This window comes from Cibotium barometz, chromosome 26 (assembly GCF_041138505.1).
Source record: "Cibotium barometz isolate CiBa-2024 chromosome 26, ASM4113850v1, whole genome shotgun sequence".
Taxonomy (NCBI): Eukaryota; Viridiplantae; Streptophyta; class Polypodiopsida; order Cyatheales; family Cibotiaceae; genus Cibotium; species Cibotium barometz.
In genome coordinates this window covers 17,752,021-17,824,109 of record NC_141071.1, presented here as the reverse complement: position 1 = coordinate 17,824,109, position 72,089 = coordinate 17,752,021, and positions in this window count along the sequence as shown.

The window sequence follows — 72,089 nt, the reverse complement described above, 5'->3', positions numbered from 1 at the left end:
ATAATGCAATAGTGGGTTGCTTTTTACTACTCAAGGAAATAGCACCAGAACCACGTGTAAACCAATAACATGCAGTCGATTGGTGAGTGTTAATATCACCAACCTAGTGAGAATCAGAATAGCCAACTAACCGATCCCCCTTCCACCAATAGAAGATACCCCGATCAAGAAAATTATTCAAATAGTGCAGGATGCACTGGCAGGTGGGATTTGTGAGGGTCAGCTGAAAATGAACTCAAGACACAAACAAAAAAGTAAACATCCAATCTAGAATGAGTAATCCAAATCAAAGATTTGACAATCTACCTTTATAGAGCATGATCACATGGTGGTGAAGCAAATCTTAGCATTAGGGTCCATCGAAGAAGAGATGGAACCATGCACCTTGAAATGCTATAAAATCTCCTTTGCAATACTTGCGTTGAGAGAGAAAAATACCCTGAGGAGTCTACCAAACTTCAAAACCAAGGAAAAATGAAGAACTCAAGGTTGATCAACTCAAACTCATGGCTAAGATCAGCCACCATGACAAACAAAATCCAACTCTTATGACTTCCTATAAAGATCAAGCCATCCACATACACAATGATAATGACAAATAAGACCATCTTTAACAAATAAGACCATCTTTAACAAAAATGTAAAGATTGGAACATGAATGTGATCACCAAAGACCAACCACCAATGACCAATCTTCAGAAAGAAGGTGTCAATGCACTAGTACCACACGCGATGAGCCTACTTCAATCCATATAGATCTTTACAAAGTTGGTACACAATATGCTCTTTTCTTTTTGCAACAACAATATCAAGTGGTTGCTCAACATAGACCTCCTCTTGAAGGTCACCATTAAGAAGAGCAGATTTGACATCCATCTATAAAATAGGCCACCCACCCATGATGGGTAAGAAGAGCCAAAATAATCCTAATGGTAGTAATCGACACTGTAGGAATAAAAGCCTCATCAAAATCAACACTAACTCTCTAGGAGTAGCCCTTCACAACAAGATGTTCTTCGTGTTTGTCTAAAGTTCCATCCTCATAATACTTGTTCTTATAGACCCAACGAACTTTGATTACCTTGCATTGAGGTGGACGTGGTACAAGAACCCAAGTACTATTGTGCTTAATGGAATCAAGCTCTGTCTGCATAGTAATAATCCAAGGTGGAGAAGAAAGTGTCTCCTCAGAGAGGAAGGCTCAGTAGAGGTGAAGGAAGAATGGTAGACATCAAGGCAAAATTCAGAAAGTGATTATCCTCAACAGCATGCTTTTAGACCGAGTAACATGATGAGAATGACTTTCACTAGATTTCGAAAATTGACGAAGGCCTGAATCTTTCATAGTCTCATATAACCAACGAGGAACCCTCTTGGTGAGGATCCTCCTCAATAACCTCTATATTTGAATCTAAAGAAGCCCCCTTTGAAACCAAAGGTGGTAGAGGAGCTGAGACAAGAGGCAGAGGAGCAGCCAAAGTAGAAGGCTGAGCTAAAGGAGAAGGACCCGGAGATGAAGTTGAAGGTAGAGGAAGAAGCTCACTCTTATAAGGTACATGAAGGACACTCATCAAAAATAACATCATAACATCATGATTGATGGTGGCTAGTAAGTTGTAGTTGCAGGATCCCAAAGTTCATAGGCCTTGGATATAGAATTATACCCAAGGAAAATGTGCGGCATGGATTTAGAATCAAACTTAGAGTGATGCTCTTTAGTTACATGCACATAAGCCTTGCAACCAAATATTGGGAGATAAGCACAAGAGGGTTTGATGCCCAATAATGCCTCATACGAGTTTTACCTATGGTACAACTGATGTAGGCAATCTATTCCAAATGTGAACTCCAATAGCTGATGCCTCAGCCTATAATTTCTTGGCCAAGCCACTATGCTCAAGTATAGTCCTCGACCCATCTCAATGACAGACTAATTCTTACATCCACAAAAACCCCATTCTAGGATGGAGGATAAGTTGTAGTAAACTAGCATCGCGAATGCAAAGATTCTTCAAATACTTGTCAAACTCATGTGAGAGAAACTCTCCCCCTTTATCAATACACAAAGATTTTGCCTTCTTGGAGTCCCATTGTTTTTCCCACTTTGACTTTCCAATCATGAAATATGGATAAAGATTGATCCTTAGACTAAAGAAAGAAAGCCCAAGTATACTTGGAGTAGTCAGGCGTCAACAATAATCATCATATGTAAAGAGCCTTATTCAAAGATTTTGTAGACATAGGACAACACAAGTCTACATGAACAAGCTCGAGTGGTTTGGTAGATATGTGCGATGCCTCCTTTAGGGAAAGGTAATCGATGTTGCTTGCCATGGAGAAATGGTTGTGCACACACCAACTGGGGTACTGATGGATGATTAAGCATCAACCAAACCATGTTTATATGCCTATTGCAAATAAAAGAAGCTCAAGTGGCAAAAGCATGCATGCCATAACACAGAATCTGTAGACGTAGAATGCAAGGCCAAAGTAGAGGTGCATAAAATAGGAATAGTACCAGCACCTTTGATGGAAATTGTAAAAGAGTCATCGAGACTGATGGTTGCTTAGAGAAGGAAGAACACCAATCATGATGATTAGTGTGTGAGAAGTTGTGCTACTATCTATAATCCAAGCATGAAACCTGAAAGAGATGAAAGTTGATGAAAGTCAAAGTGGGGCTATCAATGTAGATAAACAACTGATCAATAGTAGTTGAAGTAGATGCAGACACCTCAAAGCCATATCACCTCAGTTTTTGCAGTAGAACAAACAACATGATATTCTGCCTTTGAGGAGGATAATGCAATAGTGGGTTGCTTTTTACTACTCAAGGAAATAGCACCAGAACCACGTGTAAACCAATAACATGCAGTCGATTGGTGAGTGTTAATATCACCAACCTAGTGAGAATCAGAATAGCCAACTAACCGATCCCCCTTCCACCAATAGAAGATACCCCGATCAAGAAATTCAAATAGTGCAGGATGCACTGGCAGGTGGGATTTGTGAGGGTCAGCTGAAAATGAACTCAAGACACAAACAAAAAAGTAAACATCCAATCTAGAATGAGTAATCCAAATCAAAGATTTGACAATCTACCTTTATAGAGCATGATCACATGGTGGTGAAGCAAATCTTAGCATTAGGGTCCATCGAAGAAGAGATGGAACCATGCACCTTGAAATGCTATAAAATCTTCTTTGCAATACTTGCGTTGAGAGAGAAAAATACCCTGAGGAGTCTACCAAACTTCAAAACCAAGGAAAAATGAAGAACTCAAGGTTGATCAACTCAAACTCATGGCTAAGATCAGCCACCATGACAAACAAAATCCAACTCTTATGACTTCCTATAAAGATCAAGCCATCCACATACACAATGATAATGACAAATAAGACCATCTTTAACAAATAAGACCATCTTTAACAAAAATGTAAAGATTGGAACATGAATGTGATCACCAAAGACCAACCACCAATGACCAATCTTCAGAAAGAAGGTGTCAATGCACTAGTACCACACGCGATGAGCCTACTTCAATCCATATAGATCTTTACAAAGTTGGTACACAATATGCGGAACAACAATATCAAGTGGTTGCTCAACATAGACCTCCTCTTGAAGGTCACCATTAAGAAGAGCAGATTTGACATCCATCTATAAAATAGGCCACCCACCCATGATGGGTAAGAAGAGCCAAAATAATCCTAATGGTAGTAATCGACACTGTAGGAATAAAAGCCTCATCAAAATCAACACTAACTCTCTAGGATTAGCCCTTCACAACAAGATGTTCTTCGTGTTTGTCTAAAGTTCCATCCTCATAATACTTGTTCTTATAGACCCAACGAACTTTGATTACCTTGCATTGAGGTGGACGTGGTACAAGAACCCAAGTACTATTGTGCTTAATGGAATCAAGCTCTGTCTGCATAGTAATAATCCAAGGTGGAGAAGAAAGTGTCTCCTCAGAGAGGAAGGCTCAGTAGAGGTGAAGGAAGAATGGTAGACATCAAGGCAAAATTCAGAAAGTGATTATCCTCAACAGCATGCTTTTAGACCGAGTAACATGATGAGAATGACTTTCACTAGATTTCGGAAATTGACGAAGGCCTGAATCTTTCATAGTCTCATATAACCAACGAGGAACCCTCTTGGTGAGGATCCTCCTCAATAACCTCTATATTTGAATCTAAAGAAGCCCCCTTTGAAACCAAAGGTGGTAGAGGAGCTGAGACAAGAGGCAGAGGAGCAGCCAAAGTAGAAGGCTGAGCTAAAGGAGAAGGACCCGGAGATGAAGTTGAAGGTAGAGGAAGAAGCTCACTCTTATAAGGTACATGAAGGACACTCATCAAAAATAACATCATAACATCATGATTGATGGTGGCTAGTAAGTTGTAGTTGCAGGATCCCAAAGTTCATAGGCCTTGGATATAGAATTATACCCAAGGAAAATGTGCGGCATGGATTTAGAATCAAACTTAGAGTGATGCTCTTTAGTTACATGCACATAAGCCTTGCAACCAAATATTGGGAGATAAGCACAAGAGGGTTTGATGCCCAATAATGCCTCATACGAGTTTTACCTATGGTACAACTGATGTAGGCAATCTATTCCAAATGTGAACTCCAATAGCTGATGCCTCAGCCTATAATTTCTTGGCCAAGCCACTATGCTCAAGTATAGTCCTCGACCCATCTCAATGACAGACTAATTCTTACATCCACAAAAACCCCATTCTAGGATGGAGGATAAGTTGTAGTAAACTAGCATCGCGAATGCAAAGATTCTTCAAATACTTGTCAAACTCATGTGAGAGAAACTCTCCCCCTTTATCAATACACAAAGATTTTGCCTTCTTGGAGTCCCATTGTTTTTCCCACTTTGACTTTCCAATCATGAAATATGGATAAAGATTGATCCTTAGACTGAAGAAAGAAAGCCCAAGTATACTTGGAGTAGTCAGGTGTCAACAATAATCATCATATGTAAAGAGCCTTATTCAAAGATTTTGTAGACATAGGACAACACAAGTCTACATGAACAAGCTCGAGTGGTTTGGTAGATATGTTAGGGAAAGGTAATCGATGTTGCTTGCCATGGAGAAATGGTTGTGCACACACCAACTGGGGTACTGATGGATGATTAAGCATCAACCAAACCATGTTTATATGCCTATTGCAAATAAAAGAAGCTCAAGTGGCAAAAGCATGCATGCCATAACACAGAATCTGTAGACGTAGAATGCAAGGCCAAAGTAGAGGTGCATAAAATAGGAATAGTACCAGCACCTTTGATGGAAATTGTAAAAGAGTCATCGAGACTGATGGTTGCTTAGAGAAGGAAGAACACCAATCATGATGATTAGTGTGTGAGAAGTTGTGCTACTATCTATAATCCAAGCATGAAACCTGAAAGAGATGAAAGTTGATGAAAGTCAAAGTGGGGCTATCAATGTAGATAAACAACTGATCAATAGTAGTTGAAGTAGATGCAGACACCTCAAAGCCATATCACCTCAGTTTTTGCAGTAGAACAAACAACATGATATTCTGCCTTTGAGGAGGATAATGCAATAGTGGGTTGCTTTTTACTACTCAAGGAAATAGCACCAGAACCACGTGTAAACCAATAACATGCAGTCGATTGGTGAGTGTTAATATCACCAACCTAGTGAGAATTAGAATAGCCAACTAACCGATCCCCCTTCCACCAATAGAAGATACCCCGATCAAGAAATTCAAATAGTGCAGGATGCACTGGCAGGTGGGATTTGTGAGGGTCAGCTGAAAATGAACTCAAGACACAAACAAAAAAGTAAACATCCAATCTAGAATGAGTAATCCAAATCAAAGATTTGACAATCTACCTTTATAGAGCATGATCACATGGTGGTGAAGCAAATCTTAGCATTAGGGTCCATCGAAGAAGAGATGGAACCATGCACCTTGAAATGCTATAAAATCTTCTTTGCAATACTTGCGTTGAGAGAGAAAAATACCCTGAGGAGTCTACCAAACTTCAAAACCAAGGAAAAATGAAGAACTCAAGGTTGATCAACTCAAACTCATGGCTAAGATCAGCCACCATGACAAACAAAATCCAACTCTTATGACTTCCTATAAAGATCAAGCCATCCACATACACAATGATAATGACAAATAAGACCATCTTTAACAAATAAGACCATCTTTAACAAAAATGTAAAGATTGGAACATGAATGTGATCACCAAAGACCAACCACCAATGACCAATCTTCAGAAAGAAGGTGTCAATGCACTAGTACCACACGCGATGAGCCTACTTCAATCCATATAGATCTTTACAAAGTTGGTACACAATATGCGCAACAACAATATCAAGTGGTTGCTCAACATAGACCTCCTCTTGAAGGTCACCATTAAGAAGAGCAGATTTGACATCCATCTATAAAATAGGCCACCCACCCATGATGGGTAAGAAGAGCCAAAATAATCCTAATGGTAGTAATCGACACTGTAGGAATAAAAGCCTCATCAAAATCAACACTAACTCTCTAGGAGTAGCCCTTCACAACAAGATGTTCTTCGTGTTTGTCTAAAGTTCCATCCTCATAATACTTGTTCTTATAGACCCAACGAACTTTGATTACCTTGCATTGAGGTGGACGTGGTACAAGAACCCAAGTACTATTGTGCTTAATGGAATCAAGCTCTGTCTGCATAGTAATAATCCAAGGTGGAGAAGAAAGTGTCTCCTCAGAGAGGAAGGCTCAGTAGAGGTGAAGGAAGAATGGTAGACATCAAGGCAAAATTCAGAAAGTGATTATCCTCAACAGCATGCTTTTAGATCGAGTAACATGATGAGAATGACTTTCACTAGATTTCGGAAATTGACGAAGGCCTGAATCTTTCATAGTCTCATATAACCAACGAGGAACCCTCTTGGTGAGGATCCTCCTCAATAACCTCTTTATTTGAATCTAAAGAAGCCCCCTTTGAAACCAAAGGTGGTAGAGGAGCTGAGACAAGAGGCAGAGGAGTAGCCAAAGTAGAAGGCTGAGCTAAAGGAGAAGGACCCGGAGATGAAGTTGAAGGTAGAGGAAGAAGCTCACTCTTATAAGGTACATGAAGGACACTCATCAAAAATAACATCATAACATCATGATTGATGGTGGCTAGTAAGTTGTAGTTGCAGGATCCCAAAGTTCATAGGCCTTGGATATAGAATTATACCCAAGGAAAATGTGCGGCATGGATTTAGAATCAAACTTAGAGTGATGCTCTTTAGTTACATGCACATAAGCCTTGCAACCAAATATTGGGAGATAAGCACAAGAGGGTTTGATGCCCAATAATGCCTCATACGAGTTTTACCTATGGTACAACTGATGTAGGCAATCTATTCCAAATGTGAACTCCAATAGCTGATGCCACAGCCTATAATTTCTTGGCCAAGCCACTATGCTCAAGTATAGTCCTCGACCCATCTCAATGACAGACTAATTCTTACATCCACAAAAACCCCATTCTAGGATGGAGGATAAGTTGTAGTAAACTAGCATCGCGAATGCAAAAATTCTTCAAATACTTGTCAAACTCATGTGAGAGAAACTCTCCCCCTTTATCAATACACAAAGATTTTGCCTTCTTGGAGTCCCATTGTTTTTCCCACTTTGACTTTCCAATCATGAAATATGGATAAAGATTGATCCTTAGACTGAAGAAAGAAAGCCCAAGTATACTTGGAGTAGTCAGGTGTCAACAATAATCATCATATGTAAAGAGCCTTATTCAAAGATTTTGTAGACATAGGACAACACAAGTCTACATGAACAAGCTCGAGTGGTTTGGTAGATATGTTAGGGAAAGGTAATCGATGTTGCTTGCCATGGAGAAATGGTTGTGCACACACCAACTGGGGTACTGATGGATGATTAAGCATCAACCAAACCATGTTTATATGCCTATTGCAAATAAAAGAAGCTCAAGTGGCAAAAGCATGCATGCCATAACACAGAATCTGTAGACGTAGAATGCAAGGCCAAAGTAGAGGTGCATAAAATAGGAATAGTACCAGCACCTTTGATGGAAATTGTAAAAGAGTCATCGAGACTGATGGTTGCTTAGAGAAGGAAGAACACCAATCATGATGATTAGTGTGTGAGAAGTTGTGCTACTATCTATAATCCAAGCATGAAACCTGAAAGAGATGAAAGTTGATGAAAGTCAAAGTGGGGCTATCAATGTAGATAAACAACTGATCAATAGTAGTTGAAGTAGATGTAGACACCTCAAAGCCATATCACCTCAGTTTTTGCAATAGAACAAACAACACGATATTCTGCCTTTGAGGAGGATAATGCAATAGTGGGTTGCTTTTTACTACTCAAGGAAATAGCACCAGAACCACGTGTAAACCAATAACATGCAGTCGATTGGTGAGTGTTAATATCACCAACCTAGTGAGAATCAGAATAGCCAACTAACCGATCCCCCTTCCACCAATAGAAGATACCCCGATCAAGAAAATTATTCAAATAGTGCAAGATGCACTGGCAGGTGGGATTTGTGAGGGTCAGCTGAAAATGAACTCAAGACACAAACAAAAAAGTAAACATCCAATCTAGAATGAGTAATCCAAATCAAAGATTTGACAATCTACCTTTATAGAGCATGATCACATGGTGGTGAAGCAAATCTTAGCATTAGGGTCCATCGAAGAAGAGATGGAACCATGCACCTTGAAATGCTATAAAATCTCCTTTGCAATACTTGCGTTGAGAGAGAAAAATACCCTGAGGAGTCTACCAAACTTCAAAACCAAGGAAAAATGAAGAACTCAAGGTTGATCAACTCAAACTCATGGCTAAGATCAGCCACCATGACAAACAAAATCCAACTCTTATGACTTCCTATAAAGATCAAGCCATCCACATACACAATGATAATGACAAATAAGACCATCTTTAACAAATAAGACCATCTTTAACAAAAATGTAAAGATTGGAACATGAATGTGATCACCAAAGACCAACCACCAATGACCAATCTTCAGAAAGAAGGTGTCAATGCACTAGTACCACACGCGATGAGCCTACTTCAATCCATATAGATCTTTACAAAGTTGGTACACAATATGCTCTTTTCTTTTTGCAACAACAATATCAAGTGGTTGCTCAACATAGACCTCCTCTTGAAGGTCACCATTAAGAAGAGCAGATTTGACATCCATCTATAAAATAGGCCACCCACCCATGATGGGTAAGAAGAGCCAAAATAATCCTAATGGTAGTAATCGACACTGTAGGAATAAAAGCCTCATCAAAATCAACACTAACTCTCTAGGAGTAGCCCTTCACAACAAGATGTTCTTCGTGTTTGTCTAAAGTTCCATCCTCATAATACTTGTTCTTATAGACCCAACGAACTTTGATTACCTTGCATTGAGGTGGACGTGGTACAAGAACCCAAGTACTATTGTGCTTAATGGAATCAAGCTCTGTCTGCATAGTAATAATCCAAGGTGGAGAAGAAAGTGTCTCCTCAGAGAGGAAGGCTCAGTAGAGGTGAAGGAAGAATGGTAGACATCAAGGCAAAATTCAGAAAGTGATTATCCTCAACAGCATGCTTTTAGATCGAGTAACATGATGAGAATGACTTTCACTAGATTTCGGAAATTGCCGAAGGCCTGAATCTTTCATAGTCTCATATAACCAACGAGGAACCCTCTTGGTGAGGATCCTCCTCAATAACCTCTATATTTGAATCTAAAGAAGCCCCCTTTGAAACCAAAGGTGGTAGAGGAGCTGAGACAAGAGGCAGAGGAGCAGCCAAAGTAGAAGGCTGAGCTAAAGGAGAAGGACCCGGAGATGAAGTTGAAGGTAGAGGAAGAAGCTCACTCTTATAAGGTACATGAAGGACACTCATCAAAAATAACATCATAACATCATGATTGATGGTGGCTAGTAAGTTGTAGTTGCAGGATCCCAAAGTTCATAGGCCTTGGATATAGAATTATACCCAAGGAAAATGTGCGGCATGGATTTAGAATCCAACTTAGAGTGATGCTCTTTAGTTACATGCACATAAGCCTTGCAACCAAATATTGGGAGATAAGCACAAGAGGGTTTGATGCCCAATAATGCCTCATACGAGTTTTACCTATGGTACAACTGATGTAGGCAATCTATTCCAAATGTGAACTCCAATAGCTGATGCCTCAGCCTATAATTTCTTGGCCAAGCCACTGTGCTCAAGTATAGTCCTCGACCCATCTCAATGACAGACTAATTCTTACATCCACAAAAAACCCATTCTAGGATGGAGGATAAGTTGTAGTAAACTAGCATCGCGAATGCAAAGATTCTTCAAATACTTGTCAAACTCATGTGAGAGAAACTCTCCCCATTTATCAATACACAAAGATTTTGTCTTCTTGGAGTCCCATTGTTTTTCCCACTTTGACTTTCCAATCATGAAATATGGATAAAGATTGATCCTTAGACTGAAGAAAGAAAGCCCAAGTATACTTGGAGTAGTCAGGCATCAACAATAATCATCATATGTAAGAAGCCTTATTCAAAGATTTTGTAGACATAGGACAACACAAGTCTACATGAACAAGCTCGAGTGGTTTGGTAGATATGTGCGATGCCTCCTTAGGGAAAGGTAATCGATGTTGCTTGCCATGGAGAAATGGTTGTGCACACACCAACTGGGGTACTGATGGATGATTAAGCATCAACCAAACCATGTTTATATGCCTATTGCAAATAAAAGAAGCTCAAGTGGCAAAAGCATGCATGCCATAACACAGAATCTGTAGACGTAGAATGCAAGGCCAAAGTAGAGGTGCATAAAATAGGAATAGTACCAGCACCTTTGATGGAAATTGTAAAAGAGTCATCGAGACTGATGGTTGCTTAGAGAAGGAAGAACACCAATCATGATGATTAGTGTGTGAGAAGTTGTGCTACTATCTATAATCCAAGCATGAAACCCGAAAGAGATGAAAGTTGATGAAAGTCAAAGTGGGGCTATCAATGTAGATAAACAACTGATCAATAGTAGTTGAAGTAGATGCAGACACCTCAAAGCCATATCACCTCAGTTTTTGCAGTAGAACAAACAACATGATATTCTGCCTTTGAGGAGGATAATGCAATAGTGGATTGCTTTTTACTACTCAAGGAAATAGCACCAGAACCACGTGTAAACCAATAACATGCAGTCCATTGGTGAGTGTTAATATCACCAACCTAGTGAGAATCAGAATAGCCAACTAACCGATCCCCCTTCCACCAATAGAAGATACCCCGATCAAGAAAATTATTCAAATAGTGCAGGATGCACTGGCAGGTGGGATTTGTGAGGGTCAGCTGAAAATGAACTCAAGAAACAAACAAAAAAGTAAACATCCAATCTAGAATGAGTAATCCAAATCAAAGATTTGACAATCTACCTTTATAGAGCATGATCACATGGTGGTGAAGTAAATCTTAGCATTAGGGTCCATCGAAGAAGAGATGGAACCATGCACCTTGAAATGCTATAAAATCTCCTTTGCAATACTTGCGTTGAGAGAGAAAAATACCCTGAGGAGTCTACCAAACTTCAAAACCAAGGAAAAATGAAGAACTCAAGGTTGATCAACTCAAACTCATGGCTAAGATCAGCCACCATGACAAACAAAATCCAACTCTTATGACTTCCTATAAAGATCAAGCCATCCACATACACAATGATAATTACAAATAAGACCATCTTTAACAAATAAAACCATCTTTAACAAAAATGTAAAGATTGGAACATGAATGTGATCACCAAAGACCAACCACCAATGACCAATCTTCAGAAAGAAGGTGTCAATGCACTAGTACCACACACGATGAGCCTACTTCAATCCATATAGATCTTTACAAAGTTGGTACACAATATGCTCTTTTCTTTTTGCAACAACAATATCAAGTGGTTGCTCAACATAGACCTCCTCTTGAAGGTCACCATTAAGAAGAGCAGATTTGACATCCATCTATAAAATAGGCCACCCACCCATGATGGGTAAGAAGAGCCAAAATAATCCTAATGGTAGTAATCGACACTGTAGGAATAAAAGCCTCATCAAAATCAACACTAACTCTCTAGGAGTAGCCCTTCACAACAAGATGTTCTTCGTGTTTGTCTAAAGTTCCATCCTCATAATACTTGTTCTTATAGACCCAACGAACTTTGATTACCTTGCATTGAGGTGGACGTGGTACAAGAACCCAAGTACTATTGTGCTTAATGGAATCAAGCTCTGTCTGCATAGTAATAATCCAAGGTGGAGAAGAAAGTGTCTCCTCAGAGAGGAAGGCTCAGTAGAGGTGAAGGAAGAATGGTAGACATCAAGGCAAAATTCAGAAAGTGATTATCCTCAACAGCATGCTTTTAGACCGAGTAACATGATGAGAATGACTTTCACTAGATTTCGAAAATTGACGAAGGCCTGAATCTTTCATAGTCTCATATAACCAACGAGGAACCCTCTTGGTGAGGATCCTCCTCAATAACCTCTATATTTGAATCTAAAGAAGCCCCCTTTGAAACCAAAGGTGGTAGAGGAGCTGAGACAAGAGGCAGAGGAGCAGCCAAAGTAGAAGGCTGAGCTAAAGGAGAAGGACCCGGAGATGAAGTTGAAGGTAGAGGAAGAAGCTCACTCTTATAAGGTACATGAAGGACACTCATCAAAAAGAACATCATAACATCATGATTGATGGTGGCTAGTAAGTTGTAGTTGCAGGATCCCAAAGTTCATAGGCCTTGGATATAGAATTATACCCAAGGAAAATGTGCGGCATGGATTTAGAATCCAACTTAGAGTGATGCTCTTTAGTTACATGCACATAAGCCTTGCAACCAAATATTGGGAGATAAGCACAAGAGGGTTTGATGCCCAATAATGCCTCATATGAGTTAGGCAATCTATTCCAAATGTGAACTCCAATAGCTGATGCCTCAGCCTATAATTTCTTGGCCAAGCCACTATGCTCAAGTATAGTCCTCGACCCATCTCAATGACAGACTAATTCTTACATCCACAAAAAACCCATTCTAGGATGGAGGATAAGTTGTAGTAAACTAGCATCGCGAATGCAAAGATTCTTCAAATACTTGTCAAACTCATGTGAGAGAAACTCTCCCCCTTTATCAATACACAAAGATTTTGCCTTCTTGGAGTCCCATTGTTTTTCCCACTTTGACTTTCCAATCATGAAATATGGATAAAGATTGATCCTTAGACTGAAGAAAGAAAGCCCAAGTATACTTGGAGAAGTCAGGCGTCAACAATAATCATCATATGTAAAGAGCCTTATTCAAAGATTTTGTAGACATAGGACAACACAAGTCTACATGAACAAGCTCGAGTGGTTTGGTAGATATGTGCGATGCCTCCTTTAGGGAAAGGTAATCGATGTTGCTTGCCATGGAGAAATGGTTGTGCACACACCAACTGGGGTACTGATGGATGATTAAGCATCAACCAAACCATGTTTATATGCCTATTGCAAATAAAAGAAGCTCAAGTGGCAAAAGCATGCATGCCATAACACAGAATCTGTAGACGTAGAATGCAAGGCCAAAGTAGAGGTGCATAAAATAGGAATAGTACCAGCACCTTTGATGGAAATTGTAAAAGAGTCATCGAGACTGATGGTTGCTTAGAGAAGGAAGAACACCAATCATGATGATTAGTGTGTGAGAAGTTGTGCTACTATCTATAATCCAAGCATGAAACCTGAAAGAGATGAAAGTTGATGAAAGTCAAAGTGGGGCTATCAATGTAGATAAACAACTGATCAATAGTAGTTGAAGTAGATGTAGACACCTCAAAGCCATATCACCTCAGTTTTTGCAGTAGAACAAACAACACGATATTCTGCCTTTGAGGAGGATAATGCAATAGTGGGTTGCTTTTTACTACTCAAGGAAATAGCACCAGAACCACGTGTAAACCAATAACATGCAGTCGATTGGTGAGTGTTAATATCACCAACCTAGTGAGAATCAGAATAGCCAACTAACCGATCCCCCTTCCACCAATAGAAGATACCCCGATCAAGAAAATTATTCAAATAGTGCAGGATGCACTGGCAGGTGGGATTTGTGAGGGTCAGCTGAAAATGAACTCAAGACACAAACAAAAAAGTAAACATCCAATCTAGAATGAGTAATCCAAATCAAAGATTTGACAATCTACCTTTATAGAGCATGATCACATGGTGGTGAAGTAAATCTTAGCATTAGGGTCCATCGAAGAAGAGATGGAACCATGCACCTTGAAATGCTATAAAATCTCCTTTGCAATACTTGCGTTGAGAGAGAAAAATACCCTGAGGAGTCTACCAAACTTCACAACCAAGGAAAAATGAAGAACTCAAGGTTGATCAACTCAAACTCATGGCTAAGATCAGCCACCATGACAAACAAAATCCAACTCTTATGACTTCCTATAAAGATCAAGCCATCCACATACACAATGATAATGACAAATAAGACCATCTTTAACAAATAAGACCATCTTTAACAAAAATGTAAAGATTGGAACATGAATGTGATCACCAAAGACCAACCACCAATGACCAATCTTCAGAAAGAAGGTGTCAATGCACTAGTACCACACACGATGAGCCTACTTCAATCCATATAGATCTTTACAAAGTTGGTACACAATATGCTCTTTTCTTTTTGCAACAACAATATCAAGTGGTTGCTCAACATAGACCTCCTCTTGAAGGTCACCATTAAGAAGAGCAGATTTGACATCCATCTATAAAATAGGCCACCCACCCATGATGGGTAAGAAGAGCCAAAATAATCCTAATGGTAGTAATCGACACTGTAGGAATAAAAGCCTCATCAAAATCAACACTAACTCTCTAGGAGTAGCCCTTCACAACAAGATGTTCTTCGTGTTTGTCTAAAGTTCCATCCTCATAATACTTGTTCTTATAGACCCAACGAACTTTGATTACCTTGCATTGAGGTGGACGTGGTACAAGAACCCAAGTACTATTGTGCTTAATGGAATCAAGCTCTGTCTGCATAGTAATAATCCAAGGTGGAGAAGAAAGTGTCTCCTCAGAGAGGAAGGCTCAGTAGAGGTGAAGGAAGAATGGTAGACATCAAGGCAAAATTCAGAAAGTGATTATCCTCAACAGCATGCTTTTAGACCGAGTAACATGATGAGAATGACTTTCACTAGATTTCGGAAATTGACGAAGGCCTGAATCTTTCATAGTCTCATATAACCAACGAGGAACCCTCTTGGTGAGGATCCTCCTCAATAACCTCTTTATTTGAATCTAAAGAAGCCCCCTTTGAAACCAAAGGTGGTAGAGGAGCTGAGACAAGAGGCAGAGGAGCAGCCAAAGTAGAAGGCTGAGCTAAAGGAGAAGGACCCGGAGATGAAGTTGAAGGTAGAGGAAGAAGCTCACTCTTATAAGGTACATGAAGGACACTCATCAAAAATAACATCATAACATCATGATTGATGGTGGCTAGTAAGTTGTAGTTGCAGGATCCCAAAGTTCATAGGCCTTGGATATAGAATTATACCCAAGGAAAATGTGCGGCATGGATTTAGAATCAAACTTAGAGTGATGCTCTTTAGTTACATGCACATAAGCCTTGCAACCAAATATTGGGAGATAAGCACAAGAGGGTTTGATGCCCAATAATGCCTCATACGAGTTTTACCTATGGTACAACTGATGTAGGCAATCTATTCCAAATGTGAACTCCAATAGCTGATGCCACAGCCTATAATTTCTTGGCCAAGCCACTATGCTCAAGTATAGTCCTCGACCCATCTCAATGACAGACTAATTCTTACATCCACAAAAACCCCATTCTAGGATGGAGGATAAGTTGTAGTAAACTAGCATCGCGAATGCAAAAATTCTTCAAATACTTGTCAAACTCATGTGAGAGAAACTCTCCCCCTTTATCAATACACAAAGATTTTGCCTTCTTGGAGTCCCATTGTTTTTCCCACTTTGACTTTCCAATCATGAAATATGGATAAAGATTGATCCTTAGACTGAAGAAAGAAAGCCCAAGTATACTTGGAGTAGTCAGGTGTCAACAATAATCATCATATGTAAAGAGCCTTATTCAAAGATTTTGTAGACATAGGACAACACAAGTCTACATGAACAAGCTCGAGTGGTTTGGTAGATATGTTAGGGAAAGGTAATCGATGTTGCTTGCCATGGAGAAATGGTTGTGCACACACCAACTGGGGTACTGATGGATGATTAAGCATCAACCAAACCATGTTTATATGCCTATTGCAAATAAAAGAAGCTCAAGTGGCAAAAGCATGCATGCCATAACACAGAATCTGTAGACGTAGAATGCAAGGCCAAAGTAGAGGTGCATAAAATAGGAATAGTACCAGCACCTTTGATGGAAATTGTAAAAGAGTCATCGAGACTGATGGTTGCTTAGAGAAGGAAGAACACCAATCATGATGATTAGTGTGTGAGAAGTTGTGCTACTATCTATAATCCAAGCATGAAACCTGAAAGAGATGAAAGTTGATGAAAGTCAAAGTGGGGCTATCAATGTAGATAAACAACTGATCAATAGTAGTTGAAGTAGATGTAGACACCTCAAAGCCATATCACCTCAGTTTTTGCAATAGAACAAACAACACGATATTCTGCCTTTGAGGAGGATAATGCAATAGTGGGTTGCTTTTTACTACTCAAGGAAATAGCACCAGAACCACGTGTAAACCAATAACATGCAGTCGATTGGTGAGTGTTAATATCACCAACCTAGTGAGAATCAGAATAGCCAACTAACCGATCCCCCTTCCACCAATAGAAGATACCCCGATCAAGAAAATTATTCAAATAGTGCAAGATGCACTGGCAGGTGGGATTTGTGAGGGTCAGCTGAAAATGAACTCAAGACACAAACAAAAAAGTAAACATCCAATCTAGAATGAGTAATCCAAATCAAAGATTTGACAATCTACCTTTATAGAGCATGATCACATGGTGGTGAAGCAAATCTTAGCATTAGGGTCCATCGAAGAAGAGATGGAACCATGCACCTTGAAATGCTATAAAATCTCCTTTGCAATACTTGCGTTGAGAGAGAAAAATACCCTGAGGAGTCTACCAAACTTCAAAACCAAGGAAAAATGAAGAACTCAAGGTTGATCAACTCAAACTCATGGCTAAGATCAGCCACCATGACAAACAAAATCCAACTCTTATGACTTCCTATAAAGATCAAGCCATCCACATACACAATGATAATGACAAATAAGACCATCTTTAACAAATAAGACCATCTTTAACAAAAATGTAAAGATTGGAACATGAATGTGATCACCAAAGACCAACCACCAATGACCAATCTTCAGAAAGAAGGTGTCAATGCACTAGTACCACACGCGATGAGCCTACTTCAATCCATATAGATCTTTACAAAGTTGGTACACAATATGCTCTTTTCTTTTTGCAACAACAATATCAAGTGGTTGCTCAACATAGACCTCCTCTTGAAGGTCACCATTAAGAAGAGCAGATTTGACATCCATCTATAAAATAGGCCACCCACCCATGATGGGTAAGAAGAGCCAAAATAATCCTAATGGTAGTAATCGACACTGTAGGAATAAAAGCCTCATCAAAATCAACACTAACTCTCTAGGAGTAGCCCTTCACAACAAGATGTTCTTCGTGTTTGTCTAAAGTTCCATCCTCATAATACTTGTTCTTATAGACCCAACGAACTTTGATTACCTTGCATTGAGGTGGACGTGGTACAAGAACCCAAGTACTATTGTGCTTAATGGAATCAAGCTCTGTCTGCATAGTAATAATCCAAGGTGGAGAAGAAAGTGTCTCCTCAGAGAGGAAGGCTCAGTAGAGGTGAAGGAAGAATGGTAGACATCAAGGCAAAATTCAGAAAGTGATTATCCTCAACAGCATGCTTTTAGACCGAGTAACATGATGAGAATGACTTTCACTAGATTTCGGAAATTGCCGAAGGCCTGAATCTTTCATAGTCTCATATAACCAACGAGGAACCCTCTTGGTGAGGATCCTCCTCAATAACCTCTATATTTGAATCTAAAGAAGCCCCCTTTGAAACCAAAGGTGGTAGAGGAGCTGAGACAAGAGGCAGAGGAGCAGCCAAAGTAGAAGGCTGAGCTAAAGGAGAAGGACCCGGAGATGAAGTTGAAGGTAGAGGAAGAAGCTCACTCTTATAAGGTACATGAAGGACACTCATCAAAAATAACATCATAACATCATGATTGATGGTGGCTAGTAAGTTGTAGTTGCAGGATCCCAAAGTTCATAGGCCTTGGATATAGAATTATACCCAAGGAAAATGTGCGGCATGGATTTAGAATCCAACTTAGAGTGATGCTCTTTAGTTACATGCACATAAGCCTTGCAACCAAATATTGGGAGATAAGCACAAGAGGGTTTGATGCCCAATAATGCCTCATACGAGTTTTACCTATGGTACAACTGATGTAGGCAATCTATTCCAAATGTGAACTTCAATAGCTGATGCCTCAGCCTATAATTTCTTGGCCAAGCCACTGTGCTCAAGTATAGTCCTCGACCCATCTCAATGACAGACTAATTCTTACATCCACAAAAAACCCATTCTAGGATGGAGGATAAGTTGTAGTAAACTAGCATCGCGAATGCAAAGATTCTTCAAATACTTGTCAAACTCATGTGAGAGAAACTCTCCCCATTTATCAATACACAAAGATTTTGTCTTCTTGGAGTCCCATTGTTTTTCCCACTTTGACTTTCCAATCATGAAATATGGATAAAGATTGATCCTTAGACTGAAGAAAGAAAGCCCAAGTATACTTGGAGTAGTCAGGCATCAACAATAATCATCATATGTAAGAAGCCTTATTCAAAGATTTTGTAGACATAGGACAACACAAGTCTACATGAACAAGCTCGAGTGGTTTGGTAGATATGTGCGATGCCTCCTTAGGGAAAGGTAATCGATGTTGCTTGCCATGGAGAAATGGTTGTGCACACACCAACTGGGGTACTGATGGATGATTAAGCATCAACCAAACCATGTTTATATGCCTATTGCAAATAAAGAAAGCTCAAGTGGCAAAAGCATGCATGCCATAACACAGAATCTGTAGACGTAGAATGCAAGGCCAAAGTAGAGGTGCATAAAATAGGAATAGTACCAGCACCTTTGATGGAAATTGTAAAAGAGTCATCGAGACTGATGTCCCCTGGTTGCTTAGAGAAGGAAGAACACCAATCATGATGATTAGTGTGTGAGAAGTTGTGCTACTATCTATAATCCAAGCATGAAACCTGAAAGAGATGAAAGTTGATGAAAGTCAAAGTGGGGCTATCAATGTAGATAAACAACTGATCAATAGTAGTTGAAGTAGATGTAGACACCTCAAAGCCATATCACCTCAGTTTTTGCAGTAGAACAAACAACACGATATTCTGCCTTTGAGGAGGATAATGCAATAGTGGGTTGCTTTTTACTACTCAAGGAAATAGCACCAGAACCACGTGTAAACCAATAACATGCAGTCGATTGGTGAGTGTTAATATCACCAACCTAGTGAGAATCAGAATAGCCAACTAACCGATCCCCCTTCCACCAATAGAAGATACCCCGATCAAGAAAATTATTCAAATAGTGCAGGATGCACTGGCAGGTGGGATTTGTGAGGGTCAGCTGAAAATGAACTCAAGACACAAACAAAAAAGTAAACATCCAATCTAGAATGAGTAATCCAAATCAAAGATTTGACAATCTACCTTTATAGAGCATGATCACATGGTGGTGAAGTAAATCTTAGCATTAGGGTCCATCGAAGAAGAGATGGAACCATGCACCTTGAAATGCTATAAAATCTCCTTTGCAATACTTGCGTTGAGAGAGAAAAATACCCTGAGGAGTCTACCAAACTTCACAACCAAGGAAAAATGAAGAACTCAAGGTTGATCAACTCAAACTCATGGCTAAGATCAGCCACCATGACAAACAAAATCCAACTCTTATGACTTCCTATAAAGATCAAGCCATCCACATACACAATGATAATGACAAATAAGACCATCTTTAACAAATAAGACCATCTTTAACAAAAATGTAAAGATTGGAACATGAATGTGATCACCAAAGACCAACCACCAATGACCAATCTTCAGAAAGAAGGTGTCAATGCACTAGTACCACACACGATGAGCCTACTTCAATCCATATAGATCTTTACAAAGTTGGTACACAATATGCTCTTTTCTTTTTGCAACAACAATATCAAGTGGTTGCTCAACATAGACCTCCTCTTGAAGGTCACCATTAAGAAGAGCAGATTTGACATCCATCTATAAAATAGGCCACCCACCCATGATGGGTAAGAAGAGCCAAAATAATCCTAATGGTAGTAATCGACACTGTAGGAATAAAAGCCTCATCAAAATCAACACTAACTCTCTAGGAGTAGCCCTTCACAACAAGATGTTCTTCGTGTTTGTCTAAAGTTCCATCCTCATAATACTTGTTCTTATAGACCCAACGAACTTTGATTACCTTGCATTGAGGTGGACGTGGTACAAGAACCCAAGTACTATTGTGCTTAATGGAATCAAGCTCTGTCTGCATAGTAATAATCCAAGGTGGAGAAGAAAGTGTCTCCTCAGAGAGGAAGGCTCAGTAGAGGTGAAGGAAGAATGGTAGACATCAAGGCAAAATTCAGAAAGTGATTATCCTCAACAGCATGCTTTTAGACCGAGTAACATGATGAGAATGACTTTCACTAGATTTCGGAAATTGACGAAGGCCTGAATCTTTCATAGTCTCATATAACCAACGAGGAACCCTCTTGGTGAGGATCCTCCTCAATAACCTCTATATTTGAATCTAAAGAAGCCCCCTTTGAAACCAAAGGTGGTAGAGGAGCTGAGACAAGAGGCAGAGGAGCAGCCAAAGTAGAAGGCTGAGCTAAAGGAGAAGGACCCGAAGATGAAGTTGAAGGTAGAGGAAGAAGCTCACTCTTATAAGGTACATGAAGGACACTCATCAAAAATAACATCATAACATCATGATTGATGGTGGCTAGTAAGTTGTAGTTGCAGGATCCCAAAGTTCATAGGCCTTGGATATAGAATTATACCCAAGGAAAATGTGCGGCATGGATTTAGAATCCAACTTAGAGTGATGCTCTTTAGTTACATGCACATAAGCCTTGCAACCAAATATTGGGAGATAAGCACAAGAGGGTTTGATGCCCAATAATGCCTCATACGAGTTTTACCTATGGTACAACTGATGTAGGCAATCTATTCCAAATGTGAACTCCAATAGCTGATGTCTCAGCCTATAATTTCTTGGCCAAGCCACTATGCTCAAGTATAGTCCTCGACCCATCTCAATGACAGACTAATTCTTACATCCACAAAAAACCCATTCTAGGATGGAGGATAAGTTGTAGTAAACTAGCATCGCGAATGCAAAGATTCTTCAAATACTTGTCAAACTCATGTGAGAGAAACTCTCCCCCTTTATCAATACACAAAGATTTTGCCTTCTTGGAGTCCCATTGTTTTTCCCACTTTGACTTTCCAATCATGAAATATGGATAAAGATTGATCCTTAGACTGAAGAAAGAAAGCCCAAGTATACTTGGAGTAGTCAGGCGTCAACAATAATCATCATATGTAAAGAGCCTTATTCAAAGATTTTGTAGACATAGGACAACACAAGTCTACATGAACAAGCTCGAGTGGTTTGGTAGATATGTGCGATGCCTCCTTAGGGAAAGGTAATCGATGTTGTTTGCCATGGAGAAATGGTTGTGCACACACCAACTGGGGTACTGATGGATGATTAAGCATCAACCAAACCATGTTTATATGCCTATTGCAAATAAAAGAAGCTCAAGTGGCAAAAGCATGCATGCCATAACACAGAATCTGTAGACGTAGAATGCAAGGCCAAAGTAGAGGTGCATAAAATAGGAATAGTACCAGCACCTTTGATGGAAATTGTAAAAGAGTCATCGAGACTGATGGTTGCTTAGAGAAGGAAGAACACCAATCATGATGATTAGTGTGTGAGAAGTTGTGCTACTATCTATAATCCAAGCATGAAACCTGAAAGAGATGAAAGTTGATGAAAGTCAAAGTGGGGCTATCAATGTAGATAAACAACTGATCAATAGTAGTTGAAGTAGATGCAGACACCTCAAAGCCATATCACCTCAGTTTTTGCAGTAGAACAAACAACACGACTGCCTTTGAGGAGGATAATGCAATAGTGGGTTGCTTTTTACTACTCAAGGAAATAGCACCAGAACCACGTGTAAACCAATAACATGCAGTCGATTGGTGAGTGTTAATATCACCAACCTAGTGAGAATCAGAATAGCCAACTAACCGATCCCCCTTCCACCAATAGAAGATACCCCGATCAAGAAAATTATTCAAATAGTGCAGGATGCACTGGCAGGTGGGATTTGTGAGGGTCAGCTGAAAATGAACTCAAGACACAAACAAAAAAGTAAACATCCAATCTAGAATGAGTAATCCAAATCAAAGATTTGACAATCTACCTTTATAGAGCATGATCACATGGTGGTGAAGCAAATCTTAGCATTAGGGTCCATCGAAGAAGAGATGGAACCATGCACCTTGAAATGCTATAAAATCTCCTTTGCAATACTTGCGTTTAGAGAGAAAAATACCCTGAGGAGTCTACCAAACTTCAAAACCAAGGAAAAATGAAGAACTCAAGGTTGATCAACTCAAACTCATGGCTAAGATCAGCCACCATGACAAACAAAATCCAACTCTTATGACTTCCTATAAAGATCAAGCCATCCACATACACAATGATAATGACAAATAAGACCATCTTTAACAAATAAGACCATCTTTAACAAAAATGTAAAGATTGGAACATGAATGTGATCACCAAAGACCAACCACCAATGACCAATCTTCAGAAAGAAGGTGTCAATGCACTAGTACCACACGCGATGAGCCTACTTCAATCCATATAGATCTTTACAAAGTTGGTACACAATATGCTCTTTTCTTTTTGTAACAACAATATCAAGTGGTTGCTCAACATAGACCTCCTCTTGAAGGTCACCATTAAGAAGATCAGATTTGACATCCATCTATAAAATAGGCCACCCACCCATGATGGGTAAGAAGAGCCAAAATAATCCTAATGGTAGTAATCGACACTGTAGGAATAAAAGCCTCATCAAAATCAACACTAACTCTCTAGGAGTAGCCCTTCACAACAAGATGTTCTTCGTGTTTGTCTAAAGTTCCATCCTCATAATACTTGTTCTTATAGACCCAACGAACTTTGATTACCTTGCATTGAGGTGGACGTGGTACAAGAACCCAAGTACTATTGTGCTTAATGGAATCAAGCTCTGTCTGCATAGTAATAATCCAAGGTGGAGAAGAAAGTGTCTCCTCAGAGAGGAAGGCTCAGTAGAGGTGAAGGAAGAATGGTAGACATCAAGGCAAAATTCAGAAAGTGATTATCCTCAACAGCATGCTTTTAGACCGAGTAACATGATGAGAATGACTTTCACTAGATTTCGGAAATTGACGAAGGCCTGAATCTTTCATAGTCTCATATAACCAACGAGGAACCCTCTTGGTGAGGATCCTCCTCAATAACCTCTATATTTGAATCTAAAGAAGCCCCCTTTGAAACCAAGGGTGGTAGAGGAGCTGAGACAAGAGGCAGAGGAGCAGCCAAAGTAGAAGGCTGAGCTAAAGGAGAAGGACCCGGAGATGAAGTTGAAGGTAGAGGAAGAAGCTCACTCTTATAAGGTACATGAAGGACACTCATCAAAAATAACATCATAACATCATGATTGATGGTGGCTAGTAAGTTGTAGTTGCAGGATCCCAAAGTTCATAGGCCTTGGATATAGAATTATACCCAAGGAAAATGTGCGGCATGGATTTAGAATCCAACTTAGAGTGATGCTCTTTAGTTACATGCACATAAGCCTTGCAACCAAATATTGGGAGATAAGCACAAGAGGGTTTGATGCCCAATAATGCCTCATACGAGTTTTACCTGATGTAGGCAATCTATTCCAAATGTGAACTCCAATAGCTGATGCCTCAGCCTATAATTTCTTGGCCAAGCCACTATGCTCAAGTATAGTCCTCGACCCATCTCAATGAGACAGACTAATTCTTACATCCACCAAAAACCCATTCTAGGATGGAGGATAAGTTGTAGTAAACTAGCATCGCGAATGCAAAGATTCTTCAAATACTTGTCAAACTCATGTGAGAGAAACTCTCCCCCTTTATCAATACACAAAGATTTTGCCTTCTTGGAGTCCCATTGTTTTTCCCACTTTGACTTTCCAATCATGAAATATGGATAAAGATTGATCCTTAGACTGAAGAAAGAAAGCCCAAGTATACTTGGAGTAGTCAGGCGTCAACAATAATCATCATATGTAAAGAGCCTTATTCAAAGATTTTGTAGACATAGGACAACACAAGTCTACATGAACAAGCTCAAGTGGCTTGGTAGATATGTGCGATGCCTCCTTAGGGAAAGGTAATCGATGTTGCTTGCCATGGAGAAATGGTTGTGCACACACCAACTGGGGTACTGATGGATGATTAAGCATCAACCAAACCATGTTTATATGCCTATTGCAAATAAAAGAAGCTCAAGTGGCAAAAGCATGCATGCCATAACACAGAATCTGTAGACGTAGAATGCAAGGCCAAAGTAGAGGTGCATAAAATAGGAATAGTACCAGCACCTTTGATGGAAATTGTAAAAGAGTCATCGAGACTGATGTCCCCTGGTTGCTTAGAGAAGGAAGAACACCAATCATGATGATTAGTGTGTGAGAAGTTGTGCTACTATCTATAATCCAAGCATGAAACCTGAAAGAGATGAAAGTTGATGAAAGTCAAAGTGGGGCTATCAATGTAGATAAACAACTGATCAATAGTAGTTGAAGTAGATGTAGACACCTCAAAGCCATATCACCTCAGTTTTTGCAGTAGAACAAACAACACGATATTCTGCCTTTGAGGAGGATAATGCAATAGTGGGTTGCTTTTTACTACTCAAGGAAATAACACCAGAACCACGTGTAAACCAATAACATGCAGTCGATTGGTGAGTGTTAATATCACCAACCTAGTGAGAATCAGAATAGCCAACTAACCGATCCCCCTTCCACCAATAGAAGATACCCCGATCAAGAAAATTATTCAAATAGTGCAGGATGCACTGGCAGGTGGGATTTGTGAGGGTCAGCTGAAAATGAACTCAAGACACAAACAAAAAAGTAAACATCCAATCTAGAATGAGTAATCCAAATCAAAGATTTGACAATCTACCTTTATAGAGCATGATCACATGGTGGTGAAGCAAATCTTAGCATTAGGGTCCATCGAAGAAGAGATGGAACCATGCACCTTGAAATGCTATAAAATCTCCTTTGCAATACTTGCGTTGAGAGAGAAAAATACCCTGAGGAGTCTACCAAACTTCACATCCAAGGAAAAATGAAGAACTCAAGGTTGATCAACTCAAACTCATGGCTAAGATCAGCCACCATGACAAACAAAATCCAACTCTTATGACTTCCTATAAAGATCAAGCCATCCACATACACAATGATAATGACAAATAAGACCATCTTTAACAAATAAGACCATCTTTAACAAAAATGTAAAGATTGGAACATGAATGTGATCACCAAAGACCAACCACCAATGACCAATCTTCAGAAAGAAGGTGTCAATGCACTAGTACCACACGCGATGAGCCTACTTCAATCCATATAGATCTTTACAAAGTTGGTACACAATATGCTCTTTTCTTTTTGCAACAACAATATCAAGTGGTTGCTCAACATAGACCTCCTCTTGAAGGTCACCATTAAGAAGAGCAGATTTGACATCCATCTATAAAATAGGCCACCCACCCATGATGGGTAAGAAGAGCCAAAATAATCCTAATGGTAGTAATCGACACTGTAGGAATAAAAGCCTCATCAAAATCAACACTAACTCTCTAGGAGTAGCCCTTCACAACAAGATGTTCTTCGTGTTTGTCTAAAGTTCCATCCTCATAATACTTGTTCTTTATAGACCCAACGAACTTTGATTACCTTGCATTGAGGTGGACGTGGTACAAGAACCCAAGTACTATTGTGCTTAATGGAATCAAGCTCTGTCTGCATAGTAATAATCCAAGGTGGAGAAGAAAGTGTCTCCTCAGAGAGAAAGGCTCAGTAGAGGTGAAGGAAGAATGGTAGACATCAAGGCTGTAAGATCCCTGTTCCCACCGAGCAACGGATTTGGGGTACTGGCAGCGGAAGTAGCGCTTCTCGCGCGGGACAGGGGTCCCACACTCGGGGCCTCGCCCATGGATATCCGGATAAGAGACTAATCTGTCGGTTGTTCCAAAACCGAACCCGGAAAAACTTTCTTAACCGGAAGCACGGGCGATTCCACCAGGATAACTTTTTACTCTAACGTAGTCAAGATCATTTCTGATCGAGATGATCCAATTACATCTATAAGATACTTAGTCAATTCAAGGAAGAAACTTGCACTTGGATCATTGGGATCAACGCTTTTTTCCCCATTCAAGAGGCACAGCCGTTGATTCCTATCCATAGAACAGTTACTGTCCGGGATTTTTTGATTTTTTTTTCTATCGTAAAAACAAAAGTTTGAGTCTCGATTTACGGATCCATCAGTCCAGCCTAACCCCATCCAATCCCATGGGTTAGCCAACCGCCCAACCACTGTAGTGATGGGATCCAATTAAAAATTTGGTTAGGTTTTGTCCCGGGTACCAAGGAAAAGAGTTCCAAGGCCCCCTAGCCGGATGTTCATGCAAAATAAAACTAGTCACACCACTCACACACCCAATATGAAATTGCCTTTTTTCAACCAGATTCAACCAGTTTAAAACAATCCTTTAATAAAACCATAGTATCATTGATCACCATCTTCCAATTTATCCAATTGATTCTTAATTTCCCATCATTCCTTCATCAGAGTATCTATGGCATCATTGGCAACTAGAACGCTCAGGAGCCGTTTCGATAGTTCCTAGCCCATAATACTTGGCAATATAATCACTTAACAAGATGGACTCTCGTTGAAGATCAGCAAGATCAACCAACAGATCCATATAAGGAGACATGGACTCATCCATTGAAGACCAGCAAGGTCAATCAACCAGATCCATGCTCGATTTCAGAAAACAACTCCAACTCTGTTCCAATATCTTCCTCGATGCACGCGTGGGTATCCTAGGCAACCCAGAGCCCGAGCACCGTATGGTCAGCACCCTCTAGGATCCTTCGCAGGTAACCTAGCGCTTCACGCATAGGCCGCTTCCTTGGCCCCTCATCCACCGTACCGGAAGCTCACCATTTTAATCGCACCGAGGCTGGTCAAGACCTCGGCCGACCTTGCTACGCGAGACGTCCTTCATTGACTCCCCGTCAGCAGTTGCAACTTTACCATCACGACTTTAATCACAAGATGGTCAAAATGCTCCCCCCAGCATTCTTGACATAAAACAATCATTTACAAACAGCATTTACAAACAGTATTTACAAACAGTTTACAACACAATTTCTATTTTAACTTTCATTTTTCCACATTATCCCTCATCAATCTACATTACTTATTCCATATTCCATTTATATGTATACTCATCCCATCACATCATTTCTATCTCATCACTTCAGATTCTCTCACATCGCATATCGTATATTCACATCCATACATCCACATCTATATGCGTACATTCACATCTACATGCATACATCTACATCTCTATGCATACATCCACATCCACATTCACATTCACCTCCATACATCTACATCTACATGCATACATCCACATCTCCATTCACATCTACATCTATACATCTACATCTACATGCATCCATCCACCTCCACATCCACATCTACATCTATACATCTACATCTACATGCATACATCCATATCTCCATTCCCATCTACATCTATACATCTACATCTACATGCATCCATCTACCTCCACATCCACATCTACATCTATACATCTACATCTACATGTATACATCCACCTCCACATCCACATCCGTATCTATACATCTACATCTACATGTATACATCCACATCCACATCTATACATCTACATCTACATGCATACATCCACATCTCCATCCACATCTACATCTATACATCTACATCTACATGCATCCATCCACCTCCACATCCACATCTACATCTATACATCTACATCTACATGCAAACATCCACACCTCCATGCATAATAAAATTCTTTTAATTAATCTAGGATGATAGTTCCTAGAATATGGTAGGAAGTCCTCTTTTTATGCTTTGAATGAATTTATTTTATGCGTAATTTCTATAAAAATTTTGCCATAACTCCGCTACTATGACTGATAAATCTCAATTTTTTTTTTCTAAGGAATAAAGCTTATCATTAAGGATGTAATTAGAATGGTCTCTAATTGGATCATCAATCCATAATGGTCTCTAATTGAATCATTAAGAAAACAATTAGAATGGTCTCTAATTGGATCATCAATCCATAATGGATTGAATCATCAATGTGCATAAACTAAAAGCATAGCAAAAAGCCATTAATTTGGCCTCAAGCATAGCTTAATCTTGGATTAAGGAAAAGCTTTATGAAAAGCTTCATTTGGATTGAGAATGGGTCATGAGTATGACCATTTCTTGAGAGAGAGAGAGAGAAATTACATAAAAACCATTTGAATTTAAACATAAATGGAAATTAACTTCTATAGCATTTATTAAATTATGTAACTCTTCTCTACTATTCACCAATTAACTTCAATAGCATTTAAAAAACCATACCAATTAAGCTTCTCAAGCTTGAGAGGGGTTGAGAAGAGAGAATCATTGAGAAATTATAGAAAAGATCAAAATTCAATATACTTACCTTATGATTTGCTTGATTCTTTATTCACGGTAGAGGCCCCCAACCAATCAATTGGTTTAGTATGTTGATGGAGCCACCAATGGGGATTGAAGAAAGAGAGAAGCATCAAAAACTAGTGAATTATTAAAGAATTCACAGTTCTTGGCTTAGGTAGAGTAGAGTAACAATGCCTAAGACACTCTATATTTTGGCTTAGGTGGAGTAGAGTAATAAAGCATAAGACACTATATATTTTGGCTTAGGTGGAGTAGAGTAACAAAGCATAAGACACTATATATTTTGGCTTAGGTGGAGTAGAGTAACAAAGCATAAGACACTATATATTTTTCAACAAGGGGAGGCTTCTATTTATAGGAAAATTTGAGCTCCTAACCAAACAAACTGATTCTAGAATTTTCCAAGTCAGTTTGGTCACTTTTTGACCATTTTTAGGTCAGTTAAGCTAACTTTTTGGAACTAGACTTGAATGAGGAGAGAGGAGAGATAAAATATCTCAATTTTTTATGAGTTTAAAACTCATTCAAGCATGTGAAATATGCACCTCCTTTAAAGAATTCCCCTTCCTTACATATGTGTCAAAATTGTATTGCTCATAGTTTTTTACTAATAAACCTTGTACATTTTCAACTCTTCATCTTATGTGAAATATGCACCTCCTTTAAAGAACTCCTCTTCCTTACACATGTGTCATAGTTTTTTTACTAATAAGCCTTGTACATTTTCAACTCTTCATCTTATGTGAAATATGCACCTCCTTTAAAGAACTCCCCTTCCTTACATATGTGTTTATTTACTAATAAACCTTGTACATTTTCAACTCTTCATCTTATGTGAAATATGCACCTCCTTTAAAGAACTCCCCTTCCTTACATATGTGTTTATTTACTAATAAACCTTGTACATTTTCAACTCTTCATCTTATGTGAAATATGCACCTCCTTTAAAGAACTCCTCTTCCTTACATATGTGTTTATTTACTAATAAACCTTGTACATTTTCAACTCTTCACCTCATGCGAGCATTTACTCATTTTTGGGTATTTTCTTTTTACAATTTGGATTTATCTCCTCCCTACACATGGATTGATGCTATTGGCCCATAGAAACCTTAATTGGACCATAGTCTAAAGATTTCTGAAAATCTAGACCCTTAGGCTAAGGTTCTTTATACCTATTTCCAATTAATTCCAATTGCACATTGGAAAATTCTTTTTAAATTTCTGTTTCAGGAAAACTCATCTGAATTATAAGAGATATTTTTCTATCCAAAAATATTCAAAATCTGAATATTCTCTCTCTAGAATATTTTCTCTCTCTAGGTTAAAACAGCCACAAACAAGATCTCTTATATTTTAGAAAAGGAATTGATTACAGGGGAATATACTAGACATAAAAAAGGGGTTGGGAGAGGAATCTTACATCCTACCCCACTTAAACAACGCGAGATGTCCTCATCTCGCAACTTGGAATAATTTCGCAAGATGCACGAATATGAGACTTAGAGAAAAATTTTAATCACGATTAACCACCAAGAAAAGTCTTAAAGAGAGCAAGATTCAAAATAATAACAAGATTTAAACTTTATTCATTCTCGGAACTTATACAGTAAAGATAGAGAAACTCTTTACACTTCCATAAGCCCGTCCATCATATGGTCACAAAAGCAGTCCTCACAAGCTGCACAAGTATAGGGTAACTCATCTATGGGAATGATTCTGCTGGTTATTGCCGCACCTATCTCAGTGGTATGAGGTGATCTAACAAAAGGACCTCTGAGAGGCAAGCCAAAAACGGGATAAAGGCATATCTTCTCATGAGGAAGAAAACACGCCAGTAAGAAGACCCGCTCAGAAAACCCAAGATGCCTTGATCTCATGACGCAGTAGTATCGGGGACCCAAACCCAAAGCTTCAATAACCATGGCCAAGCGGACATTGTTACGAAAGTGTTGCTGACCCCAGGGTGTTACCCTAGTTATGTTTTGATAGGTCCGCCATTTGGTCTGCACTACAGAAGTTCCTAGGTGAGGAAAAAGTGAGCGCTCATACTGTTCTATAAAGTCTTTCTTCACAGACTCTCTTGCGTCTTGAAGGTGAGAAATCATCAGGGATAAAACTAATTCCTGTTGCCAGGCCGCCATGAAGGAGATTAAGAAAGAAAGGAGATTGATGGGAGTAAGATAACTGTGAGCGGCAAGTAAAAGTTACGACTTATATAAAGGAAGGAGCTAGCGTAACCTAGAAGCCAACGGTAACTTGCCACTGAAGTTTTACCGTCTTTCCATGATTTGGGTTTGGCACATTTTTCTATAAAAGGCATTAAGAATTTTGAGATGAGGAGATAAAAGAAACTTGTAGGCTAAGTCACCTACTTTCTTTGAATTCAGATATAAGGATCATAATATCTGGGGGATAACTTCTTATACTCCCCAAGAGATAAAGAACTTCTTTTGGGCCGTACTTGAATGAAAACCAAAACCTTGGTATCCAAAACACCGATTCTCACTTCTAAACTCATTGTTCTAAATCCTTAAAACAGGTGGGACTCCTAAGAGTATTCTAGGGAAAGGGTCTTCCTTTTTTTTTAAACAGAAACTTTCTTTTATTTTAGAGAGGGAATAATTATAAGATCAGAAAGGGAGATTCTAACTCCTGTATACCTCGAAGGCTGGAGAGGAATCTTACATTCTACCCCACTTAAAAAGTGCGAGATGTCCTCATCTCGCAAGGTAGAGGACAGCTCTTTTTCTTAAGATCCAATTTTTATTCTGGGGTTGCTTATATTCTGGTTAACCCAACAGAACCTGGGATAAATATCCCTTATATAGAACTCATCATTAAATAACAATTCATTCAGATTATATCATTCATATCTTTAACATGATAATGGTCCATTAGACCGAAAAGTTTCCTTCGGAACATTCCTCCACACGGAAATTTCAGTCAAGCAAGTTCTCAATTTGACATCCCTTAACTTGATCTACCGGTCAAGTATTAACAGTAGCAATCTGACAGCACAACCCACTAATCTCATAGTGATTTGCTGAATTCGTTATCATCATTCTAGTTATGAATATCATCACAGGGACTCGTCCCATTCCCCCTCATTGTGGTTTCATTATATTTCAACTAATTTTTAAAAATCAACATTTTTCAATCAGCATTTTCAATCAGAATCCAAATCAATTCATTCATTCTCAAACAGAATTAAAAATCATATCAATCACATTCGAAATTATCATCTAGATAGCATTAACGCTTATAATTTCAAGTCTTAGATTTACTCGTATATACTGTCAGTAAAGAGCTGCAGTATACTCTCGGTATATACGGGTAGTCACGGCCCTTGGAATTATAAGGTAAATACCATCATGTCTAGGCCTCAAGCAAGTCAGGGATTCTATATAATTGCGGTACTTCCATCTGAAGACCCAATTACCAATTTACGAATTTTAGTTTGAATATCAAATTGTATGAATTATCTCACACAATTATAACCTTTTTGTGTTTCTTGATAAATTTTTGATATATTTGTCTTCTCAATTGATCTTTATTAACCAAAGGCTCTGATACCAACTGTAAGATCCCTGTTCCCACCGAGCAATGGATTTGGGGTACTGGCAGCGGAAGTAGCGCTTCTCGCGCGGGACAGGGGTCCCACACTCGGGGCCTCGCCCATGGATATCCGGATAAGAGACTAATCCGTCGGTTGTTCCAAAACCGAACCCGGAAAAACTTTCTTAACCGGAAGCACGGGCGATTCCACCAGGATAACTTTTTACTCTAACGTAGTCAAGATCATTTCTGATCGAGATGATCCAATTACATCTATAAGATACTTAGTCAGTTCAAGGAAGAAACTTGCACTTGGATCATTGGGATCAACGCTTTTTTCCCCATTCAAGAGGCACAGCCGTTGATTCCTATCCATAGAACAGTTACTGTCCGGGATTTTTTGATTTTTTTTTTCTATCGTAAAAACAAAAGTTTGAGTCTCGATTTACGGATCCATCAGTCCAGCCTAACCCCATCCAATCCCATGGGTTAGCCAACCGCCCAACCACTGTAGTGATGGGATCCAATTAAAAATTTGGTTAGGTTTTGTCCTGGGTACCAAGGAAAAGAGTTCCAAGGCCCCCTAGCCGGATGTTCATGCAAAATAAAACTAGTCACACCACTCACACACCCAATATGAAATTGCCTTTTTTCAACCAGATTCAACCAGTTTAAAACAATCCTTTAATAAAACCATAGTATCATTGATCACCATCTTCCAATTTATCCAATTGATTCTTAATTTCCCATCATTCCTTCATCAGAGTATCTATGGCATCATTGGCAACTAGAACGCTCAGGAGCCGTTTCGATAGTTCCTAGCCCATAATACTTGGCAATATAATCACTTAACAAGATGGACTCTCGTTGAAGATCAGCAAGATCAACCAACAGATCCATATAAGGAGCCATGGACTCGTCCATTGAAGACCAGCAAGGTCAATCAACCAGATCCATGCTCGATTTCAGAAAACAACTCCAACTCTGTTCCAATATCTTCCTCGACGCACGCGTGGGTATCCTAGGCAACCCAGAGCCCGAGCACCGTATGGTCAGCACCCTCTAGGATCCTTCACAGGTAACCTAGCGCTTCACGCATAGGCCGCTTCCTTGGCCCCTCATCCACCGTACCGGAAGCTCACCATTTTAATCGCACCGAGGCTGGTCAAGACCTCGGCCGACCTTGCTACGCGAGACGTCCTTCATTGACTCCCCGTCAGCAGTTGCAACTTTACCATCACGACTTTAATCACAAGATGGTCAAAATGCTCCCCCCAGCATTCTTGACATAAAACAATCATTTACAAACAGCATTTACAAACAGTATTTACAAACAGTTTACAACACAATTTCTATTTTAACTTTCATTTTTCCACATTATCCCTCATCAATCTACATTACTTATTCCATATTCCATTTATATGTATACTCATCCCATCACATCATTTCTATCTCATCACTTCAGATTCCCTCACATCGCATATCGTATATTCACATCCATACATCCACATCTATATGCGTACATTCACATCTACATGCATACATCTACATCTCTATGCATACATCCACATCCACATTCACATTCACCTCCATACATTTACATCTACATGCATACATCCACATCTCCATTCACATCTACATCTATACATCTACATCTACATGCATCCATCCACCTCCACATCCACATCTACATCTATACATCTACATCTACATGCATACATCCATATCTCCATTCCCATCTACATCTATACATCTACATCTACATGCATCCATCTACCTCCACATCCACATCTACATCTATACATCTACATCTACATGTATACATCCACCTCCACATCCACATCCGTATCTATACATCTACATCTACATGTATACATCCACATCCACATCTATACATCTACATCTACATGCATACATCCACATCTCCATCCACATCTACATCTATACATCTACATCTACATGCATCCATCCACCTCCACATCCACATCTACATCTATACATCTACATCTACATGCAAACATCCACACCTCCATGCATAATAAAATTCTTTTAATTAATCTAGGATGATAGTTCCTAGAATATGGTAGGAAGTCCTCTTTTTATGCTTTGAATGAATTTATTTTATGCGTAATTTCTATAAAAATTTTGCCATAACTCCGCTACTATGACTGATAAATCTCAATTTTTTTTTTCTAAGGAATAAAGCTTATCATTAAGGATATAATTAGAATGGTCTCTAATTGGATCATCAATCCATAATGGTCTCTAATTGAATCATTAAGAAAACAATTAGAATGGTCTCTAATTGGATCATCAATCCATAATGGATTGAATCATCAATGTGCATAAACTAAAAGCATAGCAAAAAGCCATTAATTTGGCCTCAAGCATAGCTTAATCTTGGATTAAGGAAAAGCTTTATGAAAAGCTTCATTTGGATTGAGAATGGGTCATGAGTATGACCATTTCTTGAGAGAGAGAGAGAAATTACATAAAAACCATTTGAATTTAAACATAAATGGAAATTAACTTCTATAGCATTTATTAAATTATGTAACTCTTCCCTACTATTCACCAATTAACTTCAATAGCATTTAAAAAACCATACCAATTAAGCTTCTCAAGCTTGAGAGGGGTTGAGAAGAGAGAATCATTGAGAAATTATAGAAAAGATCAAAATTCAATATACTTACCTTATGATTTGCTTGATTCTTTATTCACGGTAGAGGCCCCCAACCAATCAATTGGTTTAGTATGTTGATGGAGCCACCAATGGGGATTGAAGAAAGAGAGAAGCATCAAAAACTAGTGAATTATTAAAGAATTCACAGTTCTTGGCTTAGGTAGAGTAGAGTAACAATGCCTAAGACACTCTATATTTTGGCTTAGGTGGAGTAGAGTAATAAAGCATAAGACACTATATATTTTGGCTTAGGTGGAGTAGAGTAACAAAGCATAAGACACTATATATTTTGGCTTAGGTGGAGTAGAGTAACAAAGCATAAGACACTATATATTTTTCAACAAGGGGAGGCTTCTATTTATAGGAAAATTTGAGCTCCTAACCAAACAAACTGATTCTAGAATTTTCCAAGTCAGTTTGGTCACTTTTTGACCATTTTTAGGTCAGTTAAGCTAACTTTTTGGAACTAGACTTGAATGAGGAGAGAGGAGAGATAAAATATCTCAATTTTTTATGAGTTTAAAACTCATTCAAGCATGTGAAATATGCACCTCCTTTAAAGAATTCCCCTTCCTTACATATGTGTCAAAATTGTATTGCTCATAGTTTTTTACTAATAAACCTTGTACATTTTCAACTCTTCATCTTATGTGAAATATGCACCTCCTTTAAAGAACTCCTCTTCCTTACACATGTGTCATAGTTTTTTTACTAATAAGCCTTGTACATTTTCAACTCTTCATCTTATGTGAAATATGCACCTCCTTTAAAGAACTCCCCTTCCTTACATATGTGTTTATTTACTAATAAACCTTGTACATTTTCAACTCTTCATCTTATGTGAAATATGCACCTCCTTTAAAGAACTCCCCTTCCTTACATATGTGTTTATTTACTAATAAACCTTGTACATTTTCAACTCTTCATCTTATGTGAAATATGCACCTCCTTTAAAGAACTCCCCTTCCTTACATATGTGTTTATTTACTAATAAACCTTGTACATTTTCAACTCTTCACCTCATGCGAGCATTTACTCATTTTTGGGTATTTTCTTTTTACAATTTGGATTTATCTCCTCCCTACACATGGATTGATGCTATTGGCCCATAGAAACCTTAATTGGACCATAGTCTAAAGATTTCTGAAAATCTAGACCCTTAGGCTAAGGTTCTTTATACCTATTTCCAATTAATTCCAATTGCACATTGGAAAATTCTTTTTAAATTTCTGTTTCAGGAAAACTCATCTGAATTATAAGAGATATTTTTCTATCCAAAAATATTCAAAATCTGAATATTCTCTCTCTAGAATATTTTCTCTCTCTAGGTTAAAACAGCCACAAACAAGATCTCTTATATTTTAGAAAAGGAATTGATTACAGGGGAATATACTAGACATAAAAAAGGGGTTGGGAGAGGAATCTTACATCCTACCCCACTTAAACAACGCGAGATGTCCTCATCTCGCAACTTGGAATAATTTCGCAAGATGCACGAATATGAGACTTAGAGAAAAATTTTAATCACGATTAACCACCAAGAAAAGTCTTAAAGAGAGCAAGATTCAAAATAATAACAAAATTTAAACTTTATTCATTCTCGGAACTTATACAGTAAAGATAGAGAAACTCTTTACACTTCCATAAGCCCGTCCATCATATGGTCACAAAAGCAGTCCTCACAAGCTGCACAAGTATAGGGTAACTCATCTATGGGAATGATTCTGCTGGTTATTGCCGCACCTATCTCAGTGGTATGAGGTGATCTAACAAAAGGACCTCTGAGAGGCAAGCCAAAAACGGGATAAAGGCATATCTTCTCATGAGGAAGAAAACACGCCAGTAAGAAGACCCGCTCAGAAAACCCAAGATGCCTTGATCTCATGACGCAGTAGTATCGGGGACCCAAACCCAAAGCTTCAATAACCATGGCCAAGCGGACATTGTTACGAAAGTGTTGCTGACCCCAGGGTGTTACCCTAGTTATGTTTTGATAGGTCCGCCATTTGGTCTGCACTACAGAAGTTCCTAGGTGAGGAAAAAGTGAGCGCTCATACTGTTCTATAAAGTCTTTCTTCACAGACTCTCTTGCGTCTTGAAGGTGAGAAATCATCAGGGATAAAACTAATTCCTGTTGCCAGGCCGCCATGAAGGAGATTAAGAAAGAAAGGAGATTGATGGGAGTAAGATAACTGTGAGCGGCAAGTAAAAGTTACGACTTATATAAAGGAAGGAGCTAGCGTAACCTAGAAGCCAACGGTAACTTGCCACTGAAGTTTTACCGTCTTTCCATGATTTGGGTTTGGCACATTTTTCTATAAAAGGCATTAAGAATTTTGAGATGAGGAGATAAAAGAAACTTGTAGGCTAAGTCACCTACTTTCTTTGAATTCAGATATAAGGATCATAATATCTGGGGGATAACTTCTTATACTCCCCAAGAGATAAAGAACTTCTTTTGGGCCGTACTTGAATGAAAACCAAAACCTTGGTATCCAAAACACCGATTCTCACTTCTAAACTCATTGTTCTAAATCCTTAAAACAGGTGGGACTCCTGAGAGTATTCTAGGGAAAGGGTCTTCCTTTTTTTTTAAACAGAAACTTTCTTTTATTTTAGAGAGGGAATAATTATAAGATCAGAAAGGGAGATTCTAACTCCTGTATACCTCGAAGGCTGGAGAGGAATCTTACATTCTACCCCACTTAAAAAGTGCGAGATGTCCTCATCTCGCAAGGTAGAGGACAGCTCTTTTTCTTAAGATCCAATTTTTATTCTGGGGTTGCTTATATTCTGGTTAACCCAACAGAACCTGGGATAAATATCCCTTATATAGAACTCATCATTAAATAACAATTCATTCAGATTATATCATTCATATCTTTAACATGATAATGGTCCATTAGACCGAAAAGTTTCCTTCGGAACATTCCTCCACACGGAAATTTCAGTCAAGCAAGTTCTCAATTTGACATCCCTTAACTTGATCTACCGGTCAAGTATTAACAGTAGCAATCTGACAGCACAACCCACTAATCTCATAGTGATTTGCTGAATTCGTTATCATCATTCTAGTTATGAATATCATCACAGGGACTCGTCCCATTCCCCCTCATTGTGGTTTCATTATATTTCAACTAATTTTTAAAAATCAACATTTTTCAATCAGCATTTTCAATCAGAATCCAAATCAATTCATTCATTCTCAAACAGAATTAAAAATCATATCAATCACATTCGAAATTATCATCTAGATAGCATTAACGCTTATAATTTCAAGTCTTAGATTTACTCGTATATACTGTCAGTAAAGAGCTGCAGTATACTCTCGGTATATACGGGTAGTCACGGCCCTTGGAATTATAAGGTAAATACCATCATGTCTAGGCCTCAAGCAAGTCAGGGATTCTATATAATTGCGGTACTTCCATCTGAAGACCCAATTACCAATTTACGAATTTTAGTTTGAATATCAAATTGTATGAATTATCTCACACAATTATAACCTTTTTGTGTTTCTTGATAAATTTTTGATATATTTGTCTTCTCAATTGATCTTTATTAACCAAAGGCTCTGATACCAACTGTAAGATCCCTGTTCCCACCGAGCAATGGATTTGGGGTACTGGCAGCGGAAGTAGCGCTTCTCGCGCGGGACAGGGGTCCCACACTCGGGGCCTCGCCCATGGATATCCGGATAAGAGACTAATCCGTCGGTTGTTCCAAAACCGAACCCAGAAAAACTTTCTTAACCGGAAGCACGGGCGATTCCACCAGGATAACTTTTTACTCTAACGTAGTCAAGATCATTTCTGATCGAGATGATCCAATTACATCTATAAGATACTTAGTCAGTTCAAGGAAGAAACTTGCACTTGGATCATTGGGATCAACGCTTTTTTCCCCATTCAAGAGGCACAGCCGTTGATTCCTATCCATAGAACAGTTACTGTCCGGGATTTTTTGATTTTTTTTTTCTATCGTAAAAACAAAAGTTTGAGTCTCGATTTACGGATCCATCAGTCCAGCCTAACCCCATCCAATCCCATGGGTTAGCCAACCGCCCAACCACTGTAGTGATGGGATCCAATTAAAAATTTGGTTAGGTTTTGTCCTGGGTACCAAGGAAAAGAGTTCCAAGGCCCCCTAGCCGGATGTTCATGCAAAATAAAACTAGTCACACCACTCACACACCCAATATGAAATTGCCTTTTTTCAACCAGATTCAACCAGTTTAAAACAATCCTTTAATAAAACCATAGTATCATTGATCACCATCTTCCAATTTATCCAATTGATTCTTAATTTCCCATCATTCCTTCATCAGAGTATCTATGGCATCATTGGCAACTAGAACGCTCAGGAGCCGTTTCGATAGTTCCTAGCCCATAATACTTGGCAATATAATCACTTAACAAGATGGACTCTCGTTGAAGATCAGCAAGATCAACCAACAGATCCATATAAGGAGCCATGGACTCGTCCATTGAAGACCAGCAAGGTCAATCAACCAGATCCATGCTCGATTTCAGAAAACAACTCCAACTCTGTTCCAATATCTTCCTCGACGCACGCGTGGGTATCCTAGGCAACCCAGAGCCCGAGCACCGTATGGTCAGCACCCTCTAGGATCCTTCGCAGGTAACCTAGCGCTTCACGCATAGGCCGCTTCCTTGGCCCCTCATCCACCGTACCGGAAGCTCACCATTTTAATCGCACCGAGGCTGGTCAAGACCTCGGCCGACCTTGCTACGCGAGACGTCCTTCATTGACTCCCCGTCAGCAGTTGCAACTTTACCATCACGACTTTAATCACAAGATGGTCAAAATGCTCCCCCCAGCATTCTTGACATAAAACAATCATTTACAAACAGCATTTACAAACAGTATTTACAAACAGTATTTACAAACAGTTTACAACACAATTTCTATTTTAACTTTCATTTTTCCACATTATCCCTCATCAATCTACATTACTTATTCCATATTCCATTTATATGTATACTCATCCCATCACATCATTTCTATCTCATCACTTCAGATTCCCTCACATCGCATATCGTATATTCACATCCATACATCCACATCTATATGCGTACATTCACATCTACATGCATACATCTACATCTCTATGCATACATCCACATCCACATTCACATTCACCTCCATACATCTACATCTACATGCATACATCCACATCTCCATTCACATCTACATCTATACATCTACATCTACATGCATCCATCCACCTCCACATCCACATCTACATCTATACATCTACATCTACATGCATACATCCATATCTCCATTCCCATCTACATCTATACATCTACATCTACATGCATCCATCTACCTCCACATCCACATCTACATCTATACATCTACATCTACATGTATACATCCACCTCCACATCCACATCCGTATCTATACATCTACATCTACATGTATACATCCACATCCACATCTATACATCTACATCTACATGCATACATCCACATCTCCATCCACATCTACATCTATACATCTACATCTACATGCATCCATCCACCTCCACATCCACATCTACATCTATACATCTACATCTACATGCAAACATCCACACCTCCATGCATAATAAAATTCTTTTAATTAATCTAGGATGATAGTTCCTAGAATATGGTAGGAAGTCCTCTTTTTATGCTTTGAATGAATTTATTTTATGCGTAATTTCTATAAAAATTTTGCCATAACTCCGCTACTATGACTGATAAATCTCAATTTTTTTTTTCTAAGGAATAAAGCTTATCATTAAGGATATAATTAGAATGGTCTCTAATTGGATCATCAATCCATAATGGTCTCTAATTGAATCATTAAGAAAACAATTAGAATGGTCTCTAATTGGATCATCAATCCATAATGGATTGAATCATCAATGTGCATAAACTAAAAGCATAGCAAAAAGCCATTAATTTGGCCTCAAGCATAGCTTAATCTTGGATTAAGGAAAAGCTTTATGAAAAGCTTCATTTGGATTGAGAATGGGTCATGAGTATGACCATTTCTTGAGAGAGAGAGAGAAATTACATAAAAACCATTTGAATTTAAACATAAATGGAAATTAACTTCTATAGCATTTATTAAATTATGTAACTCTTCCCTACTATTCACCAATTAACTTCAATAGCATTTAAAAAACCATACCAATTAAGCTTCTCAAGCTTGAGAGGGGTTGAGAAGAGAGAATCATTGAGAAATTATAGAAAAGATCAAAATTCAATATACTTACCTTATGATTTGCTTGATTCTTTATTCACGGTAGAGGCCCCCAACCAATCAATTGGTTTAGTATGTTGATGGAGCCACCAATGGGGATTGAAGAAAGAGAGAAGCATCAAAAACTAGTGAATTATTAAAGAATTCACAGTTCTTGGCTTAGGTAGAGTAGAGTAACAATGCCTAAGACACTCTATATTTTGGCTTAGGTGGAGTAGAGTAATAAAGCATAAGACACTATATATTTTGGCTTAGGTGGAGTAGAGTAACAAAGCATAAGACACTATATATTTTGGCTTAGGTGGAGTAGAGTAACAAAGCATAAGACACTATATATTTTTCAACAAGGGGAGGCTTCTATTTATAGGAAAATTTGAGCTCCTAACCAAACAAACTGATTCTAGAATTTTCCAAGTCAGTTTGGTCACTTTTTGACCATTTTTAGGTCAGTTAAGCTAACTTTTTGGAACTAGACTTGAATGAGGAGAGAGGAGAGATAAAATATCTCAATTTTTTATGAGTTTAAAACTCATTCAAGCATGTGAAATATGCACCTCCTTTAAAGAATTCCCCTTCCTTACATATGTGTCAAAATTGTATTGCTCATAGTTTTTTACTAATAAACCTTGTACATTTTCAACTCTTCATCTTATGTGAAATATGCACCTCCTTTAAAGAACTCCTCTTCCTTACACATGTGTCATAGTTTTTTTACTAATAAGCCTTGTACATTTTCAACTCTTCATCTTATGTGAAATATGCACCTCCTTTAAAGAACTCCCCTTCCTTACATATGTGTTTATTTACTAATAAACCTTGTACATTTTCAACTCTTCATCTTATGTGAAATATGCACCTCCTTTAAAGAACTCCCCTTCCTTACATATGTGTTTATTTACTAATAAACCTTGTACATTTTCAACTCTTCATCTTATGTGAAATATGCACCTCCTTTAAAGAACTCCCCTTCCTTACATATGTGTTTATTTACTAATAAACCTTGTACATTTTCAACTCTTCACCTCATGCGAGCATTTACTCATTTTTGGGTATTTTCTTTTTACAATTTGGATTTATCTCCTCCCTACACATGGATTGATGCTATTGGCCCATAGAAACCTTAATTGGACCATAGTCTAAAGATTTCTGAAAATCTAGACCCTTAGGCTAAGGTTCTTTATACCTATTTCCAATTAATTCCAATTGCACATTGGAAAATTCTTTTTAAATTTCTGTTTCAGGAAAACTCATCTGAATTATAAGAGATATTTTTCTATCCAAAAATATTCAAAATCTGAATATTCTCTCTCTAGAATATTTTCTCTCTCTAGGTTAAAACAGCCACAAACAAGATCTCTTATATTTTAGAAAAGGAATTGATTACAGGGGAATATACTAGACATAAAAAAGGGGTTGGGAGAGGAATCTTACATCCTACCCCACTTAAACAACGCGAGATGTCCTCATCTCGCAACTTGGAATAATTTCGCAAGATGCACGAATATGAGACTTAGAGAAAAATTTTAATCACGATTAACCACCAAGAAAAGTCTTAAAGAGAGCAAGATTCAAAATAATAACAAAATTTAAACTTTATTCATTCTCGGAACTTATACAGTAAAGATAGAGAAACTCTTTACACTTCCATAAGCCCGTCCATCATATGGTCACAAAAGCAGTCCTCACAAGCTGCACAAGTATAGGGTAACTCATCTATGGGAATGATTCTGCTGGTTATTGCCGCACCTATCTCAGTGGTATGAGGTGATCTAACAAAAGGACCTCTGAGAGGCAAGCCAAAAACGGGATAAAGGCATATCTTCTCATGAGGAAGAAAACACGCCAGTAAGAAGACCCGCTCAGAAAACCCAAGATGCCTTGATCTCATGACGCAGTAGTATCGGGGACCCAAACCCAAAGCTTCAATAACCATGGCCAAGCGGACATTGTTACGAAAGTGTTGCTGACCCCAGGGTGTTACCCTAGTTATGTTTTGATAGGTCCGCCATTTGGTCTGCACTACAGAAGTTCCTAGGTGAGGAAAAAGTGAGCGCTCATACTGTTCTATAAAGTCTTTCTTCACAGACTCTCTTGCGTCTTGAAGGTGAGAAATCATCAGGGATAAAACTAATTCCTGTTGCCAGGCCGCCATGAAGGAGATTAAGAAAGAAAGGAGATTGATGGGAGTAAGATAACTGTGAGCGGCAAGTAAAAGTTACGACTTATATAAAGGAAGGAGCTAGCGTAACCTAGAAGCCAACGGTAACTTGCCACTGAAGTTTTACCGTCTTTCCATGATTTGGGTTTGGCACATTTTTCTATAAAAGGCATTAAGAATTTTGAGATGAGGAGATAAAAGAAACTTGTAGGCTAAGTCACCTACTTTCTTTGAATTCAGATATAAGGATCATAATATCTGGGGGATAACTTCTTATACTCCCCAAGAGATAAAGAACTTCTTTTGGGCCGTACTTGAATGAAAACCAAAACCTTGGTATCCAAAACACCGATTCTCACTTCTAAACTCATTGTTCTAAATCCTTAAAACAGGTGGGACTCCTGAGAGTATTCTAGGGAAAGGGTCTTCCTTTTTTTTTAAACAGAAACTTTCTTTTATTTTAGAGAGGGAATAATTATAAGATCAGAAAGGGAGATTCTAACTCCTGTATACCTCGAAGGCTGGAGAGGAATCTTACATTCTACCCCACTTAAAAAGTGCGAGATGTCCTCATCTCGCAAGGTAGAGGACAGCTCTTTTTCTTAAGATCCAATTTTTATTCTGGGGTTGCTTATATTCTGGTTAACCCAACAAAACCTGGGATAAATATCCCTTATATAGAACTCATCATTAAATAACAATTCATTCAGATTATATCATTCATATCTTTAACATGATAATGGTCCATTAGACCGAAAAGTTTCCTTCGGAACATTCCTCCACACGGAAATTTCAGTCAAGCAAGTTCTCAATTTGACATCCCTTAACTTGATCTACCGGTCAAGTATTAACAGTAGCAATCTGACAGCACAACCCACTAATCTCATAGTGATTTGCTGAATTCGTTATCATCATTCTAGTTATGAATATCATCACAGGGACTCGTCCCATTCCCCCTCATTGTGGTTTCATTATATTTCAACTAATTTTTAAAAATCAACATTTTTCAATCAGCATTTTCAATCAGAATCCAAATCAATTCATTCATTCTCAAACAGAATTAAAAATCATATCAATCACATTCGAAATCATCATCTAGATAGCATTAACGCTTATAATTTCAAGTCTTAGATTTACTCGTATATACTGTCAGTAAAGAGCTGCAGTATACTCTCGGTATATACGGGTAGTCACGGCCCTTGGAATTATAAGGTAAATACCATCATGTCTAGGCCTCAAGCAAGTCAGGGATTCTATATAATTGCGGTACTTCCATCTGAAGACCCAATTACCAATTTACGAATTTTAGTTTGAATATCAAATTGTATGAATTATCTCACACAATTATAACCTTTTTGTGTTTCTTGATAAATTTTTGATATATTTGTCTTCTCAATTGATCTTTATTAACCAAAGGCTCTGATACCAACTGTAAGATCCCTGTTCCCACCGAGCAACGGATTTGGGGTACTGGCAGCGGAAGTAGCGCTTCTCGCGCGGGACAGGGGTCCCACACTCGGGGCCTCGCCCATGGATATCCGGATAAGAGACTAATCCGTCGGTTGTTCCAAAACCGAACCCAGAAAAACTTTCTTAACCGGAAGCACGGGCGATTCCACCAGGATAACTTTTTACTCTAACGTAGTCAAGATCATTTCTGATCGAGATGATCCAATTACATCTATAAGATACTTAGTCAGTTCAAGGAAGAAACTTGCACTTGGATCATTGGGATCAACGCTTTTTTCCCCATTCAAGAGGCACAGCCATTGATTCCTATCCATAGAACAGTTACTGTCCGGGATTTTTTGATTTTTTTTTTCTATCGTAAAAACAAAAGTTTGAGTCTCGATTTACGGATCCATCAGTCCAGCCTAACCCCATCCAATCCCATGGGTTAGCCAACCGCCCAACCACTGTAGTGATGGGATCCAATTAAAAATTTGGTTAGGTTTTGTCCCGGGTACCAAGGAAAAGAGTTCCAAGGCCCCCTAGCCGGATGTTCATGCAAAATAAAACTAGTCACACCACTCACACACCCAATATGAAATTGCCTTTTTTCAACCAGATTCAACCAGTTTAAAACAATCCTTTAATAAAACCATAGTATCATTGATCACCATCTTCCAATTTATCCAATTGATTCTTAATTTCCCATCATTCCTTCATCAGAGTATCTATGGCATCATTGGCAACTAGAACGCTCAGGAGCCGTTTCGATAGTTCCTAGCCCATAATACTTGGCAATATAATCACTTAACAAGATGGACTCTCGTTGAAGATCAGCAAGATCAACCAACAGATCCATATAAGGAGCCATGGACTCGTCCATTGAAGACCAGCAAGGTCAATCAACCAGATCCATGCTCGATTTCAGAAAACAACTCCAACTCTGTTCCAATATCTTCCTCGACGCACGCGTGGGTATCCTAGGCAACCCAGAGCCCGAGCACCGTATGGTCAGCACCCTCTAGGATCCTTCGCAGGTAACCTAGCGCTTCACGCATAGGCCGCTTCCTTGGCCCCTCATCCACCGTACCGGAAGCTCACCATTTTAATCGCACCGAGGCTGGTCAAGACCTCGGCCGACCTTGCTACGCGAGACGTCCTTCATTGACTCCCCGTCAGCAGTTGCAACTTTACCATCACGACTTTAATCACAAGATGGTCAAAATGCTCCCCCCAGCATTCTTGACATAAAACAATCATTTACAAACAGCATTTACAAACAGTATTTACAAACAGTTTACAACACAATTTCTATTTTAACTTTCATTTTTCCACATTATCCCTCATCAATCTACATTACTTATTCCATATTCCATTTATATGTATACTCATCCCATCACATCATTTCTATCTCATCACTTCAGATTCCCTCACATCGCATATCGTATATTCACATCCATACATCCACATCTATATGCGTACATTCACATCTACATGCATACATCTACATCTCTATGCATACATCCACATCCACATTCACATTCACCTCCATACATCTACATCTACATGCATACATCCACATCTCCATTCACATCTACATCTATACATCTACATCTACATGCATCCATCCACCTCCACATCCACATCTACATCTATACATCTACATCTACATGCATACATCCATATCTCCATTCCCATCTACATCTATACATCTACATCTACATGCATCCATCTACCTCCACATCCACATCTACATCTATACATCTACATCTACATGTATACATCCACCTCCACATCCACATCCGTATCTATACATCTACATCTACATGTATACATCCACATCCACATCTATACATCTACATCTACATGCATACATCCACATCTCCATCCACATCTACATCTATACATCTACATCTACATGCATCCATCCACCTCCACATCCACATCTACATCTATACATCTACATCTACATGCAAACATCCACACCTCCATGCATAATAAAATTCTTTTAATTAATCTAGGATGATAGTTCCTAGAATATGGTAGGAAGTCCTCTTTTTATGCTTTGAATGAATTTATTTTATGCGTAATTTCTATAAAAATTTTGCCATAACTCCGCTACTATGACTGATAAATCTCAATTTTTTTTTTCTAAGGAATAAAGCTTATCATTAAGGATATAATTAGAATGGTCTCTAATTGGATCATCAATCCATAATGGTCTCTAATTGAATCATTAAGAAAACAATTAGAATGGTCTCTAATTGGATCATCAATCCATAATGGATTGAATCATCAATGTGCATAAACTAAAAGCATAGCAAAAAGCCATTAATTTGGCCTCAAGCATAGCTTAATCTTGGATTAAGGAAAAGCTTTATGAAAAGCTTCATTTGGATTGAGAATGGGTCATGAGTATGACCATTTCTTGAGAGAGAGAGAGAAATTACATAAAAACCATTTGAATTTAAACATAAATGGAAATTAACTTCTATAGCATTTATTAAATTATGTAACTCTTCCCTACTATTCACCAATTAACTTCAATAGCATTTAAAAAACCATACCAATTAAGCTTCTCAAGCTTGAGAGGGGTTGAGAAGAGAGAATCATTGAGAAATTATAGAAAAGATCAAAATTCAATATACTTACCTTATGATTTGCTTGATTCTTTATTCACGGTAGAGGCCCCCAACCAATCAATTGGTTTAGTATGTTGATGGAGCCACCAATGGGGATTGAAGAAAGAGAGAAGCATCAAAAACTAGTGAATTATTAAAGAATTCACAGTTCTTGGCTTAGGTAGAGTAGAGTAACAATGCCTAAGACACTCTATATTTTGGCTTAGGTGGAGTAGAGTAATAAAGCATAAGACACTATATATTTTGGCTTAGGTGGAGTAGAGTAACAAAGCATAAGACACTATATATTTTGGCTTAGGTGGAGTAGAGTAACAAAGCATAAGACACTATATATTTTTCAACAAGGGGAGGCTTCTATTTATAGGAAAATTTGAGCTCCTAACCAAACAAACTGATTCTAGAATTTTCCAAGTCAGTTTGGTCACTTTTTGACCATTTTTAGGTCAGTTAAGCTAACTTTTTGGAACTAGACTTGAATGAGGAGAGAGGAGAGATAAAATATCTCAATTTTTTATGAGTTTAAAACTCATTCAAGCATGTGAAATATGCACCTCCTTTAAAGAATTCCCCTTCCTTACATATGTGTCAAAATTGTATTGCTCATAGTTTTTTACTAATAAACCTTGTACATTTTCAACTCTTCATCTTATGTGAAATATGCACCTCCTTTAAAGAACTCCTCTTCCTTACACATGTGTCATAGTTTTTTTACTAATAAGCCTTGTACATTTTCAACTCTTCATCTTATGTGAAATATGCACCTCCTTTAAAGAACTCCCCTTCCTTACATATGTGTTTATTTACTAATAAACCTTGTACATTTTCAACTCTTCATCTTATGTGAAATATGCACCTCCTTTAAAGAACTCCCCTTCCTTACATATGTGTTTATTTACTAATAAACCTTGTACATTTTCAACTCTTCATCTTATGTGAAATATGCACCTCCTTTAAAGAACTCCCCTTCCTTACATATGTGTTTATTTACTAATAAACCTTGTACATTTTCAACTCTTCACCTCATGCGAGCATTTACTCATTTTTGGGTATTTTCTTTTTACAATTTGGATTTATCTCCTCCCTACACATGGATTGATGCTATTGGCCCATAGAAACCTTAATTGGACCATAGTCTAAAGATTTCTGAAAATCTAGACCCTTAGGCTAAGGTTCTTTATACCTATTTCCAATTAATTCCAATTGCACATTGGAAAATTCTTTTTAAATTTCTGTTTCAGGAAAACTCATCTGAATTATAAGAGATATTTTTCTATCCAAAAATATTCAAAATCTGAATATTCTCTCTCTAGAATATTTTCTCTCTCTAGGTTAAAACAGCCACAAACAAGATCTCTTATATTTTAGAAAAGGAATTGATTACAGGGGAATATACTAGACATAAAAAAGGGGTTGGGAGAGGAATCTTACATCCTACCCCACTTAAACAACGCGAGATGTCCTCATCTCGCAACTTGGAATAATTTCGCAAGATGCACGAATATGAGACTTAGAGAAAAATTTTAATCACGATTAACCACCAAGAAAAGTCTTAAAGAGAGCAAGATTCAAAATAATAACAAGATTTAAACTTTATTCATTCTCGGAACTTATACAGTAAAGATAGAGAAACTCTTTACACTTCCATAAGCCCGTCCATCATATGGTCACAAAAGCAGTCCTCACAAGCTGCACAAGTATAGGGTAACTCATCTATGGGAATGATTCTGCTGGTTATTGCCGCACCTATCTCAGTGGTATGAGGTGATCTAACAAAAGGACCTCTGAGAGGCAAGCCAAAAACGGGATAAAGGCATATCTTCTCATGAGGAAGAAAACACGCCAGTAAGAAGACCCGCTCAGAAAACCCAAGATGCCTTGATCTCATGACGCAGTAGTATCGGGGACCCAAACCCAAAGCTTCAATAACCATGGCCAAGCGGACATTGTTACGAAAGTGTTGCTGACCCCAGGGTGTTACCCTAGTTATGTTTTGATAGGTCCGCCATTTGGTCTGCACTACAGAAGTTCCTAGGTGAGGAAAAAGTGAGCGCTCATACTGTTCTATAAAGTCTTTCTTCACAGACTCTCTTGCGTCTTGAAGGTGAGAAATCATCAGGGATAAAACTAATTCCTGTTGCCAGGCCACCATGAAGGAGATTAAGAAAGAAAGGAGATTGATGGGAGTAAGATTACTGTGAGCGGCAAGTAAAAGTTACGACTTATATAAAGGAAGGAGCTAGCGTAACCTAGAAGCCAACGGTAACTTGCCACTGAAGTTTTACCGTCTTTCCATGATTTGGGTTTGGCACATTTTTCTATAAAAGGCATTAAGAATTTTGAGATGAGGAGATAAAAGAAACTTGTAGGCTAAGTCACCTACTTTCTTTGAATTCAGATATAAGGATCATAATATCTGGGGGATAACTTCTTATACTCCCCAAGAGATAAAGAACTTCTTTTGGGCCGTACTTGAACGAAAACCAAAACCTTGGTATCCAAAACACCGATTCTCACTTCTAAACTCATTGTTCTAAATCCTTAAAACAAGTGGGACTCCTAAGAGTATTCTAGGGAAAGGGTCTTCCTTTTTTTTTAAACAGAAACTTTCTTTTATTTTAGAGAGGGAATAATTATAAGATCAGAAAGGGAGATTCTAACTCCTGTATACCTCGAAGGCTGGAGAGGAATCTTACAAAGGCAAAATTCAGAAAGTGATTATCCTCAACAGCATGCTTTTAGACCGAGTAACATGATGAGAATGACTTTCACTAGATTTCGGAAATTGACGAAGGCCTGAATCTTTCATAGTCTCATATAACCAACGAGGAACCCTCTTGGTGAGGATCCTCCTCAATAACCTCTATATTTGAATCTAAAGAAGCCCCCTTTGAAACCAAAGGTGGTAGAGGAGCTGAGACAAGAGGCAGAGGAGCAGCCAAAGTAGAAGGCTGAGCTAAAGGAGAAGGACCCGGAGATGAAGTTGAAGGTAGAGGAAGAAGCTCACTCTTATAAGGTACATGAAGGACACTCATCAAAAAGAACATCATAACATCATGATTGATGGTGGCTAGTAAGTTGTAGTTGCAGGATCCCAAAGTTCATAGGCCTTGGATATAGAATTATACCCAAGGAAAATGTGCGGCATGGATTTAGAATCCAACTTAGAGTGATGCTCTTTAGTTACATGCACATAAGCCTTGCAACCAAATATTGGGAGATAAGCACAAGAGGGTTTGATGCCCAATAATGCCTCATACCAGTTTTACCTATGGTACAACTGATGTAGGCAATCTATTCCAAATGTGAACTCCAATAGCTGATGCCTCAGCCTATAATTTCTTGGCCAAGCCACTATGCTCAAGTATAGTCCTCGACCCATCTCAATGACAGACTAATTCTTACATCCACAAAAAACCCATTCTAGGATGGAGGATAAGTTGTAGTAAACTAGCATCGCGAATGCAAAGATTCTTCAAATACTTGTCAAACTCATGTGAGAGAAACTCTCCCCCTTTATCAATACACAAAGATTTTACCTTCTTGGAGTCCCATTGTTTTTCCCACTTTGACTTTCCAATCATGAAATATGGATAAATATTGATCCTTAGACTGAAGAAAGAAAGCCCAAGTATACTTGGAGTAGTCAGGCGTCAACAATAATCATCATATGTAAAGAGCCTTATTCAAAGATTTTGTAGACATAGGACAACACAAGTCTACATGAACAAGCTCGAGTGGTTTGGTAGATATGTTAGGGAAAGGTAATCGATGTTGCTTGCCTTGGAGAAATGGTTGTGCACACACCAACTGGGGTACTGATGGATGATTAAGCATCAACCAAACCATGTTTATATGCCTATTGCAAATAAAAGAAGCTCAAGTGGCAAAAGCATACATGCCATAACACAGAATCTGTAGACGTAGAATGCAAGGCCAAAGTAGAGGTGCATAAAATAGGAATAGTACCAGCACCTTTGATGGAAATTGTAAAAGAGTCATCGAGACTGATGGTTGCTTAGAGAAGGAAGAACACCAATCATGATGATTAGTGTGTGAGAAGTTGTGCTACTATCTATAATCCAAGCATGAAACCTGAAAGAGATGAAAGTTGATGAAAGTCAAAGTGGGGGGCTATCAATGTAGATAAACAACTGATCAATAGTAGTTGAAGTAGATGTAGACACCTCAAAGCCATATCACCTCAGTTTTTGCAGTAGAACAAACAACACGATATTCTGCCTTTGAGGAGGATAATGCAATAGTGGGTTGCTTTTTACTACTCAAGGAAATAGCACCAGAACCACGTGTAAACCAATAACATGCAGTCGATTGGTGAGTGTTAATATCACCAACCTAGTGAGAATCAGAATAGCCAACTAACCGATCCCCCTTCCACCAATAGAAGATACCCCGATCAAGAAAATTATTCAAATAGTGCAGGATGCACTGGCAGGTGGGATTTGTGAGGGTCAGCTGAAAATGAACTCAAGACACAAACAAAAAAGTAAACATCCAATCTAGAATGAGTAATCCAAATCAAAGATTTGACAATCTACCTTTATAGAGCATGATCACATGGTGGTGAAGCAAATCTTAGCATTAGGGTCCATCGAAGAAGAGATGGAACCATGCACCTTGAAATGCTATAAAATCTCCTTTGCAATACTTGCGTTGAGAGAGAAAAATACCCTGAGGAGTCTACCAAACTTCAAAACCAAGGAAAAATGAAGAACTCAAGGTTGATCAACTCAAACTCATGGCTAAGATCAGCCACCATGACAAACAAAATCCAACTCTTATGACTTCCTATAAAGATCAAGCCATCCACATACACAATGATAATGACAAATAAGACCATCTTTAACAAAAATATAAAGATTGGAACATGAATGTGATCACCAAAGACCAACCACCAATGACCAATCTTCAGAAAGAAGGTGTCAATGCACTAGTACCACACGCGATGAGCCTACTTCAATCCATATAGATCTTTACAAAGTTGGTACACAATATGCTCTTTTCTTTTTGCAACAACAATATCAAGTGGTTGCTCAACATAGACCTCCTCTTGAAGGTCACCATTAAGAAGAGCAGATTTGACATCCATCTATAAAATAGGCCACCCACCCATGATGGGTAAGAAGAGCCAAAATAATCCTAATGGTAGTAATCGACACTGTAGGAATAAAAGCCTCATCAAAATCAACACTAACTCTCTAGGAGTAGCCCTTCACAACAAGATGTTCTTCGTGTTTGTCTAAAGTTCCATCCTCATAATACTTGTTCTTATAGACCCAACGAACTTTGATTACCTTGCATTGAGGTGGACGTGGTACAAGAACCCAAGTACTATTGTGCTTAATGGAATCAAGCTCTGTCTGCATAGTAATAATCCAAGGTGGAGAAGAAAGTGTCTCCTCAGAGAGGAAGGCTCAGTAGAGGTGAAGGAAGAATGGTAGACATCAAGGCAAAATTCAGAAAGTGATTATCCTCAACAGCATGCTTTTAGACCGCGTAACATGATGAGAATGACTTTCACTAGATTTCGGAAATTGACGAAGGCCTGAATCTTTCATAGTCTCATATAACCAACGAGGAACCCTCTTGGTGAGGATCCTCCTCAATAACCTCTATATTTGAATCTAAAGAAGCCGCCTTTGAAACCAAAGGTGGTAGAGGAGCTGAGACAAGAGGCAGAGGAGCAGCCAAAGTAGAAGGCTGAGCTAAAGGAGAAGGACCCGGAGATGAAGTTGAAGGTAGAGGAAGAAGCTCACTCTTATAAGGTACATGAAGGACACTCATCAAAAATAACATCATAACATCATGATTGATGGTGGCTAGTAAGTTGTAGTTGCAGGATCCCAAAGTTCATAGGCCTTGGATATAGAATTATACCCAAGGAAAATGTGCGGCATGGATTTAGAATCCAACTTAGAGTGATGCTCTTTAGTTACATGCACATAAGCCTTGCAACCAAATATTGGGAGATAAGCACAAGAGGGTTTGATGCCCAATAATGCCTCATACGAGTTTTACCTATGGTACAACTGATGTAGGCAATCTATTCCAAATGTGAACTCCAATAGCTGATGCCTCAGCCTATAATTTCTTGGCCAAGCCACTATGCTCAAGTATAGTCCTCGACCCATCTCAATGACAGACTAATTCTTACATCCACAAAAAACCCATTCTAGGATGGAGGATAAGTTGTAGTAAACTAGCATCGCGAATGCAAAGATTCTTCAAATACTTGTCAAACTCATGTGAGAGAAACTCTCCCCCTTTATCAATACACAAAGATTTTGCCTTCTTGGAGTCCCATTGTTTTTCCCACTTTGACTTTCCAATCATGAAATATGGATAAAGATTGATCCTTAGACTGAAGAAAGAAAGCCCAAGTATACTTGGAGTAGTCAGGCGTCAACAATAATCATCATATGTAAAGAGCCTTATTCAAAGATTTTGTAGACATAGGACAACACAAGTCTACATGAACAAGCTCGAGTGGCTTGGTAGATATGTGCGATGCCTCCTTAGGGAAAGGTAATCGATGTTGCTTGCCATGGAGAAATGGTTGTGCACACACCAACTGGGGTACTGATGGATGATTAAGCATCAACCAAACCATGTTTATATGCCTATTGCAAATAAAAGAAGCTCAAGTGGCAAAAGCATGCATGCCATAACACAGAATCTGTAGATGTAGAATGCAAGGCCAAAGTAGAGGTGCATAAAATAGGAATAGTACCAGCACCTTTGATGGAAATTGTAAAAGAGTCATCGAGACTGATGTCCCCTGGTTGCTTAGAGAAGGAAGAACACCAATCATGATGATTAGTGTGTGAGAAGTTGTGCTACTATCTATAATCCAAGCATGAAACCTGAAAGAGATGAAAGTTGATGAAAGTCAAAGTGGGGCTATCAATGTAGATAAACAACTGATCAATAGTAGTTGAAGTAGATGTAGACACCTCAAAGCCATATCACCTCAGCTTTTGCAGTAGAACAAACAACACGATATTCTGCCTTTGAGGAGGATAATGCAATAGTGGGTTGCTTTTTACTACTCAAGGAAATAGCACCAGAACCACGTGTAAACCAATAACATGCAGTCCATTGGTGAGTGTTAATATCACCAACCTAGTGAGAATCAGAATAGCCAACTAACCGATCCCCCTTCCACCAATAGAAGATACCCCGATCAAGAAAATTATTCAAATAGTGCAGGATGCACTGGCAGGTGGGATTTGTGAGGGTCAGCTGAAAATGAACTCAAGACACAAACAAAAAAGTAAACATCCAATCTAGAATGAGTAATCCAAATCAAAGATTTGACAATCTACCTTTATAGAGCATGATCACATGGTGGTGAAGCAAATCTTAGCATTAGGGTCCATCGAAGAAGAGATGGAACCATGCACCTTGAAATGCTATAAAATCTCCTTTGCAATACTTGCGTTGAGAGAGAAAAATACCCTGAGGAGTCTACCAAACTTCAAAACCAAGGAAAAATGAAGAACTCAAGGTTGATCAACTCAAACTCATGGCTAAGATCAGCCACCATGACAAACAAAATCCAACTCTTATGACTTCCTATAAAGATCAAGCCATCCACATACACAATGATAATGACAAATAAGACCATCTTTAACAAATAAGACCATCTTTAACAAAAATGTAAAGAATGGAACATGAATGTGATCACCAAAGACCAACCACCAATGACCAATCTTCAGAAAGAAGGTGTCAATGCACTAGTACCACACGCGATGAGCCTACTTCAATCCATATAGATCTTTACAAAGTTGGTACACAATATGCTCTTTTCTTTTTGCAACAACAATATCAAGTGGTTGCTCAACATAGACCTCCTCTTGAAGGTCACCATTAAGAAGAGCAGATTTGACATCCATCTATAAAATAGGCCACCCACCCATGATGGGTAAGAAGAGCCAAAATAATCCTAATGGTAGTAATCGACACTGTAGGAATAAAAGCCTCATCTAAATCAACACTAACTCTCTAGGAGTAGCCCTTCACAACAAGATGTTCTTCGTGTTTGTCTAAAGTTCCATCCTCATAATATTGTTCTTTATAGACCCAACGAACTTTGATTACCTTGCATTGAGGTGGACGTGGTACAAGAACCCAAGTACTATTGTGCTTAATGGAATCAAGCTCTGCCTCGGAGAGGAAGGCTCGGTAGAGGTGAAGGAAGAATGGTAGACATCAAGGCAAAATTCAGAAAGTGATTATCCTCAACAGCATGCTTTTAGACCGAGTAACATGATGAGAATGACTTTCACTAGATTTCGGAAATTGACGAAGGCCTGAATCTTTCATAGTCTCATATAACCAACGAGGAACCCTCTTGGTGAGGATCCTCCTCAATAACCTCTATATTTGAATCTAAAGAAGCCCCCTTTGAAACCAAGGGTGGTAGAGGAGCTGAGACAAGAGGCAGAGGAGCAGCCAAAGTAGAAGGCTGAGCTAAAGGAGAAGGACCCGGAGATGAAGTTGAAGGTAGAGGAAGAAGCTCACTCTTATAAGGTACATGAAGGACACTCATCAAAAATAACATCATAACATCATGATTGATGGTGGCTAGTAAGTTGTAGTTGCAGGATCCCAAAGTTCATAGGCCTTGGATATAGAATTATACCCAAGGAAAATGTGCGGCATGGATTTAGAATCCAACTTAGAGTGATGCTCTTTAGTTACATGCACATAAGCCTTGCAACCAAATATTGGGAGATAAGCACAAGAGGGTTTGATGCCCAATAATGCCTCATACCAGTTTTACCTATGGTACAACTGATGTAGGCAATCTATTCCAAATGTGAACTCCAATAGCTGATGCCTCAGCCTATAATTTCTTGGCCAAGCCACTATGCTCAAGTATAGTCCTCGACCCATCTCAATGACAGACTAATTCTTACATCCACAAAAAACCCATTCTAGGATGGAGGATAAGTTGTAGTAAACTAGCATCGCGAATGCAAAGATTCTTCAAATACTTGTCAAACTCATGTGAGAGAAACTCTCCCCCTTTATCAATACACAAAGATTTTGCCTTCTTGGAGTCCCATTGTTTTTCCCACTTTGACTTTCCAATCATGAAATATGGATAAAGATTGATCCTTAGATTGAAGAAAGAAAGCCCAAGTATACTTGGAGTAGTCAGGCGTCAACAATAATCATCATATGTAAAGAGCCTTATTCAAAGATTTTGTAGACATAGGACAACACAAGTCTACATGAACAAGCTCGAGTGGCTTGGTAGATATGTGCGATGCCTCCTTAGGGAAAGGTAATCGATGTTGCTTGCCATGGAGAAATGGTTGTGCACACACCAACTGGGGTACTGATGGATGATTAAGCATCAACCAAACCATGTTTCTATGCCTATTGCAAATAAAAGAAGCTCAAGTGGCAAAAGCATGCATGCCATAACACAGAATCTGTAGACGTAGAATGCAAGGCCAAAGTAGAGGTGCATAAAATAGGAATAGTACCAGCACCTTTGATGGAAATTGTAAAAGAGTCATCGAGACTGATGTCCCCTGGTTGCTTAGAGAAGGAAGAACACCAATCATGATGATTAGTGTGTGAGAAGTTGTGCTACTATCTATAATCCAAGCATGAAACCTGAAAGAGATGAAAATTGATGAAAGTCAAAGTGGGGCTATCAATGTAGATAAACAACTGATCAATAGTAGTTGAAGTAGATGTAGACACCTCAAAGCCATATCACCTCAGTTTTTGCAGTAGAACAAACAACACGATATTCTGCCTTTGAGGAGGATAATGCAATAGTGGGTTGCTTTTTACTACTCAAGGAAATAGCACCAGAACCACGTGTAAACCAATAACATGCAGTCCATTGGTGAGTGTTAATATCACCAACCTAGTGAGAATCAGAATAGCCAACTAACCGATCCCCCTTCCACCAATAGAAGATACCCCGATCAAGAAAATTATTCAAATAGTGCAGGATGCACTGGCAGGTGGGATTTGTGAGGGTCAGCTGAAAATGAACTCAAGACACAAACAAAAAAGTAAACATCCAATCTAGAATGAGTAATCCAAATCAAAGATTTGACAATCTACCTTTATAGAGCATGATCACATGGTGGTGAAGCAAATCTTAGCATTAGGGTCCATCAAAGAAGAGATGGAACCATGCACCTTGAAATGCTATAAAATCTCCTTTGCAATACTTGCGTTGAGAGAGAAAAATACCCTGAGGAGTCTACCAAACTTCAAAACCAAGGAAAAATGAAGAACTCAAGGTTGATCAACTCAAACTCATTCATGGCTAAGATCAGCCACCATGACAAACAAAATCCAACTCTTATGACTTCCTATAAAGATCAAGCCATCCACATACACAATGATAATGACAAATAAGACCATCTTTAACAAATAAGACCATCTTTAACAAAAATGTAAAGATTGGAACATGAATGTGATCACCAAAGACCAACCACCAATGACCAATCTTCAGAAAGAAGGTGTCAATGCACTAGTACCACACGCGATGAGCCTACTTCAATCCATATAGATCTTTACAAAGTTGGTACACGATATGCTCTTTTCTTTTTGCAACAACAATATCAAGTGGTTGCTCAACATAGACCTCCTCTTGAAGGTCACCATTAAGAAGAGCAGATTTGACATCCATCTATAAAATAGGCCACCCACCCATGATGGGTAAGAAGAGCCAAAATAATCCTAATGGTAGTAATCGACACTGTAGGAATAAAAGCCTCATCAAAATCAACACTAACTCTCTAGGAGTAGCCCTTCACAACAAGATGTTCTTCGTGTTTGTCTAAAGTTCCATCCTCATAATACTTGTTCTTATAGACCCAACGAACTTTGATTACCTTGCATTGAGGTGGACGTGGTACAAGAACCCAAGTACTATTGTGCTTAATGGAATCAAGCTCTGTCTGCATAGTAATAATCCAAGGTGGAGAAGAAAGTGTCTCCTCAGAGAGGAAGGCTCAGTAGAGGTGAAGGAAGAATGGTAGACATCAAGGCAAAATTCAGAAAGTGATTATCCTCAACAGCATGCTTTTAGACCGAGTAACATGATGAGAATGACTTTCACTAGATTTTGAAAATTGACGAAGGCCTGAATCTTTCATAGTCTCATATAACCAACGAGGAACCCTCTTGGTGAGGATCCTCCTCAATAACCTCTATATTTGAATCTAAAGAAGCCCCCTTTGAAACCAAAGGTGGTAGAGGAGCTGAGACAAGAGGCAGAGGAGCAGCCAAAGTAGAAGGCTGAGCTAAAGGAGAAGGACCCGGAGATGAAGTTGAAGGTAGAGGAAGAAGCTCACTCTTATAAGGTACATGAAGGACACTCATCAAAAATAACATCATAACATCATGATTGATGGTGGCTAGTAAGTTGTAGTTGCAGGATCCCAAAGTTCATAGGCCTTGGATATAGAATTATACCCAAGGAAAATGTGCGGCATGGATTTAGAATCCAACTTAGAGTGATGCTCTTTAGTTACATGCACATAAGCCTTGCAACCAAATATTGGGAGATAAGCACAAGAGGGTTTGATGCCCAATAATGCCTCATACGAGTTTTACCTATGGTACAACTGATGTAGGCAATCTATTCCAAATGTGAACTCCAATAGCTGATGCCTCAGCCTATAATTTCTTGGCCAAGCCACTATGCTCAAGTATAGTCCTCGACCCATCTCAATGACAGACTAATTCTTACATCCACAAAAAACCCATTCTAGGATGGAGGATAAGTTGTAGTAAACTAGCATCGCGAATGCAAAGATTCTTCAAATACTTGTCAAACTCATGTGAGAGAAACTCTCCCCCTTTATCAATACACAAAGATTTTGCCTTCTTGGAGTCCCATTGTTTTTCCCACTTTGACTTTCCAATCATGAAATATGGATAAAGATTGATCCTTAGACTGAAGAAAGAAAGCCCAAGTATACTTGGAGTAGTCAGGCATCAACAATAATCATCATATGTAAAGAGCCTTATTCAAAGATTTTGTAGACATAGGACAACACAAGTCTACATGAACAAGCTCGAGTGGTTTGGTAGATATGTGCGATGCCTCCTTAGGGAAAGGTAATCGATGTTGCTTGCCATGGAGAAATGGTTGTGCACACACCAACTGGGGTACTGATGGATGATTAAGCATCAACCAAACCATGTTTATATGCCTATTGCAAATAAAAGAAGCTCAAGTGGCAAAAGCATGCATGCCATAACACAGAATCTGTAGACGTAGAAGGAAATAGCACCAGAACCACGTGTAAACCAATAACATGCAGTCGATTGGTGAGTGTTAATATCACCAACCTAGTGAGAATCAGAATAGCCAACTAACCGATCCCCCTTCCACCAATAGAAGATACCCCGATCAAGAAAATTATTCAAATAGTGCAGGATGCACTGGCAGGTGGGATTTGTGAGGGTCGGCTGAAAATGAACTCAAGACACAAACAAAAAAGTAAACATCCAATCTAGAATGAGTAATCCAAATCAAAGATTTGACAATCTACCTTTATAGAGCATGATCACATGGTGGTGAAGCAAATCTTAGCATTAGGGTCCATCGAAGAAGAGATGGAACAATGCACCTTGAAATGCTATAAAATCTCCTTTGCAATACTTGCGTTGAGAGAGAAAAATACCCTGAGGAGTCTACCAAACTTCAAAACCAAGGAAAAATGAAAAACTCAAGGTTGATCAACTCAAACTCATGGCTAAGATCAGCCACCATGACAAACAAAATCCAACTCTTATGACTTCCTATAAAGATCAAGCCATCCACATACACTATGATAATGACAAATAAGACCATCTTTAACAAATAAGACCATCGTTAACAAAAATGTAAAGATTGGAACATGAATGTGATCACCAAAGACCAACCACCGATGACCAATCTTCAGAAAGAAGGTGTCAATGCACTAGTACCACACGCGATGAGCCTACTTCAATCCATATAGATCTTTACAAAGTTGGTACACAATATGCGCAACAACAATATCAAGTGGTTGCTCAACATAGACCTCCTCTTGAAGGTCACCATTAAGAAGAGCAGATTTGACATCCATCTATAAAATAGGCCACCCACCCATGATGGGTAAGAAGAGCCAAAATAATCCTAATGGTAGTAATCGACACTGTAGGAATAAAAGCCTCATCAAAATCAACACTAACTCTCTAGGAGTAGCCCTTCACAACAAGATGTTCTTCGTGTTTGTCTAAAGTTCCATCCTCATAATACTTGTTCTTATAGACCCAACGAACTTTGATTACCTTGCATTGAGGTGGACGTGGTACAAGAACCCAAGTACTATTGTGCTTAATGGAATCAAGCTCTGTCTGCATAGTAATAATCCAAGGTGGAGAAGAAAGTGTCTCCTCAGAGAGGAAGGCTCAGTAGAGGTGAAGGAAGAATGGTAGACATCAAGGCAAAATTCAGAAAGTGATTATCCTCAACAGCATGCTTTTAGACCGAGTAACATGATGAGAATGACTTTCACTAGATTTCGGAAATTGACGAAGGCCTGAATCTTTCATAGTCTCATATAACCAACGAGGAACCCTCTTGGTGAGGATCCTCCTCAATAACCTCTATATTTGAATCTAAAGAAGCCCCCTTTGAAACCAAGGGTGCTAGAGGAGCTAAGACAAGAGGCAGAGGAGCAGCCAAAGTAGAAGGCTGAGCTAAAGGAGAAGGACCCGGAGATGAAGTTGAAGGTAGAGGAAGAAGCTCACTCTTATAAGGTACATGAAGGACACTCATCAAAAATAACATCATAACATCATGATTGATGGTGGCTAGTAAGTTGTAGTTGCAGGATCCCAAAGTTCATAGGCCTTGGATATAGAATTATACCCAAGGAAAATGTGCGGCATGGATTTAGAATCCAACTTAGAGTGATGCTCTTTAGTTACATGCACATAAGCCTTGCAACCAAATATTGGGAGATAAGCACAAGAGGGTTTGATGCCCAATAATGCCTCATACGAGTTTTACCTATGGTACAACTGATGTAGGCAATCTATTCCAAATGTGAACTCCAATAGCTGATGCCTCAGCCTATAATTTCTTGGCCAAGCCACTATGCTCAAGTAAAGTCCTCGACCCATCTCAATGACAGACTAATTCTTACATCCACAAAAAACCCATTCTAGGATGGAGGATAAGTTGTAGTAAACTAGCATCGCGAATGCAAAGATTCTTCAAATACTTGTCAAACTCATGTGAGAGAAACTCTCCCCCTTTATCAATACACAAAGATTTTGCCTTCTTGGAGTCCCATTGTTTTTCCCACTTTGACTTTCCAATCATGAAATATGGATAAAGATTGATCCTTAGACTGAAGAAAGAAAGCCCAAGTATACTTGGAGTAGTCAGGCGTCAACAATAATCATCATATGTAAAGAGCCTTATTCAAAGATTTTGTAGACATAGGACAACACAAGTCTACATGAACAAGCTCGAGTGGTTTGGTAGATATGTTAGGGAAAGGTAATCGATGTTGCTTGCCATGGAGAAATGGTTGTGCACACACCAACTGGGGTACTGATGGATGATTAAGCATCAACCAAACCATGTTTATATGCCTATTGCAAATAAAAGAAGCTCAAGTGGCAAAAGCATGCATGCCATAACACAGAATCTGTAGACGTAGAATGCAAGGCCAAAGTAGAGGTGCATAAAATAGGAATAGTACCAGCACCTTTGATGGAAATTGTAAAAGAGTCATCGAGACTGATGTCCCCTGGTTGCTTAGAGAAGGAAGAACACCAATCATGATGATTAGTGTGTGAGAAGTTGTGCTACTATCTATAATCCAAGCATGAAACCTGAAAGAGATGAAAGTTGATGAAAGTCAAAGTGGGGCTATCAATGTAGATAAACAACTGATCAATAGTAGTTGAAGTAGATGTAGACACCTCAAAGCCATATCACCTCAGTTTTTGCAGTAGAACAAACAACACGATATTCTGCCTTTGAGGAGGATAATGCAATAGTGGGTTGCTTTTTACTACTCAAGGAAATAGCACCAGAACCACGTGTAAACCAATAACATGCAGTCGATTGGTGAGTGTTAATATCACCAACCTAGTGAGAATCAGAATAGCCAACTAACCGATCCCCCTTCCACCAATAGAAGATACCCCGATCAAGAAAATTATTCAAATAGTGCAGGATGCACTGGCAGGTGGGATTTGTGAGGGTCAGCTGAAAATGAACTCAAGACACAAACAAAAAAGTAAACATCCAATCTAGAATGAGTAATCCAAATCAAAGATTTGACAATCTACCTTTATAGAGCATGATCACATGGTGGTGAAGCAAATCTTAGCATTAGGGTCCATCGAAGAAGAGATGGAACCATGCACCTTGAAATGCTATAAAATCTCCTTTGCAATACTTGCGTTGAGAGAGAAAAATACCCTGAGGAGTCTACCAAACTTCAAAACCAAGGAAAAATGAAGAACTCAAGGTTGATCAACTCAAACTCATGGCTAAGATCAGCCACCATGACAAACAAAATCCAACTCTTATGACTTCCTATAAAGATCAAGCCATCCACATACACAATGATAATGACAAATAAGACCATCTTTAACAAATAAGACCATCTTTAACAAAAATGTAAAGATTGGAACATGAATGTGATCACCAAAGACCAACCACCAATGACCAATCTTCAGAAAGAAGGTGTCAATGCACTAGTACCACACGCGATGAGCCTACTTCAATCCATATAGATCTTTACAAAGTTGGTACACAATATGCTCTTTTCTTTTTGCAACAACAATATCAAGTGGTTGCTCAACATAGACCTCCTCTTGAAGGTCACCATTAAGAAGAGCAGATTTGACATCCATCTATAAAATAGGCCACCCACCCATGATGGGTAAGAAGAGCCAAAATAATCCTAATGGTAGTAATCGACACTGTAGGAATAAAAGCCTCATCAAAATCAACACTAACTCTCTAGGAGTAGCCCTTCACAACAAGATGTTCTTCGTGTTTGTCTAAAGTTCCATCCTCATAATACTTGTTCTTTATAGACCCAACGAACTTTGATTACCTTGCATTGAGGTGGACGTGGTACAAGAACCTAAGTACTATTGTGCTTAATGGAATCAAGCTCTGTTTGCATAGTAATAATCCAAGGTGGAGAAGAAAGTGTCTCCTCAGAGAGGAAGGCTCAGTAGAGGTGAAGGAAGAATGGTAGACATCAAGGCAAAATTCAGAAAGTGAACATCCTCAACAGCATGCTTTTAGACCTAGTAACATGATGAGAATGACTTTCACTAGATTTCGGAAATTGACGAAGGCCTGAATCTTTCATAGTCTCATATAACCAACGAGGAACCCTCTTGGTGAGGATCCTCCTCAATAACCTCTATATTTGAATCTAAAGAAGCCCCCTTTGAAACCAAAGGTGGTAGAGGAGCTGAGACAAGAGGCAGAGGAGCAGCCAAAGTAGAAGGCTGAGCTAAAGGAGAAGGACCCGGAGATGAAGTTGAAGGTAGAGGAAGAAGCTCACTCTTATAAGGTACATGAAGGACACTCATCAAAAATAACATCATAACATCATGATTGATGGTGGCTAGTAAGTTGTAGTTGCAGGATCCCAAAGTTCATAGGCCTTGGATATAGAATTATACCCAAGGAAAATGTGCAGCATGGATTTAGAATCCAACTTAGAGTGATGCTCTTTAGTTACATGCACATAAGCCTTGCAACCAAATATTGGGAGATAAGCACAAGAGGGTTTGATGCCCAATAATACCTCATACGAGTTTTACCTATGGTACAACTGATGTAGGCAATCTATTCCAAATGTGAACTCCAATAGCTGATGCCTCAGCCTATAATTTCTTGGCCAAGCCACTATGCTCAAGTATAGTCCTCGACCCATCTCAATGACAGACTAAATCTTACATCCACAAAAAACCCATTCTAGGATGGAGGATAAGTTGTAGTAAACTAGCATCGCGAATGCAAAGATTCTTCAAATACTTGTCAAACTCATGTGAGAGAAACTCTCCCCCTTTATCAATACACAAAGATTTTGCCTTCTTGGAGTCCCATTGTTTTTCCCACTTTGACTTTCCAATCATGAAATATGGATAAAGATTGATCCTTAGACTGAAGAAAGAAAGCCCAAGTATACTTGGAGTAGTCAGGCGTCAACAATAATCATCATATGTAAAGAGCCTTATTCAAAGATTTTGTAGACATAGGACAACACAAGTCTACATGAACAAGCTCGAGTGGTTTGGTAGATATGTTAGGGAAAGGTAATCGATGTTGCTTGCCATGGAGAAATGGTTGTGCACACACCAACTGGGGTACTGATGGATGATTAAGCATCAACCAAACCATGTTTATATGCCTATTGCAAATAAAAGAAGCTCAAGTGGCAAAAGCATGCATGCCATAACACAGAATCTGTAGACGTAGAATGCAAGGCCAAAGTAGAGGTGCATAAAATAGGAATAGTACCAGCATCTTTGATGGAAATTGTAAAAGAGTCATCGAGACTGATGTCCCCTGGTTGCTTAGAGAAGGAAGAACACCAATCATGATGATTAGTGTGTGAGAAGTTGTGCTACTATCTATAATCCAAGCATGAAACCTGAAAGAGATGAAAATTGATGAAAGTCAAAGTGGGGCTATCAATGTAGATAAACAACTGATCAATAGTAGTTGAAGTAGATGTAGACACCTCAAAGCCATATCACCTCAGTTTTTGCAGTAGAACAAACAACACGATATTCTGCCTTTGAGGAGGATAATGCAATAGTGGGTTGCTTTTTACTACTCAAGGAAATAGCACCAGAACCACGTGTAAACCAATAACATGCAGTCGATTGGTGAGTGTTAATATCACCAACCTAGTGAGAATCAGAATAGCCAACTAACCGATCCCCCTTCCACCAATAGAAGATACCCCGATCAAGAAAATTATTCAAATAGTGCAGGATGCACTGGCAGGTGGGATTTGTGAGGGTCAGCTGAAAATGAACTCAAGACACAAACAAAAAAGTAAACATCCAATCTAGAATGAGTAATCCAAATCAAAGATTTGACAATCTACCTTTATAGAGCATGATCACATGGTGGTGAAGCAAATCTTAGCATTAGGGTCCATCGAAGAAGAGATGGAACCATGCACCTTGAAATGCTATAAAATCTCCTTTGCAATACTTGCGTTGAGAGAGAAAAATACCCTGAGGAGTCTACCAAACTTCAAAACCAAGGAAAAATGAAGAACTCAAGGTTGATCAACTCAAACTCATTCATGGCTAAGATCAGCCACCATGACAAACAAAATCCAACTCTTATGACTTCCTATAAAGATCAAGCCATCCACATACACAATGATAATGACAAATAAGACCATCTTTAACAAATAAGACCATCTTTAACAAAAATGTAAAGATTGGAACATGAATGTGATCACCAAAGACCAACCACCAATGACCAATCTTCAGAAAGAAGGTGTCAATGCACTAGTACCACACGCGATGAGCCTACTTCAATCCATATAGATCTTTACAAAGTTGGTACACAATATGCTCTTTTCTTTTTGCAACAACAATATCAAGTGGTTGCTCAACATAGACCTCCTCTTGAAGGTCACCATTAAGAAGAGCACATTTGACATCCATCTATAAAATAGGCCACCCACCCATGATGGGTAAGAAGAGCCAAAATAATCCTAATGGTAGTAATCGACACTGTAGGAATAAAAGCCTCATCAAAATCAACACTAACTCTCTAGGAGTAGCCCTTCACAACAAGATGTTCTTCGTGTTTGTCTAAAGTTCCATCCTCATAATACTTGTTCTTTATAGACCCAACGAACTTTGATTACCTTGCATTGAGGTGGACGTGGTACAAGAACCCAAGTACTATTGTGCTTAATGGAATCAAGCTCTGTCTGCATAGTAATAATCCAAGGTGGAGAAGAAAGTGTCTCCTCAGAGAGGAAGGCTCAGTAGAGGTGAAGGAAGAATGGTAGACATCAAGGCAAAATTCAGAAAGTGATTATCCTCAACAGCATGCTTTTAGACCGAGTAACATGATGAGAATGACTTTCACTAGATTTCGGAAATTGACGAAGGCCTGAATCTTTCATAGTCTCATATAACCAACGAGGAACCCTCTTGGTGAGGATCCTCCTCAATAACCTCTATATTTGAATCTAAAGAAGCCCCCTTTGAAACCAAAGGTGGTAGAGGAGCTGAGACAAGAGGCAGAGGAGCAGCCAAAGTAGAAGGCTGAGCTAAAGGAGAAGGACCCGGAGATGAAGTTGAAGGTAGAGGAAGAAGCTCACTCTTATAAGGTACATGAAGGACACTCATCAAAAATAACATCATAACATCATGATTGATGGTGGCTAGTAAGTTGTAGTTGCAGGATCCCAAAGTTCATAGGCCTTGGATATAGAATTATACCCAAGGAAAATGTGCGGCATGGATTTAGAATCCAACTTAGAGTGATGCTCTTTAGTTACATGCACATAAGCCTTGCAACCAAATATTGGGAGATAAGCACAAGAGGGTTTGATGCCCAATAATGCCTCATACGAGTTTTACCTATGGTACAACTGATGTAGGCAATCTATTCCAAATGTGAACTCCAATAGCTGATGCCTCAGCCTATAATTTCTTGGCCAAGCCACTATGCTCAAGTATAGTCCTCGACCCATCTCAATGACAGACTAATTCTTACATCCACAAAAAACCCATTCTAGGATGGAGGATAAGTTGTAGTAAACTAGCATCGCGAATGCAAAGATTCTTCAAATACTTGTCAAACTCATGTGAGAGAAACTCTCCCCCTTTATCAATACATAAAGATTTTGCCTTCTTGGAGTCCCATTGTTTTTCCCACTTTGACTTTCCAATCATGAAATATGGATAAAGATTGATCCTTAGACTGAAGAAAGAAAGCCCAAGTATACTTGGAGTAGTCAGGCGTCAACAATAATCATCATATGTAAAGAGCCTTATTCAAAGATTTTGTAGACATAGGACAACACAAGTCTACATGAACAAGCTCGAGTGGTTTGGTAGATATGTTAGGGAAAGGTAATCGATGTTGCTTGCCATGGAGAAATGGTTGTGCACACACCAACTGGGGTACTGATGGATGATTAAGCATCAACCAAACCATGTTTATATGCCTATTACAAATAAAGGAAGCTCAAGTGGCAAAAGCATGCATGCCATAACACAGAATCTGTAGACGTAGAATGCAAGGCCAAAGTAGAGGTGCATAAAATAGGAATAGTACCAGCACCTTTGATGGAAATTGTAAAAGAGTCATCGAGACTGATGGTTGCTTAGAGAAGGAAGAACACCAATCATGATGATTAGTGTGTGAGAAGTTGTGCTACTATCTATAATCCAAGCATGAAACCTGAAAGAGATGAAAGTTGATGAAAGTCAAAGTGGGGCTATCAATGTAGATAAACAACTGATCAATAGTAGTTGAAGTAGATGTAGACACCTCAAAGCCATATCACCAGTAGAACAAACAACAGGATATTCTGCCTTTGAGGAGGATAATGCAATAGTGGGTTGCTTTTTACTACTCAAGGAAATAGCACCAGAACCACGTGTAAACCAATAACATGCAGTCCATTGGTGAGTGTTAATATCACCAACCTAGTGAGAATCAGAATAGCCAACTAACCGATCCCCCTTCCACCAATAGAAGATACCCCGATCAAGAAAATTATTCAAATAGTGCAGGATGCACTGGCAGGTGGGATTTGTGAGGGTCAGCTGAAAATGAACTCAAGACACAAACAAAAAAGTAAACATCCAATCTAGAATGAGTAATCCAAATCAAAGATTTGACAATCTACCTTTATAGAGCATGATCACATGGTGGTGAAGCAAATCTTAGCATTAGGGTCCATCGAAGAAGAGATGGAACCATGCACCTTGAAATGCTATAAAATCTCCTTTGCAATACTTGCGTTGAGAGAGAAAAATACCCTGAGGAGTCTACCAAACTTCAAAACCAAGGAAAAATGAAGAACTCAAGGTTGATCAACTCAAACTCATGGCTAAGATCAGCCACCATGACAAACAAAATCCAACTCTTATGACTTCCTATAAAGATCAAGCCATCCACATACACAATGATAATGACAAATAAGACCATCTTTAACAAATAAGACCATCTTTAACAAAAATGTAAAGATTGGAACATGAATGTGATCACCAAAGACCAACCACCAATGACCAATCTTCAGAAAGAAGGTGTCAATGCACTAGTACCACACGCGATGAGCCTACTTCAATCCATATAGATCTTTACAAAGTTGGTACACAATATGCTCTTTTCTTTTTGCAACAACAATATCAAGTGGTTGCTCAACATAGACCTCCTCTTGAAGGTCACCATTAAGAAGAGCAGATTTGACATCCATCTATAAAATAGGCCACCCACCCATGATGGGTAAGAAGAGCCAAAATAATCCTAATGGTAGTAATCGACACTGTAGGAATAAAAGCCTCATCAAAATCAACACTAACTCTCTAGGAGTAGCCCTTCACAACAAGATGTTCTTCGTGTTTGTCTAAAGTTCCATCCTCATAATACTTGTTCTTTATAGACCCAACGAACTTTGATTACCTTGCATTGAGGTGGACGTGGTACAAGAACCCAAGTACTATTGTGCTTAATGGAATCAAGCTCTGTCTGCATAGTAATAATCCAAGGTGGAGAAGAAAGTGTCTCCTCAGAGAGGAAGGCTCAGTAGAGGTGAAGGAAGAATGGTAGACATCAAGGCAAAATTCAGAAAGTGATTATCCTCAACAGCATGCTTTTAGACCGAGTAACATGATGAGAATGACTTTCACTAGATTTCGGAAATTGACGAAGGCCTGAATCTTTCATAGTCTCATATAACCAACGAGGAACCCTCTTGGTGAGGATCCTCCTCAATAACCTCTATATTTGAATCTAAAGAAGCCCCCTTTGAAACCAAAGGTGGTAGAGGAGCTGAGACAAGAGGCAGAGGAGCAGCCAAAGTAGAAGGCTGAGCTAAAGGAGAAGGACCCGGAGATGAAGTTGAAGGTAGAGGAAGAAGCTCACTCTTATAAGGTACATGAAGGACACTCATCAAAAATAACATCATAACATCATGATTGATGGTGGCTAGTAAGTTGTAGTTGCAGGATCCCAAAGTTCATAGGCCTTGGATATAGAATTATACCCAAGGAAAATGTGCGGCATGGATTTAGAATCCAACTTAGAGTGATGCTCTTTAGTTACATGCACATAAGCCTTGCAACCAAATATTGGGAGATAAGCACAAGAGGGTTTGATGCCCAATAATGCCTCATACCAGTTTTACCTATGGTACAACTGATGTAGGCAATCTATTCCAAATGTGAACTCCAATAGCTGATGCCTCAGCCTATAATTTCTTGGCCAAGCCACTATGCTCAAGTATAGTCCTCGACCCATCGCAATGACAGACTAATTCTTACATCCACAAAAAACCCATTCTAGGATGGAGGATAAGTTGTAGTAAACTAGCATCGCGAATGCAAAGATTCTTCAAATACTTGTCAAACTCATGTGAGAGAAACTCTCCCCCTTTATCAATACACAAAGATTTTGCCTTCTTGGAGTCCCATTGTTTTTCCCACTTTGACTTTCCAATCATGAAATATGGATAAAGATTGATCCTTAGACTGAAGAAAGAAAGCCCAAGTATACTTGGAGTAGTCAGGCGTCAACAATAATCATCATATGTAAAGATCATGTGATGTGGACTTGGTTAGATATGAATGGATGAGATATGATGTAGATAGATGAGATGTGATGTGATGTGTTAATATCACCAACCTAGTGAGAATCAGAATAGCCAACTAACCGATCCCCCTTCCACCAATGGAAGATACCCCGATCAAGAAAATTATTCAAATAGTGCAGGATGCACTGGCAGGTGGGATTTGTGAGGGTCAGCTGAAAATGAACTCAAGACACAAACAAAAAAGTAAACATCCAATCTAGAATGAGTAATCCAAATCAAAGATTTGACAATCTACCTTTATAGAGCATGATCACATGGTGGTGAAGCAAATCTTAGCATTAGGGTCCATCGAAGAAGAGATGGAACCATGTACCTTGAAATGCTATAAAATCTCCTTTGCAATACTTGCGTTGAGAGAGAAAAATACCCTGAGGAGTCTACCAAACTTCAAAACCAAGGAAAAATTAAGAACTCAAGGTTGATCAACTCAAACTCATGGCTAAGATCAGCCACCATGACAAACAAAATCCAACTCTTATGACTTCCTATAAAGATCAAGCCATCCACATACACAATGATAATGACAAATAAGACCATCTTTAACAAAAATGTAAAGATTGGAACATGAATGTGATCACCAAAGACCAACCACCAATGACCAATCTTCAGAAAGAAGGTGTCAATGCACTAGTACCACACGCGATGAGCCTACTTCAATCCATATAGATCTTTACAAAGTTGGTACACAATATGCTCTTTTCTTTTTGCAACAACAATATCAAGTGGTTGCTCAACATAGACCTCCTCTTGAAGGTCACCATTAAGAAGAGCAGATTTGACATCCATCTATAAAATAGGCCACCCACCCATGATGGGTAAGAAGAGCCAAAATAATCCTAATTGTAGTAATCGACACTGTAGGAATAAAAGCCTCATCAAAATCAACACTAACTCTCTAGGAGTAGCCCTTCACAACAAGATGTTCTTCGTGTTTGTCTAAAGTTCCATCCTCATAATACTTGTTCTTATAGACCCAACGAACTTTGATTACCTTGCATTGAGGTGGACGTGGTACAAGAACCCAAGTACTATTGTGCTTAATGGAATCAAGCTCTGTCTGCATAGTAATAATCCAAGGTGGAGAAGAAAGTGTCTCCTCAGAGAGGAAGGCTCAGTAGAGGTGAAGGAAGAATGGTAGACATCAAGGTAAAATTCAGAAAGTGATTATCCTCAACAGCATGCTTTTAGACCGAGTAACATGATGAGAATGACTTTCACTAGATTTCGAAAATTGACGAAGGCCTGAATCTTTCATAGTCTCATATAACCAACGAGGAACCCTCTTGGTGAGGATCCTCCTCAATAACCTCTATATTTGAATCTAAAGAAGCCCCCTTTGAAACCAAAGGTGGTAGAGGAGCTGAGACAAGAGGCAGAGGAGTAGCCAAAGTAGAAGGCTGAGCTAAAGGAGAAGGACCCGGAGATGAAGTTGAAGGTAGAGGAAGAAGCTCAC